The sequence below is a fragment of the Mandrillus leucophaeus genome, unplaced genomic scaffold (genome assembly GCF_000951045.1).
Source record: "Mandrillus leucophaeus isolate KB7577 unplaced genomic scaffold, Mleu.le_1.0 Scaffold1335, whole genome shotgun sequence".
Lineage (NCBI taxonomy): Eukaryota > Metazoa > Chordata > Mammalia > Primates > Cercopithecidae > Mandrillus > Mandrillus leucophaeus.
This window is the reverse complement of record NW_012101294.1, coordinates 359,799-431,887: the sequence shown is the minus strand read 5'-3', so window position 1 is coordinate 431,887 and position 72,089 is coordinate 359,799. Positions and strand designations below refer to the sequence as shown.

The 72,089-nt window shown below is 37.3% G+C and overlaps 1 protein-coding gene across 3 annotated transcripts; it reads right to left on the bottom strand.

The window, feature by feature from the left end:
- Positions 1-31,746: 31,746 nt before the first annotated feature.
- Positions 31,747-70,119, bottom strand: SLC25A36 (solute carrier family 25 (pyrimidine nucleotide carrier), member 36). 3 transcript variants are annotated; one of them, XM_011973041.1, is made up of 7 exons: positions 69,843-70,119; positions 55,043-55,207; positions 52,177-52,254; positions 48,483-48,583; positions 40,398-40,464; positions 37,692-37,981; positions 31,747-35,408 (listed from the first exon to the last, which is right to left on the bottom strand). In XM_011973041.1, the coding sequence occupies exons 1-7, from the start codon at positions 69,881-69,883 to the stop codon at positions 35,215-35,217; spliced, it is 936 nt and encodes a 311-aa protein (XP_011828431.1). In that variant the 5' UTR covers positions 69,884-70,119; the 3' UTR covers positions 31,747-35,214. The 3 variants fall into 3 exon arrangements, with proteins under 3 accessions (XP_011828431.1, XP_011828432.1, XP_011828433.1); XM_011973042.1 differs by having other exon boundaries at positions 31,747-35,405; XM_011973043.1 differs by lacking the exon at positions 52,177-52,254 and having other exon boundaries at positions 69,843-70,096.
- Between the last annotated feature and the right edge of the window lie 1,970 nt (positions 70,120-72,089).

Sequence of the window (72,089 nt, the reverse complement as noted above, 5' to 3'; positions counted from 1 at the left end):
TGTTACAGCTCTTAAAGATGGTGTGTCCACAGTTTGTCCTTCAGCTATTCAGATGTGTCTGGAGTTTCTTCCTTCCGGTGGGTTCGTGGTCTCGCTGACTTCAAGCCACAGACCCTCGTGATGAGTGTTATAGCTCATAAAGGTAGTGTGGATCCAAAGAGTGAGCAGCAGCAAGATTTATCGTGAAGAGCCAAAGAACAAAGCTTGCATGGCAAAGAAGGGAACTAGAGAGGGTTGCTGCTGCTGGCTCAGATGGCCAGCTTTTACTCCCTTATTTGGCCCTGCCCACATCCTGCTGATTGGTCCATTTTACAGAGTGGTGATTCTTCCATTTTACAGAGTGGTGCGATTTGTCCATTTTACAGAGTGCTAATTGGTGCATTTACAATCCTTCAGCTACATACAGAGTGCTGATTGGTGCGTTTTTACAGAGTGCTGATTGGTGCATTTACAAACTGATTGGTGCATTTTTACAGAGTGCTGATTGGTGCATTTACAAACCTTTAGCTAGACACAGAGTGCTGATTGGTCCGTTTTTACAGAGTGCTGATTGGTGCATTTACAAACCTTTAGCTAGACACAGAGTGCTGATTGGTGTGTTTACAATCCTTTAGCTGGACAGAAACGTTCTCCAAGTCCCCACCTGACCCAGAAGCCCAGCTGGCTTCACCTCTCAGGACCACAGGTGCAAGCCACCACACCCAGCTAATTTTTAGTATTTTTGGTAGAAATAGGGTTTCACCATGTTGCCCAGGCTGGTCTTGAACTCCAGAGCTCAAGCGATCCACTGGCCTTGGCCTCCCAAAGTGCTGGGATTACAGGCGTGAGCCACTGCCCCGGTCCAGTTTGGTTCTTTTTGCTTAGGATTGCCTTAAAGCCTATGTTTTTGATCTACTTCACCAGATTCTTTTTACAGGGTGCATGCTGAGCTCTTGGCCTCTGCACATGACTTCTATTCAAGGTTAGAAAGACAAAACACTAAGAATTCCTCAACTTGTGTTATCACAAGCCAGCATGTTCAATAGAGACAAGTGAATCAAGCTGCCAAATTGCTTGACTACAGATATTCATAATAAGATGATAAGATGTGTGTTTTTAAATGTTTATTTATTTATTTTAGAGACTGGGTCTTGCCCTGTCAACCAGGTTGGGGTGCCATGGCACAATCATAGCTCACTGCAGCCTCGACTTCCTGGGCTCAAGTGATCCTCTTGCTTCAGCCTCCTTAGAAGCTGGGACTACAAGCATGTACCACCACACTTGGCTAATTTTTGTATTTTTATTTCGTAGAGATGGGGTTATGCTGGTTATGTTGCTCAGGCTGGTCTCAAACTGGCTTCAAGCCGCCCTTCCTCCTCTGCCTCCCAAAGTGTTGGGGTCATGGTCATGAGCCGCCACGCTTGACCTAAGATAATTGTTTTTGGAAAAGAGAGATTTTTGACCACACATCTTTGTGCTGCAGCACAACGGATCTGGACAACTAAATGCATTTTGTAAACATAAAGAGGTGGCCTACCCAATTTCTGTGTAGCAACCCCCACTTCACCAGGTATTTCGCCAATTCTAGGGCTCTCTGATCTCCCTGAGGAAGAGGGTGGTGACATGAGGTGGCTGTCATAAGGTACACACGTACCAACTCAAAGGGAACCTGTAGCACAAGCTCTGTCTCCACGTAAAGTAATAGCAGTAGAACCAACAGTGAGGGTGAGAGCATTATGCTGATCACATTACTGAGTGCTAGGAATTTTATAGATCCCACTGATTCCTCAGGTAGACAGCACTTTCCATTTTACAGATGAAGAAATGGAGGATGGAGATGGTGAAGTGATAGAGGGACATCTTTTTGTCTTCTTTGCCAAGGCTCCTCATCATATTCTATTTCTGGGACACAGGAATGAGCTCCGGTTTGTGCAGGTGACCCAAGTCCACCAGGGAGACCCCATCCTGGGACTTCTACTGTCTTCTTAGAAAAGAGGAACCCTCTCTCCACTAGAATGGCAGAAACAATAAGTGGGTGATTGGCCTTGAGGGATCAGAGCATCCTGCGAAGTAAGCCTTCCCAAGGCTGAATTATATAGAAAAAGGGACCAGGAGGTGAGGGAGGAACAGTCCTGGGGGCCTGAGTCCTGCATTGCTTGAAGCTTTCAAGTATGTGAGCAAAGCAATACCCAATTTTGATTAAGCCCGTTCATTTTCTTTTTCCACTGATTTCACCTAACTTCTCCAGCTCCCTTTCTCTTCTTTTTAACCTCAAGTGCAGGAATCATATTCCCCAGTCATGATACACAGTCACGAATCATTGGGAGGCCCTAGCAGGCAGAGGATGGGTGCCCAGAAAGACTGGCAGTCTCCTGTCAATCAGTAGCATGTGGCCGAGTTTTTTCATCTAGTCCACTTATTCTCTCCTCACCTCTATTTTTTTTTTTTCTGGAGCGTTCTCAAGTAAATCTTAGATATCGTATTATTTTACCCTTAGATATAGATACAGACTTTTAAAAAACATTAGCACAATACCATTATGACGATGTCTTAAAATCATCTAATACCCAGTCCATGTTCATGTTCCTCCAATTGTCTCAAGATGTCTTTTTGTATTTGGTTGTCTAAATCAGAATCAAATTATGCTCCTTACATTGCATATGGCTTCTGTGTCTTAATATCTTTTACACTTATTTTAACCTGTAACAATATCCTCTTTGACTTTTTAATCTTGTATTACTTATTGATTGAAGAAAGAGTCATTTATCCTGTGGAATTTCCGACATTCTGGACATGACAGACTGTATCCTCACAGCGTTTCTTAACACATTCTTTCATCCCTCGTATTTCCTGTAAAGTGATAGGACCGTCCATAAGCTTGGTTTGGTTCAATATTTTTTTTGACAAGAATACTTCATGGTGGTGCTATGTATTTTCTATGGCATAATGCCTGGAGGAACCTTACATCTAGATGCTATGCTTTTGGCCATGTTAAAATTGACCAGCGGGTTCAGCTGGTGTCATCCTGATTTATCCATCATAAAACACCCTCACCCTTTACCTGATGATTTTAGCAGCATTAACGATTGTGGCTTAGATTTCAATAAGAGTTGCAAAATGCCGGTTTTCTAATTTAATCATGTTTGATCATGTTTCTTACTTTTATAAGCTGTGATTTTTCTATAAAGATAGGCTGGGCCCGGAAACTCATGCCTGTAATCCCAGCACTTTGGGAGGCTGAGGCAGGCGGATCACTTGAGGTCAGGAGTTTGAGACACCAGCCTGGCCAACATGGTGAAACCCTGTCTCTACTAAAAATGCAAAAATTAGTTGGGCGTGGTGGTGCACACCTGTAATCCCAGCTGCTCGGCAGGCTGAGGCAGGAGAATCACTTGAACTTGGGAGGCGGAGGTTGCAGTGAGCCGCACCACTGCACCACTGCACCACTGCACTGCAGCCTGGGTGACAAGAGTGAAACTCTGTCTCAGAAAAAAAAAGATAAAGTTTTGCCCATCAACCATTTGACTCTTCTGAAACATAGACCATCCAGTAAAGGCAGGGTTAATGCTTGATTCTTTTATTTACCTTTTTTTCAGAATAATGACTTATTCCCTGTCAATTAAAAAAAAATGAGAAACTCACAATATATATATCTGTATATACATATTATATATATACCTGATCACTATATATTTTATAGATCAAAACATCACTATGTACCCCATAATATGTTCAGTTATGTCAGTTTTTAAAAATAAAAATAAATAAAAAAATTATTGGCCAAAAAATAAGTTTTTGAGTATCATTTAAAGAGGATTTCTAGTATGTATGATATTTCAGTACACTGTAATCATTATTCTTTTTGATGCTCAAATTGTCTCATCTTTGGCCACTGAAAGTTCCTTCAAGTTGGACTCTACATCCTTCTGGCATGGCGTGGTAGTCCTGAGAGCTTCCCTGCTCGCTGGTACAGGATGCCTTAGGCGTATCTTGTATGTATCCTGCCCCAGCCCTGGAATCAATCATTTCTCCAAGGAGCCCTGGTTCCTTTTGGTGGTAAATGGTGCTTACACGAACGAAATCATTTCAAAAGCACTTCCTCTCTGGAAATGAAGCAGACGAGCAGTTCATACAATCACCGGTCAGATCTTTCCTGGTGCAGCCAGGGGAGGCAGATGCTGCAAAGCGACTTGACTATGTTCAATATTTTGGCCTCTGGCTGGCCCTGCCGGAAAGGACTATGGAGAAAAGCCCAGAAAAACTAAGGCCAGCTGTCTTCGCATCCTTCCCGGAGAGCAACTGGCCAAGAGCTGACAGGTGTGAGGCTGGTGTTTTCCTGCAGACCTGCTTTCTCTGCTCATCCAGCTGATATCTGCAACAAAGTGTGCTGGGCTTCCTCACAGAGCACCGGACAGTGCTATTGTGAAGTGTGTAATGAAAGGGGGAGTGAGGTGGGAGGAGTGGAGGGGGAGAGAGGCGAATGGTTACTAAGGGCTTTTACAATTTCTTATTTAAACCTCACAATGACCCTAGAGGGTAGGTACTACCTGTATCTCCATTGTACAGCTGAGGAAAATAGGCTCAAACAGACTCAGTCACTTGGCTAAGGTCACCAAATATTAATAAAAAGTAAATGGAAGGGTTATAATGTGACCCAGGTCTCTTGGACTTCGTAGCCTTTGTTCTTTTCATGACAATGGGCTCCCTAAACCTGGGGAGGGAGGTACTTGAATATCAACAACACTAGCAGCAGCCCCAACTGAAACTGGTAAATGCCACCCTAATATCCTTTCTCCCTTTCTTTCTTATTGTAGAATTCTGATTTTATAATGGAGAACAATGTGCTCAGCTTGAAAACTACATTTCCTGGGTTATCTTGCAGTTAGGGGTGGCAAATGTGACGTGAGTACAAGTTGTGGCATGGGACTTCTGAGTAAGCTCCTTATAAGGGGACAGATAGAGGTGAGGCACCCTATTGCCTTCCTCCCATTCCTAGCTTCCTGCTTTAACTGTGGCCATGATGACTGGAGCTCCAGTATCATCTTGGATCATGCAACAGCCTTGAAAATGGAAGCCTGGCATTAAGGATAAGGGTCTAGGAACAGAGAAGGAGGCTGGGTCCCTGATGGATGACCATTAGAATTGACATGCTGGCCCCAACTGCCTATCTTTGTACTTCATTTCTGGGAAAGAGAAACACTTCTGTCATGTTTAAACCACTTACTTGGCTGTTTTGTTCCAGGCAGATGAGCTAATTTAAATCGATATAAACCACAGCATCCAAATCAGACATGACGCAGAATGCTGGAACTTCAGTGATCTCCTAGTTCAGAAGGTTTCAGGCTTCCTGATCAAACTTCCCTTTGTATAACAAATATTTTGCAAGGCCTCCTTTATCATCTTGAAAAAAAATTTACATGTAATATATCCCAGTCAATATAATGTCCTAATTCTAATACAAAGGAGAAATAAAAGGAAAGTAATTTGTAATAATACGTAGTTTAATTTATAGGTGCTCAGGCACATTCATCGTAATGCAGCAGATACGATGAAGCAGTCGGATGCCAATACTTACAGGTAAACTCACTGTGAGCAAGGCAGCTTCAAATGCAAGCTGATAACCGAGGGGGTTATTTGTGACTCAGATACAGGAGTGGTAGTGTCATTGGTGGTGTGATTCTCTGAAATGGCAAACAACTCTGGGTAAAGTTTCAGTCAAACGAATTTTGCCTTGATTTACACAGTAGATGCATTTCTAGAAAACACTGTATATTGAAACCACCCAAAAATACCAAAAATACTTCTGTTTATAAAACAGAGTTCAAGGATCAGTTAGTTATGTACAGGTGGTTCACCTACGTCAATTTCTGGTAGAATACTAAGAATTCATGTGAGGTGCATGACGGCTGTGTTGTATGGGACTGTCCCATACTTTGCAGGGCTGCCAGCAACACCCACCCACACCTACCAAGCGTCCTCCTCTTCTCTATCAGCCTGAAGGCGAAAAGCACCCCTCAAGCCTCCCGAGCGCCCCCTCCTGTTCTTGCTGAGAATCTCTGGCACAGCGCATCTCTGTGAAATGCAGACGTTTCCTCTGCAGCTTCCAATATGAGAGCAAACTCATCACAACGAGAGTGCCTTCTCTTTCATGCTTCTTTTGGATCTCAGGGGCAACTCTAGGGAGTGGGTATTATTATCCCCATTTGCCAGATGAAGAAGCAGAAGACACCGGAATTTACTGATGCTGAAACTGTTGTACCCTGAGCAACTCAACAATTGAATTCTCAATCTCTAAGAGAAGTGACAAAGAATAGGGACATCTAACCATCTACACAACTGTCTCTGTTTTATATAGAAACACTTAGCTAACGCTGCAGATTTTTCTCATAAGACACTTGCCATGCCAATTAACTTGGGCTGGGGTAACGAATCCCTGGATAATATGAAATTATAATCTAACAATGCTTTGCTAGTGTCATAAGAGTAAAGATGAAATGCCTCTGTGTCACTCTTCTGCTAACAACTACTCAGCCCGAAATGCAAGCTGGATAAGCAGGGACTCCCTTTAGGCACATGGTTCCACAGACCACCCTGGGCTGATACTCAGCTGCAAGAAGGAATTTATTATGGGAGTTCCTAAGAGCAACGGCATGAGAGGAACAATATGAAAAATCCATATTTCTTCCACCAAAAATTGACCAATTTATTCTTACCTTCCAAATTATGGTTTGACTTTGGCTTTGCAGAACTTGAGGCAAGGTGAATTTATACTGTGATTTCTTTCCTTCATACAGATGAACACTTCAGTTACTGACAAAGTTTTCCTTATACATATATATATACACACGCACACACACACACATGTAATAGAGAATACATATATTTCTCTCATATGTATAAAAAATAAAGAAAAATGTGTTCTTTACCCAATTTATCTCCTTTCAATGCTCTTTTTTTTTTTTTTCTTTTTCTTGGAAGAGGAAAAGACTAAGGCTGGCAAAATTTTCTCTAAGCATACGTCAGGCAGCTAAAGGGTTTAAATGGAAGTGCAATTGATTGCTTTCCTCCAGCTGGGGAGGGGGCTGGGGTGAGGTGGCATGAAAGACCCTGTACTTACCAGCCTCCTACTGTGTACCAAACCTTCTCACAGGCGCTCATCAAATTTAATGACCAAAGCAAACGTGTTGGTCATTACAATTGTCATCTTATAGATGGGGAAAATAAGAGAAGTTGACTTACTCAAGTGCCCAAGCAAGTGCTAGACTCAGGATTTGAATCTAGATCTGTCTGAACTAGGAAACCATAGTGATTTTATGATACCCTTTGGTAACCACTTGTTTGTATAACCTTGCCTTCCTCCACTGTCTCACACAGGGCATAGTGTTCACTGCCCCATTGGGCATTTTTTTTTTTTGAGACAGGGTCTCACTCTGTCTCTCAGGCTGGAGTGCAGGAGTGTAATCATAGCTCACTATAGTCCAAACTCCTGAGCTCAAGGGTTCTTCCCATCCCAGCCTCCTGAGTAGGTGGGACTACAGACACACACCACCATGCCCAATTAATTTTTTAAATTTTTTGTAGAGACGAGGTCTCACTATGTTGCCCAGGCTGGTCTGGAACTCCTGGTGTCAAGCGACCCTCCCGCCTCACCCTCCAAAGTATTGGGACTATAGGCATAAGCCACCACACCCAGCCTTAGCATAAATCTTTGCGTGGCACAAAGAGCTGGACTTTCTGCCCTTAGAATTTGTCTCAGTTCTGAAATCTGAAACCCCAGGGGCGCAATTGTAAATGGAAACTCTACTTTCAGGGGCCTTTAGAGAGGAGCTCTTTCTCCTCTCAGCTCTGTCTCTCCGGCAGATATAACTGTGAGCACAGTTTCAATGGTCTTTCACTATACACAATGAAGAACTGTTGAAGGAAGTTCTAAATTCCATCAAGCTCTGCCATGATTTCACTATAATTCAGTAAACATATGCTGAATATGAATAAACGAATAAACAAGAAAACTGATGACTGTATTCTGTGCTTCCGCAGCCTGAGAATACTTTCTCAATGAGTGAGGACTAAGGGAAGTGCTGGAACAGGCCTACTGCAGGCCTGGGCTCTTCCCCTCTTCCCACCTGCTTTAAAGTAAAGCCCTGCAGGAACAGAGAGGAAATTGCACCAATAAACACAATATTACTTTAAATCCTCGATTTCCTGCATGACATAGCAAAGCATTTGCTCTCATGCCCACTCAAGTCAGCATGAAATCCCATCCCAAAAAAGTGGAGAGGGGCTAGAGGGAGATTAAAAAGAGAGCATTTATCACAACTGCAATTAGAATCAGAATCAAATTGTTTTAAAGAAACAATGTCAACATTTTACAGACTATTCTTCTATGAGGTAGGGAGCCTGGGAGCACCCAGCTGCTGTTTTCAACTTCGTAATCGCATTCTAGCTAAATTATACCATTCAATCACAAAGGTATTAATATGCAGCACAAACTTGGATATATACAACAGTACTAAATAATATGTTAAAGGGCAAGTACCTAATGGCAAATGAGTTTATTCAAACCATATTTAATTTGCCCTTTATCATCACAGAAGACTATGAAACCACTCTTTATTTCTCTCTGTGTTTTAATGGTTGTCATCTATCAGGCTGTTGGGCATCTTGTGTATTTTGATAAAATGTTAATCTAACAGATGTTCAGGGGCACTCCTCTGTGGGTGGATGCTGTCTCCAGGTTCTGAAGGTTCTCAGTGCCTGCTCCTCAGCTCAGAGGGGAAGAACCACTGTGGACATCCAGACAGTGGCTCCAAGCCCCACAGCAGCCGCTGGACACCCCCTAGGCTTCTAAAGGGGCACGACACCTTAATTCTATTTAAGTCTCAAGCCAACTCTGTTTCTAAAACCTTTTCGACTAGAACTAGGTTTCGATTGGGAAAAATGTCAGGGTGGATTTTTTCTAAATTATTTCTCACCTAAGTTGAAAATTGGGTTGCATTTGTAATTATTTTCTAATTGTTTCAGAAATAGAATTAACCTTGCAGTCACACAATATCCTTTCTGTGGTATTCCTTCCCAAAGGTGCATAACCTCAATCTCATCATAAAGATAAAATAAGACAGACCCAAATTACAGGTCATTCTACAAAATAATTGATCTGTGCTTTCAAAAGGATTAGTGTCTTCAAAGTGAAACTGAGAATAGCTCTGGACTGAAGGAGACTAAAGAGACATGATAACTAAATGCAGCCTGTGATTCTGAACTGAATCTTTTTGGGACAATCGCTTGAATATGCATTGTACATTAGACAGTAGCATTGCATAAATGTTAATTTCCCCAGATTTGGTCATTGGACTGTAGTTATATAAGAGAATGTTCTTAATCTCTGCAATTTTCTTTTAACTGAAAAAGAAACTAAAACAAAAAATCGAATGAGGATATGTAAATAATATACACACTATATTAGCTTCCGTTTGTTGCTTTAACAAGTTACCAGAAACTTAGGGCTTTAGGTAGTACAAATTAATTATTTAACAGTTACGGAAGTCAGAAATCTGAAATGGGTCTTACTGGGCTAAAATCAAGGTTTCAGCAGGGCTGCATTGCTTTCTGGAGGCTCTAGGAGATAATCTGTTTTCTTGCCATTTCCAGCTTCTAGAAGTTGCCTGCATTTCCTGGCTCTTGGCCCCTTTTCATCTTTAAAACAAGTAATGACTGATTTAGTCTTTCTCACGAAGCTATCTCCCTGGTTCTGACTCTCCTGCCTCCCTTTTCCTTGTTTATAAGGCAGTTGTGATTGCATTGGATCAACCTGAATAATCCAGTATAATGTCATTATCTTAAAGTCAGCTGATTAGAAGCCTTAATTTCATCTGTAATCTTAATTCTTTCTTGCCACGTAACAAAATATACTCATAGGCTCCAGAGATAAAGATGTAGACATCTTTGGGGAGTCATTAGTCTGTATAACACACACACACACACACACACACACACACACACACGAGAAAGCAAACATTCCAAGATGTTAACAAGTTAACAATAAATAAAGCGTATATGCACCATGAAAATTCTCGTCCAAGTAGGATTTATCCCAAGGATGCAAGAATGGTTTAACATACACAAATCACTAAATGTGATACATCACATTAACAGAATGAAGGACAAAAACCACATAATCATCTCAATAGGCACGGAAAAAGCATTTAATGAAATCCAACATCCCTTTATGATAAAAAACTTTCAACAAATCAGGTATAGAAGGAACATACCTCAACAGAAGAAAGGCCAGGTGTGACAAACGCACAGCTAACATCTTACTGAATACAGAAAATTTGAAAGCTTTTTTTGGATAACTGGTACAGGATAAGAATGCCTACTTATTATTCTTATTCAACATAGTATTGAAAGTCCTAGTCAGAGCAACTTAGGTAAGAGAGAGAAATAAAGAGCAACCGAATTGGAAAAGAGGAAGTCGAATTTTTTTGTGTGCAGACAACATGATCTTATATACAGAAAAACCTAAAGACACCACTAAGAAACTCTTGGAACTGATAAACAAATACAGTAAAGTTGTAGGATACAAATCAGCATACAAAAATCAGTAGCATTTCTACACACCAATAATGAATTAGCTGAGGAGAAAATCAAGAAAGCAATCTCATTTATAATAGCCACAAAAATAAAATACCTAGGAATACATTTTACCAAGGAAGTGAAAGAACACTACCATAAAAACTATAAAACACTGATGAAAAAAATTGAAGAAGTCACACAAAAAAGAAACTATATCCCATATTCATGAATTGGAAGAATTAATAATGTTAAAAAGACTGTGCTACCCAAAGCATTCTACAGATTCAATGTAATCCCTATCAAAATACCAATGGCATTTGTCAAAGAAATAGAAAAAAATAATTCTAAAATTTGTACGGAACCACAAAAGACCTTGACTAGTCAAAGAAATCCTGAGCAAAAAGACAAAGCTGGAGGCCCACACTACCTGACATCAAAAAATACTATAAAACTATAGTAACTAAAATGGGATGGTACTAGAAATAAAACCAGACACGCAAAATGATGAAACAGAATAGACAACCCAGAAATACATTCATGTATTTACAGCCAACTGCTTTTCAACAAAGGAATTGAGAAAATACAGTGGGAAAATGACACACTCTTCAATGAATAGTGCTGGACTGGATACCCACATGCGGAAGAATAAAACTGGACTCTTATCTCTAACTATATACAAACATCCACTCATTAGGATTGAAGACAAATGTAAGACCTGAAGCTATAAATCTACTAGAAGAAAACACAGGGGAAATGCTTCAGGATTTTATGATCTAAGGATTTTATGGATAACACTTCAGAAGCACAGGCAACAAAAACAAACACAGACAAATGAGATTATGGTAAATTTTATTAAAGTTTCTGACCGGGCACAGTGACTCAAGCTTGCAATCCCAGCACTTTGGGAGGCTGAGGCAGGTGGATCACCTGAGGTCAGGAGTTCAAGACAAGCCTGACCAACATGGTGAAACCTCATCTCTACTAAAAAAAAAAAAAAAAAAAATACCCTCTACGCCTATAATCCCAGCTACTCGGGAGGCTGAGGCAGGAGAATTGCTTGAACCTGGGAGGTGGAGGTTGCAGTGAGCCGAGATCATGGTAATGCACTCCAGCCTGGGTGACAGAGCAAGACTCCATCTCCAAAAAAAAAAAAAAAAAAAGTTTCTGCGCTGCAAAGGAAACAATCAACAGAGTAAAGAGACAATCTGCAGAATGGGGGAAAATATTTACAAACTATTCATTGAACAAAGGATTGATATTCAGGATATACAGAGAACTCAACTCAATAGCAAAAAACAAATAATCTCATTTAAAAATGGCAAATGATCTGGATAGACATCAGATTATTTCTCAAAAGAAGACATACAAATGGCCAAAATGTATATGAAAAAATGGTCGACATCACTAATCATCACGGAAACACACATAAAACCCACAATGAGATATCATCTTACCCCTGTTAGAATGGCTATTATCAAAAAGACAAAAAATAACAAATGCTGGTGAGGGTGTGGAGAAAAGGGAACTATCCACTACAGGTTGAAATATAAATTGTTACAGCCATTGTGAAAAACAGTATGGAGGTTCCTCACAAAACTAAAAATAGAGCTACTATATGATCCCACAATCCTGCTACTGGGTATTTAACCAAAGGAAAGGAAATCAGCATATCAAAGAGATATCTGTAACCCCATGGTTATTGCAGCACTATTCACAATAGTTACAATATGGAATCAACCTAGGTGTCCAGTAACAAATGAACAGAAAAAGAAAACGTGGTATATATATACAATGGAATACTATTCACCCATAAAAAAGAATGAAATCCTGTAATGCATGGCAAACATGGATGAGCCTGGAAAACATGTTAAGTGAAATAAGTCAGGCACAGAAAGGCAGAGATCTCATGTTCTCACTCATATGTGGGAACTAAAACAGTTATACTCATAGAAGTAACGTGTAGAATACTGGTTACTAGAGGCTGGGAAGGGTAGCAGGGTGGGTGGATAGGAAGAGGTTGCCTAATGGATCAAAAGTACAGTTACATAGGAGGAATACGTTATAGTGTTCTACAGTGCTGTAGGGGATTACAGTGAACAATAATTTATTGCATATTTTTGAACAGCTTGAAGAGAGGATTTTTAGTGTTCCTAACACAATGATAAATGCTTGAGGTGCTGGATATGCTAATTACCCTGAATCGTTCATTACATATTGCATACATGTACCAAAATATTACTCTGTACTCCATAAACACGTACAATTATTATGTGTCAAATAATAAATAAATAAAAATGGAAGAAATAAAGGATGTATGGAAATTAAGTGCAATACACTAGAAGCTTTTTGTGGGTTTGAATGTTTTTCACAAAATAAAAAGTCTAACTTAAAAAAACCTTACAATAATGCTGGATATTTCAAGCAACCACAATCCCTTATCTAAAATTCTGAAGGTCAAAAGCTCTGAAAACTGAGTTTTTAAAATAACTTATTTGGCAACAAAGCCCCACCTGAACTGCCATAAGGCTGTTTATGGCCTCAATTTACCCCCTTGCTATGACTACGCATTGCTGCAGAAGTATCAATATCCCATCATTCAGTCGATGTAGTTTCACTGACAGTGGTTCATGTGTCCGGCTCTGGGCCTGGTACCAGGGAGGCAAAACAGGGAGGCAGGGCCCTACTCTTCAAGAGCCCAGAGTGGAAGGGAGCGAATGCCCAAGCTATCATGAGATCAGCAGAACCCAGCACAGGCCTGAGGGTGGGGGAAGATGAGGAACAGGGGCAGAGAAGGCTTTCTGGGAGATGGGATGCTCGTTCATCAGATGAGTGGAGAAGGTAAGTGAGGACACTTTAGGTGGAGTGTAGCATGGGAAAATGCTTGCAGGCTTAACAGCCTTGCCTATTTGGGAAACTTAAGTCAATTGTCTGATGGGAACGACAGGGGAGGAAGGAAGAGAAAACACGGCCACGTCATGAAACTGAGTCTCTTAGCATGGGGCTACCTGCTTTTTTGATCCTGAAGTTCCTGGAGAGCTACTGGGGAGGTTTTGTTATTACACAATATTTAATACAGAAAACACACACGCACACACACACACACACACACACACAGAGAGAGATATGAGGTAGGCAGCTTCTAAAAGAGCTCTCAGTAATTTCTGCCTCCTGGAATACACTTGGGTAATTCCGCCCCCTTGAGTGTGGGCTGGACCTAGTAACTTGCTTGTAATGAATAGAATATGGCAAAAGCAATAGGTTTTCATCCTGAGATGAGGTTATAAAAGACTCTGGCTTCTTTCTGGCCTGCCTCTTGCCCCATCGCTCACCCACTCTAATAAAGCCAGTGCCATGGCACGAAACTGAGGGTGGGCTTTGGCCAAAAGCTATCAAGGATCTGAGAGCCTCAGTCCAACAGCTCACGAGGAACAATCACGTGAGTGAGCCTGGAAGTGGTTTCTTTCCGGTAGAGTCTTTCTTGAGTTGCCTGCAGCCCCAGGTGACACCTTGCAACCTATAAGAGTCCCTTTCGGAGGTGGAAAACCCAGATTTGTAATTCATAGAAACTATGAGATGATAAATACCTGTTACTTTAAGTTATTGAGTATCAGGGTAATTTGTTATGCAGTGATAGATAAGAAAAATATTTTCTTCTGACAAAGGTAACCATCATGTAGAATTTTGTGTTTATCATTCCCTTGGTTTTATCATTTTGACATGGATGTATGTTTGCCTAAACAAATTTTGTTGAGTTTTGCCAGATTTTGTACTTTACATCAACAGAATCATGTCATTGGTATGCTTCTGTGACTTGTTTTTCTTATTCAAAATTAAGTTCCTGAGATTGAGCCACATTGATGATGTAGTTCATTTTCACTTATGTGATGTATTTCCTCATACTCCTGTGCATGGACTCTCAGAACGCTTTCAGGGTTTTTCTGTTTCAGCCAGGCTGCCATGAACATGCTGTGTGACTCCTAGAACACGGGAGTCAGGATTTATCTGGACAATTATAGGCCTGGGGTGAAACTGCCAGTTTATACCTTATAAATACTTTCAACTTTATAATATAGTGAAGATTTTTTCCCAAAACGCTGATACCACTTAACACTCCCAACTAGAGTACATAAACATTTCTTTGTTCCATATCCATTTGATATTGTCTGAATTATTACCTTTTGCCTCTTTAATAGTTGCAACATGACATTTCATTACGATTTTAATTTGCATTTTCCTAACTATCATACTATTAACATGACCATTTTTTAACATGTTTATTGCGTATCAGGTTTTATTCTCCTGTGAAATACTTATGACTTTTGGCCAGGTTTTTACTGGATTGTCTTTCACTTATTGATTCATAGATATTCTTTATATATTCTATTTCTATCTCTCATCAGTCATTCGTGTAGAAAATATATTTTTCTGTTTTTTGAATTATCTTTTCATTCTTTTTGGAGTACTTTGAGAAAAAAAGTTTTGAAGTTTAATGTAGGCTCATTTATCAATCATTTTTAATATCTTTTTAAAGCACTTTTAATATTTTGCTTAAGAAAGCCCTTTCTCTCACTCCTTTACAGACTTTCTCCTATATTTTCTTCTTCCAGTTGTAAAAGTTTAGCCTCTCACATTTAAGGTTAATCCATCTGAAATCGCTTCTTTTAGTATAGTATGAGGTATCCACCAATTGGATATGAATATTTAATTATATATTTTTTCATATGGATAACTTTGAAACAGCACTATTTTGTTGGATGGTCAAGCCATCTCTCACTGATTTGCAATGTTGTCTCTGACACAGTCACGTTTCTTCATAGGTGTGTCTCCGTTTCTGGGCTCTGTCTTCTGTTGCATTATTCTAGTTGTATATCCCTGTACCAAAACCATACTGTCTTAATTACTCTAACCTTATAATAATAATGTTACTATATCCTATTCTTCTTCTTTGGAAGCATCTAGGCTATGCTAGTCCTTTGTTCTACCATGTACATTTTGGAATTATTTTAACAAATTCTAAGAAAAAGTTATTGAGCTTCAATTTTGTAGAACTAATAGGTCTATTAGACACAATTGGCATCATTCTAATGCCAAGTTTTTCTAACCATAACAATTCCTATCCAATTATTTGGGACTTCTTCAAAAGTTTTCCAAAAGAGTTATTTTTTTTCACATTTTCTTCCTATATTTTCTGAGCTTTATGTTCAGCTATAAGATTTTTCGTGGTTGCATAAAAAAGGCATTATTTAAAATTTGTATTTTGTTTCTTGCCTACTATAAAATACAGTGTTTTCTATATATCCAGCAACATTGTTAAACATATATTAATTCTAATAATTTACCTATGGATTCTTTTCAGTTTTCCATACTGATGATCATAATAGCTTCATTTCTTCCTTTTTAATTGTTTCTGGCTAGGACCCTAATTATGATATTGAATAAAAGTGATAAAAGCAGGCATTTTTGATTTGTTCTTGATTTTGAAGAAACTACTGTAACACATCACTTTAAGTATGATGTTTACTATAGGTTTATTGAAGATATTTTCTATCAGGTTAAATAATTCTCCTTCTATTTCTAGTTTGCAAAGAGTTTTATCTCAAGTGAATATAACATTTCACTAAATGCTTTTTCCACACCTGTGAGGATCATGTGGTTTTTCTTCACTAATCTGCTGATGTGAAAAATTTACACTGATAATTTTTAAAATGTTAACTAACCTTGTATTGCTGGGATTAACCCAATTTCATTATAAATTTATTATATTTTTTAAAAGGCCATCAATAAATTCCATTTGTTTTGAGCCTGTCAAGTTCATGAATGAGATTGGTCTGCAATTTTTCATACTACCCTCTTGTTGCCTGCTTTTGCAATCAAGATATAATAATCAAAAAAATGAATTAGAGAGTGTACTATTATTTTCTGTTTTCTGGAAAAATATATGTACATTTGCAATGATCTGTTCCATAAGTGGTTGATGAGACTTGATGGTTAAAATCTAGGATTTCTGGGTGTACTATGAGAAAATTTTAAACCACAGATTAAATTTCTCTTCACAAGACAGTGTTAATTAATTTGGTAAGTGATTCTCATGAACTTGTTAATTTCATCTAAATTTTTAAAATGCTTAGTATAATATTTTGATAATCAACACAGTTAAGATGAGTTGCATATTTTTGAAACAGAAATAAAAATTCTAGTGGCTTAAGCTGGTTTCATTTTTGTTGTATAATGGTAAGATCAAAGGTTGGTTGCCTAGAGTGGTATGGTTGCTTCACCTTGCTATCTGGGATGATTTCTTTGTCTTGCTGCTTAGTCACGTCCTGTGTGCTTGTGATTACCTTGTCACAAGTTGCTTGGCCTCAAGCATGATGACAGCATTCCAGGCAAGAGGGAGTAAAAAGGTAAAGGGAGTGAGATATGGTCCAAGTAGAGATAGACAACTGGTGCAAGGTTTCTATTCCATAGCTGAAACTGCAAAGGCAAATGCACTAAGTGGTAAAACATATCAAGCATTTGAAAAACCAGGGGAAACTAGTATCTAGAGGTATTGGCATTGGGTGGCTATTGTTAAGCTCTATCACAGCTCCAGAAAGAATTAACAAATGGCTGAGTGATTAGCAGGTCATTAAAAGCCGAGTGTGAAAGCCAGGGGGGCTTCCTTAGCAGCACACAAAGAAGGGCTCATCTCTGCAGTAGGAGGGCAAGGAGACTAAGGACCAGGCCTAGGATCTAATCATCAGAGCAGTCCAGCTCCAAAGATTGAATTCCCAACCAACATAGGTCTGCTATGCCCAGGACAGAGCTGTGATTGGGAAATAATGAGGCACATGTGACAGAGTCATCTGGGTTGATGCTTCTGAAAATCTTAAATGCCTACTCTAATGCTGGCAAGTGGCACAATAACAAAGTCACCACAGTGGCAGAGATAAAGGCCCTGCCTGGGCCCAGCAGAAAGAGATGAAGGCTCTGCCTGGGCCCAGCAGAATGGGCTTCCACCCGTAGAAGCTGATCAAGCTATTGCTGCCACCAAGTGGCCAGCCTTCCGGCGACAGAGACCAATGCTAAACCCCAGACATGACACCATTCCTTGAGGGGTCCCGGCAGCTAGGAAGTGGGAAGTTGACTCTATCTGGCCTTTTGCACTAGGGAAGGGCCAGATATTTGTCTCGACAGAACTGGACATATATTTTACATATGGGTTCACCTTTCCTGACAGCACCTTCATCTGAGAACTTACAGAAAATATGACCCACTGGCACATCACATCAGACCAGGGGGCCCACTTTCCAGAGAAGGTGGTGTAGGAGCAGGCCTGTGATCACAAGATCTACTGGTTATATCATACTTACCACCCAAAAGCTTCGGACCTCATAACCTTGCAATGGCCTGTTGAAGGCACAGCTGAAGTTCCAGTTCACAGGTGACACTGAATAAAAAAGATGGGACACTATCCTCCAGGATGTTGTATACAAACCAAAAACTATTAGGTGGATCTGCATTCCCAAAAGGAGGAATGCATGGGTCCAAAGGGGTGATTCCCACTTATCACCTCTAGCTGGTGAGTTTCATCTTCTTGCCACTCCGGGCTCTGCAAACTTAGAAGTCTGGGTCCCCAAAGAGAGGAACACTTATGCCAAGAGCCCACTTGAATCATAAGCTGCATCTGCCACCTAGACATGTCAAGTTCTTCATGGCCAGCAGGCAAAAATAGGGGTCTTCATTTTATCAAAAAGAATTGACCCGCATCATTAGGAGAAACTTAGGGTTTTCTGCTGCACAATGAGGGGAGGGAGGAATAAAGGTGAACCAGAAGATCCACTTGGATCCCTCCTGGTATTCACTTTCTCAATTTTGATGGTAGCTAGGCAAGTGCAGCAGACTTGCCCTGAGAAGCGTATGGTGACCAGACATTGAGACACTGCAGAGATAAGCGTCTGCATCACGTCATCATATGAACCACTAAGACCAGCATAAGCACGACCTGAGAGTGGGGGAAATCTAAAATAACCTGGGGAAGAGGGAAGCAATGAGTATAGTTGTAGCTTTAAGATCAGCTGCAGTTTTCCTCTTAAGTTTCCTTCAGGAAGAGCTTTCCACTGGAATACCAGTTGATAGTGTTGTTCAGATCTTCCAAAATACACTGGAGAGGTGGATCTGGACTACAGTGGACAGGGAAAGGCATCAGATAGATCACCGTTTCAAGAAATCTGTTTTTTTCCTCTAAGTTGTTGCATGTATTGGCATAAAGATCTTCATGTTTGCTTATTATCTTATTATTTCAGTATTTGTAGCATTGGTAGTATTTGTCTCTATTTTATTTTTGATATTGTTAACTTGTGTCTTAGTGTTTTTTTTTTTTTTTTTTAGACAGGGTCTCAGTCTGTCTGAAATGCAGTGGTACAATGTCAGCTCACTGCAGCCTCAACTTTCTTGGACTCAAGTGACCCCTCTACCCCAGCTTCCCAAGTAGCTGGGACTACAGGCACATGCCACCATGCCCAGCTAGCTTTTAAATTTTTTGTAGAAATGGGGTTTCACTATATGCTTAGGATGGTCTCAAACTCCTGGGCTCAAGTGATCCTCCCGCCTTGGCCCCCAAAGTGTTGGCATTACAGTTGTGAGCCGCCATGCCCAGCCTGTCTTACTCTTTTTATCAGTCTAGCTAGGGTTGTATCAACTTTATTAATCTTTCAAAAAATCAGCTTTTAGTGTCATGAATGTTTTATACTTTTCATTTTATTGATTTCTTTATTATTACCTTTATTATTTCCTTTTTTGTACTTAGGGATAAATTAGCTCTTCTTTTTCTAGTGTTTTAAGGTGGGAGCTTAGATCTTTGATTTTATACTTTTCTATTTTAACCATTAAAATCATTTATTTCCCTTTAAGCACAACATTAAATACATCCCACAAATTTTGATATGATGTTTTCGTGATCATTCAGTTCAAAGTATTTTCTAAATAATCTTGTAATTTCTTCTTTGACCCATGGATTATTTAGAAGTATGCTGTTTAACTTCAGAATATTAGGAAGGATATTTCAGGTATTTTTCTGCTATTAATTTCTGATTTAATTCTACTTTAAATAATAGTCTGTATTATTTAAATCTTTTTACATTTACTGAGACTTCTTTTATGACCCAGTATATAGTCTATGTTGGTGAACGTACCATATGCATTGAAAAGAAAGCTTTTTGCTTTATTAGATGGAGTATTCTATAAATGCCAATTAGATCAAGTTGGTTGATACTATTGTTCAAATCTTCTATATCTTTACTGACTTTTTGTCTATTTGTTCTACCACTTATTAAGACAGGAGTGTTGATATTTCCAACAATAGTTACAGATTTGTCTATTTTTACTTTCAGATGTAAGCTTTTGCTAGGAGTATGTCTGTTTTATGTGATATTAATATAGCCACTTAGCTTCTTATGCTTAGTGTTTACATGGTATATCTCTTTTCATCCTTTTATTTAATTCTAATCTCTCTGTGTATCTGTATTTAAAATGGGTGCTTCTGCATGTTCTCACTTATAAGTGGGAGCTGAATGATGAGAACACATGGACACATGGCGGGGAACAACACACACTGGGGCTGGTCGGGGGGCAGGGAGACAGAGCATCAGGAAGAATAGCTAATGAATGCTGGGCTTAATAGCTTAATACTTAGGGGATGGGTTGATCTGTGCAGCAAACCACCATGGCACATATTTACCTATGTAACAAACCTGCATACCCTGCTCATGTATCGCTGAACTTAAAACAAAAGCTAGGCTGGGCGCCGTGGCTCACGCCTGTAATCCCAGCACTTTGGGAGGCCAAGGAGGGCAGATCACAAGGTCAGGAGATCGAGACCATCACAGTTCACACAGTGAAACCTGTCTCTACTAAAATTACAAAAAAATTAGCCAGGCATGGTGGCGGGTGCCTGTAGTCCCAGCTACTTGGAAGGCTGAGGCAGGAGAATGGTGTGAACCTGGGAGGCAGAGCTTGCAGTGAGCAGAGATTGTGCCACTGCACTCCAACCTGGGTGACAGAGTGAGATTCTGTCTCCATAAATAAATAAATAAATAAATGTTGAAGAAAATAAATAAATAAAATGGGTGCTCAATGTCACCAAACTGAAGAGGGCAGAGAAGAAAGAACAATTCTAAGTAACTTTGGAAAACAGTGTTTTGACTATAAAGTGTACAATATTGTACTCTACTTCGTAAATTTGTTTTTCAGAGGAGTGAAATTTACAATTTTTAAATGGCTTTCTGTGTGTTCTAGGACTCACCAAGAACAATGAGAACCAGGTTTCTCACTGTCAGAGAAAGAAGTTACAAATAAAGGAAAGGAGACTGTTAGAGTGAACACTGTGGTGCTGGTTTAGAATAGAATGTATTAGTATGAATTCATGGTACTAGATATACAGCTATATACATATAGATATATGGCTATAGATATAGATATATACATGTATGTGTATATATTGGTTCTGTTGCTGAGACGGCCTAGAAGTCATGATACCCCATGAACAATGATTACACCTGGTGCCTAGATATTGTTTCTAAACAGCATCCTCCAACGAAAGGAACTAGTGATGCTTGGAGAAATGTCTGATTCCATGGCTGGAATAGGCAAGTACAAGATGAATGTGAAACATCTTGTGGTGCCAGAAAGAAAGAAAACGCACAAAAATAGTGAAGGTATGTTAAAATGAGACAGAAGAAAACTTGAAGTAGATTCCAGTGGCTAACTCTGGAACAATTTGAACAAAAGAACAAGTAATAATCAGTAGATTATTACACATAGAATAAATCGAATAACCACCATAGTGGTATAAATAAATAATTGGGCTGGGTGTGGTGGTACACGTCTGTAATCCCAGCAATTTGGGAGCCCGAGGTGAGATGGGCTCAAGCGTCACTTGAGGCCAAGACTAACCTGGGCAATATAGTGAGACTACATCTCTATAAAGAAAGTAATAAATAATTGCATAAATAAATAAATTGGGTGAAGACACCATTCTTCCGTATAATAGAATTCCAAAGAATAAACGTAGAAGGAATGTGGAAATAGAAAGTCACCATTTGGAAGACACAGCAGTAATAATTGTTTCCTTTTCTTCATGAGCCAACAGCTACTGGGTATTTGCCAGCCTTCCTTGCCAGTAGGTGTGGCCATCTGACTGGTTTCTAGCCAGTAAAATGTGAGCAGAAGTTATATGCTCCCCTACGATCATTCTCTTTTCAGCTGACTTAGAGATAGATAATCTAAAGTGTGGTCCTTAAACCAATAGCAGCAGCAGCACCCATGAACCTATTAGAAATGCAAATTCATGGGCCATACCCTTGGACCTCCTAAATCAAACTCTGGGGGTAACACCCAGCAATCAGTGTTTAAACGTCCCTCCAGGTGTTTTGGATACATGCTAAAGTTTGAGAACCACAGCCCCAGTGCAACCTTAGAAGGCACATGTGGAGAACAGCAGAGCCTCAGGCAGCCGAGTCCCTGAAAGGCTGCTGGAGAAGAACACTTGTTCCTCTGTCCAAGACTACTAAATGAGGAAGAAATAAATGTCTACCATGTTGAACCACTACGCATTTATGTCTCTAAACTACTGTACTCTAACTAGCCCTAACTAAATAATACTCAACTCATTAATTTTCAGCCTTTTTCCTTTTCTAATATGCAGACTTAAATTTTAAATTGTTTTTCTGAAGACTACTTAAGCTGCCTCATGGTTAACCTTGACTGGGCCACAGGGTGTGCCCAGATATTTGGCCAAAAATTATTCTGGGTGTGTTTGTGAGGGTGTTTTGGATGAGATTCACATTTATGTATTTTTCAGATGGAGTCTCACTTTGTCACCCAGGCTGGAGTGCAGTGGTACAATATCGGCTCACTGCAACCTCCACCTTCTGGGTTCAAGCAATTCTCCAGCCTCAGCCTCCTGAGTAGTGAGACTACAAGTGTACACCACCACGTCCAGCTAACTTTTTTATATTTTTAGTAGAAATGGGGTTTCACCGTGTTGGCCAGACTGGTCTCAAACTCCTCCTCAAGTGATCTGCCCACCTTGGCCTCCCAAAGTGCTGGGATTACAGACATAAGCCACCACGCCTGGCTGAGATTAACATTTAGATCCGTAGACTGAGTAAAGCAAACTGGCCTTCCTAATGTGGGTGGGCCTCGTCCAATCAGTTGAAGGCCTGAATAAAAGGCAAAGTAAGAACACTCTACCTGCCTGACTGCCATCAAATTGGAATGTTGGTTTTTCCCTGCCTTCAGACTCAGGCGGAAACATGAGTTCTTGCTGGGCCTCATGCATGCCAGCCTTTGAACTGGAACTCCAGCACTGCCTCTCCTGGGTCTCCATAATCATGTGAATCAGTCAGTCTCCATAATCATGTGAACCACTTTCCTAATATATACCATTGGTCCTGTTTCTCTGGAGAACCCTAATACAAGCTGCATCTCACCAGTTTTGACATTTAGAATTTTTACTATCATTCAGTTCCAAGTCTTTGTTTCACTTGAGTTATCTGACCTATGGATCATCTAGAAGAATGTCTTAATTTCCAAACATATGTGGTTCTTCAATTTCCAAACATGTGGTTCTTCAATTATCTCCTTGTTGATTTCCAGCTTAGTTGTATTGTGGTCAGAGAACAAACCTCTGTATGATTATAATAGTTTGGAATTTGTTGAGGTTCTTTCAATTCTTGTGGTTGAGGTTCTTCTTGTGGTTCTTTCAATTATTATGGTTCTTTTCTATCTCACTTTTGACTCTATATACTGTGGAAATTTTTTAAATATATGAAAATTTTTAATAATTATATCTTTAGTGACATAAATCTTTTATGTATCATGAGGTAACCTTCTTGAATTTTAGTAATGCTTTCTTGCCCTAAAGTGAGTTTTATTTGAGAGTAATATGACTGTTTTCCTTTGGGTAATGTTTTCACACCTTATCCTCTTCATTCCTTTATTTTCAACTTTAGCATACCTTTAGGTTTTAGCCATGTCTCTTACAAATGGTTTGTTGGTTGTTGTAGTTTCAAAATCCTGTCTGATAATCTTTAAATCAGAACATTTGGTCCATTCCCACTTAATGTACCTATAGTTTGGCCCTTGAACAATGTTGAGGTTAGGGGCCCCGACCCCCTACACAGTTAAACATCCACGTGTAACTTTTGACTCCCCCAAACTAAAGTACTTATAATCTATTGTTGACTAGAAGACTTACCAATAACATAAACAGTTGATTAACACACATTTCATATGTTAAATATTATATACTGTATTTTTAAAATAAAGTAAGAGAAAAGAAAATCATAAGGAAGAGAAAATAAATTTACAATTAAGTGAAAGCAGATCAGCATAAAGGTCTTTATCCTTGTCATTTTGATGTTGAGTATGAGGAGGAGGAGAAAGAAGAGGGGCTGGTCTTGCCCCTCTTGTCTCAGGTGTCAGAGGCACAAGAAGGGGAATGAAAGGGGAAGCAGGAGAGACTGGCACACTCAGTATAAACTCTATAGAAGTACATCATAATTTCTGTCTGGCATATTTGCTTTTTCACTTCTCTAAAAATGTTTCTGTATGACACTTAGTCCATTTTGTGTTCCTGTAAAGGAATACCTGAGCTGTGTAATCTATAAAAAAAACAAGGTTTATATGTTTATGGTCCTGCAGACTGTACAGGAAGCATGGAACCAGCATCTGCTTCTGGTGAGGGCCTCAGGAAACTTCCAATTGTGGTCGAAGGGAAAGCGGGGACAGTGTGTCACATGGTAAGAGCGAGAGAGAGAGAGAGAGAGAGAGAGAGAGAGAGAGCGCGAGTGCGCAAGAGAAAGCAAAGTGAGGGATGCCATACTCTTTTAAACAACCAGCTCTCATGATGTAATGAAATGAGAACTCAGTCGTTGCTGCGGGGAGGGCACCAAGTCATTCATGAGGGAAGGGCCCCTATTTCCCAAACACCTCTCATTAGGCCTCACCTTCAACACTAGCGATTAAATTGTGATTTGGAGGACACAAATATCCTAACTATATCAGGTACAAATTCTCCTTTCACCTTTTGCTTTGGCTTCATTGCTGATATCATAGAATGTTCCATGTTGTAAAAGAAGTCAAAAGTAGTCTTGAATAATCAGAATCCTTCTGCCAGATTGCTTAATGTCAAGTTGTTTTCTGTCACTGCCTCCTCTACATCTTCATCCTTATCATCTGGCGCTGGTTTGGAAGCACTTATCTCTGTCAAGTCACCTTCTCTTAATTCCTCTGGCATTGTGTCTATTGGCTCTTGAATTTCTCCAAGATCTGTATCTTAAAACTCTTCAGCCCCTATCTGTTTTGCCCACAGCCACAGTGTATTTCATGATATCTGTGACTGGCTCTGTCATGAAGCCTCCGAATTCATGCACAAGATCTGGATACAGTTTTCTCCAGCAGGAATTTCCTGTTTCAAGTAATAAGACAATCTAAATGGATTGTCTTAATTAGATTGTCTTGGAAACTTGATGTCTATAAAAAATATGTCATAGGGCCCAAATACCTGAAACAATCTAAGAATATGGCAACAGCAATGGCATTTTCAATAGTGTAATCCTTCCAGACTTTCATGATGTTCTCTCTCTCAGGGTTCTCTTCCACAGCATTGACAATCCCTTCCACAGAATACTGTGTTTAATTAACCTCAAACCTTATGACCCCCAGATCTCTGATGATCTGGTGGTCAGTGGCTGATTTAGAGACATCGTGTTTGGGGCAAGTAGACCACTTTGATACCCTTGGTATTGAATTCATGGAGTTGAACTCATGGTGCCCAGAGGCATTATCCAATATCATAAGAGCTTTAAAAGGCAGTCCCTGGGGAGTGGGGGGCAAGGGGAGGCAGAACATCAGGACAAATACCTAATGCATGTGGAGCTTAAAACCTAGATGACGGGTTGACAGATGCAGCAAACCACCATGGCACATGTATACCTATGTAATAAACCTGCACGTTCTGCACATGTATCCCAGAACTTAAAATGAAAAATAAATAAATAAATAAATAAATAAATAAATAAATAAATAAAACAAAAAAAGACAGTCCCTTATTGACAAGGTACTTCCTGAATTCAGGGACAGAGCACTGATGGAACCAATTCAGAAAAAGGGTTCTTCTTGTCCAGGCCTTCTTGTTGTACAGCCAAAAGACTGGCAGCTGATTTTTAACTTTTCCCTTTAAGGCTTGGGGGTTAGCAGCTTTTATAGGTAAGGACAGTCCTGATCATAAACCTGACTACATTTGCACACATCAGTAGAGTTAGCCTACCCCTTCCAGCCTTAAATTCTGGTGCTCACTTCCCTTCCTTACTAATTAATGTCTTTTGTGGAATTTCCCCCCCACAGAATAGGGCACTTTGGTCTGCATTAAAAACCTGTTCAAAGCCTGGGTTACACAGCAAGACCCTGTCTCTACAAAAAAACAAAAGAAAAAAACTTAGCCAGGCCTGGTCATGTGTGCCTATGGTCCTAATACTTGAAAGGCTGAGGTGAGAGAATTGCTGGAGCCCAGAAGTTCAAAGTTACAGTGAGCCATGATGGCACCATCGCACTCCAGCCTAAGTGACAAAGCAAGACCCACTCTCTAAAAAACAAAAATGAAAACAATACGAAACAAAAACCTGTGTAGGCAGCTATCCTTTCTCCTCAATGATTTTCCTAATGGTTTCTGGGAATGTGTGTGCTGTCTCTCGGTTGGCAGAAGCTGCTTCTTCTGTTATCTTGACAGTTTTAAAGCCAAATATCTTCCAAAATTATCAAACCATCCTTTGCTGGCATTACATTCTCCAGCTTTAGACCCCTCTCTTTTCTTTTAAGTTGCCATATAATGACTTCACCTTTTCTCAAATCATATTAGTCTATAGGTAATGCCTTTTTAATAGCCATCCTGCCTCACATAAAAGCTGCATTTGCAATGAGACAAAAAAGTAGTTCAGAAAAAAGTGCCAGGTTTTCACACCTGCTGGTGTAGCCTCAGCCATGGCTTCACAAATTTTTCTTTTTGTATAATGGTCCTTAGCTAGATTAATTTATCTTGAATGGCAGGCCAATGCAGCTGCGGACCTCAATCTATAGCACACATCAAGCAATTAAACTTTTTCTTGTAATGTCATGCGTTTCTTTGCTTCTTGGGAGCACTTCCAACACTTATAGTTGTATTTTGCATGAGTCTAATGGTGTTACTCAAGGTTTATGGTATTGCACTAAACACTACAAAAAATACCTGAGAAGCAAGAGACACCACTTTTTACTGCAATGAACAATTTACTGGAGACAGGAACTGCTCATCTGAGATGATTAGCATCATGTCACATGGCATTTTCAATGGATACTTGCAATACTTGGGCTTACCACAATAGCAACAAGAGGTGGCTATAAAATTATTACAGTAGTAAAGTATGTACTAGTTAATTTTGTATGGTTATAATACTGCCTGTTTACATTTGCTTACATTGCTCTGGACTGCAAATGGCACCATGTATGGTTTGTTTGTGAGCATACATTTTGATAAATTTTGACTTTTCAAAATAGATTTGTATATATTCCATGGAAGTAAATGATAAAGTAGTATCTACAATTATTTTATGCATTCATCACATACTGTGGAGACAAAAGTGACACCATCTTGGATGGTAATCCATCGTGTTGACTTATGATTGACCCCAGTCTCATGAATCCCTCCTGATTTCTACTTTATTTACTATCCTTAAAGTAAGAGCATGTACTCACTAAATCTTGCCTTTAGATCAAAGCAACCTTAATGTTATTGCACAAATTATAGGCTATGATGCACACAGGATTCTTACCTCTTCTGGAGGGTGGCCTCTAACTGTTTTGCACAGATCATGTACTCCCTTTTTCGATGGTATAAAGCCCTGGGGCTGAGGGTAACAGCAAAGCTCTACCTGTCTTGCAGCGGCCCAAGACCATGCTTCTGTTGGTAAGTTCTCTAAACCAATTGCCCTATACTGACAAACTGGACTTGTTTGCCTCATTCTTTGATTTCTAGGCTCCTTCTGTGTCTGCATATATGGCTCTGTCATGGAACACACATGAAACTTTTTCTTAATTTTTTTGTTACCTCTAGGCTACATAGTTTGTGAGGGTTTTTTTTTTCCCCAAATTGTTACAAATCTCCAAAAAATGTCTCAATATACTTATTGAAAACAGTCTGTGTATTAGCAAACCCTTGCAGTTCAAACCTGTGTTGTTCAAGAGTCAATGGTACTGATAGATTTGGATTTAAAACTGTGTAATTTCATGGTTTCTCCTTTCTGGCCTTCCTTTGAACTGATTTTTAAAAAAGAATTCTTTCATGTTTTCTCCTTCTACAAGTATACTAGTTACACTATTTATGTTCTTTTATGGTTACCCTACTTATTACAATATGTATACTTAACAAAAATTAAAATTAGTCTTCATCTTCTTCCTGGATAACACAATGCTTTGTAGAACACTTTAACTCCATTTCTCTCCCTCCTTACTTTCATAAAATTGTCATAGACTATATTGTGTGTATACATATATATGTGTGTGTATGTGTATATATATATATGTGTGTGTGTGTGTGTGTATCTTTTTTTTTCCCGAGACAGAGTCTTGCTCTGTGGTCCAGGCTGGAGTGCAGTGGTGTGATCTTGGCTCAATGCAACCTCCATCTCCTGGGTTCAAGCAATTCTCCTGCTTCAGCCTCCTAAGTAGCTGGGATTACAGGCATGTGCCACCATGCCTGGCTAATTTTTGTATTTTTAGAAGAGACAACGTTTCACCATGTTGGCGAGGCTGATCTCGAACTCCTGACCTCAGGTGATCCTCTCGCCTCAGCCTCCCAAAGTGCTAGGATTACAGGCGTGAGCCACCGCACTCAGCCTATTGTGTATATTTTACTTATTACTTTTTATATGGTAAATCACCTTTTGCACTTGCCCACCTGTTTTGTTTGCCTTTTTTTCTGCCATCTTAGTTCTTCTGATATCACATTCCTTCTGCCTAAAGTACATCCTTTCTGGTTTTCTGACATCTTTAAAAATTTAATTTTAAAAAATATTCAAGGGCTACATAGTGATGTTTTGTTACATGCAATGTATAGTAATCAGATGAGGGTAATTAGCATATCCATAATCTCAAACACTTATCGTTTGTTTTGGAAACATTTAATATTCCTCCTTCTAGCTATTTGAAACTATCTATTATTGCTAACTACAGTCATCCTACAGTGGTATAGAACAGGATTTCCTTTGGTGAGCTTGAGCTGCTGCTAGTGGCAAACTGTTTTAATTTTTCTGAAATTTATTTCACCGTCATTCCTAACCCATCATCCAGGTAGCAGAAATCAGTATCTTCACTTTGTTTTCATATTCTTCCATTTCACCACAATGTTTATAGGCATGTTTTAATCTTATTTAGAATGCATTGTGATTCATGGAGCTATGGATTCATGTTTATCATCAAATGCTGGAAGTTTTCCAATTCCTTTTTTTTTTTTGAGACGGAGTCTCCCTTTGCTGCCTAGGCTGGAGTGCAGTGGTGCAATCTTGGCTCACTGCAACCTCCGCCTCACGAGGTCAAGCGATCCTCCTGCCTCAGCCTCCTGAGTAGCTGGGATTACAGGGGCCTGCCACCACACCTGGCTAGTTTTTGTATTTTTAGTAGAGACCGGGTTTCACCATGTTGGCCAGGCTAGTCTCGAACTCCTGACCACAAGTGATCCGCCTGCCTCAGCCTCCCAAAGTGCTAGGATTACAGGCGCGAGTCACTGTGCCTGGCCTCCAATTACCTTTTAAAATATTGTCTCTTCTCCATCCTCTCCGTTTACTCTAGAACTCCGAGCAGAAGTACATTAGACATGCTCATCCCATTCTCCATGATACCTAACTTTTCTTCCATATAGTTCTCTTATCTCTTTGCTGTCTTCTGGGTGAAGCACTTTAAAGAGATAAGTACCTAGTTTATGCTTTTATTTTGCATTATTGTTAAAAATGCTTAACACGAACACATCTTAAATGTACAGTGATAGTTTGGATGTGTCGCTGCCCAAATCTCATATTGAAATGTAATATCCAGTGTCGTAAGTGGGGGTTCTGGTGGGAGGGGATTGGATCAAGGGGGTGAAATAATGCTTCATTTTAATTCATATTGATGTCCAATTGCTCCAGTACAATTTTTGCAAGTTAGGAAAACAAAAAAAAACACACCCTAAGAATCAGTATCTAATTTAGGAAGGTATAGATCAAATAGTCTGGGCCTCTAAAACACCTCAGTTAAGTTCATACTAAGGAGACTGATCATATTAGAGAACCTTAAAAGTTAAGATTCAGAAGTAATGGCTGAAGAATGTTAGGGCTGTTTATCCCTGACAATGAAAGACTCAAGGAAGAATTCTGTAGTGCATTGGAAGAGCAGGCAGGGGACCTGGAAACAGAGAATCAGGGGTCTAGTAGTAAATTGTTTGGTTGCATTTGATAAGCTCCTGAGTTAGATTAGGTTTGGAATCGTGGTCTACCCCTGGTTTTAAAATCTCAAGAAATTTACACCTTTTGAGTCAATTCCTAGGAAGTAAGAACAAAAGAAAATGGGTTATTTTTCCCTACTTGGGCTGAAACACTTTGACCTTTAACAAAGAATGCCCCTCCCCATATCAGCCTGTAAAATTTGTATCCGTTTCAAAGTTTAAAAATGCCATTTTCTCCATGCAACCAGATTTTGCTAAAAGAATTAATAGTTTCAGAGAACACAGATCATGCTGACACTCCTGAAGCTCATAGACAGTATGATTAAGAGCAACTTACATAAGACAAACTAGTATCTGTTAAATCTGATTTTCTAGGATGTTGCCAATCATTCTTTGGGAGAAAAAAACTTCGAGAGGTTCCCCAATGGCCTCAGGATATCATCTAAGGTCTATATACATTAGCTTCTAAGACAGTTCATACCGTTCTTATGTATTCAACTCTGTTTCTGATTACTTCCTAATGTTTCATTCAGAGCCAACTTCTATCCATCTTTCCTTTCAAATGAAGTTTCTAAAACATCATCCTAGCGTCAAGTGCTGAAGAATAACCTAGCGTAGTAAATAAAAAAAACACAGGACTAAGATTCAGAGCACTCAAGTTAAAAGAGTCCAGTTGTGACTAATATTCCTCTGTAATTGGATCTACGGGCTATTAAGAAATCACATGAAACCACTGTATAAACAACACTCTATATACATAAATCTTGAATTGATTCAATACATATTAAGGCAGTCAGCTGGTCTATACAGTGTGAAAATAAACAAAAGGGAAGTCAGGCTGAAGCAGGAGAATCGCTTGAACCTGGGAGGCAGAGGTTGCAGTGACCCGAGATCACGTCATTGCACTCCAGCATAGGCAATAAGAGTGAAACTCCCTACCAAAAAAAAGGGGGGGGGGGACATTTAATTACATTTTGCTTGCCTGAGTTTTATCAGTTGTATAGATGTTACACTAGAACCTTAAGAAATCATGAACTCACAAATTACTTCCTCTATCACGGCTCCCAATGTTCAGTAATAAACACACACACACACAACTTGCAACGCTTGTGCTCAATCTTAACCATTATTTTGCCAGTGCCTTCAGTGCAGAGTACTATTAAAGCCAACAATTTCAGATTTATGTTAATGTTGAAATACAAAAGATATTTTGTCCTGGTTTCTTCACCTACAAGACTGGACAATGTTTGATGTTAACTACAATTCAGGAAAACCTAACAGACAAAATGTAAAGCAAGTGGGCACTACATAGCATTTTATCTGTGTCATCTGTATTTCGATCTAATATATGTGGATTCATTTGGTTATTCTAACAAGTTCTCAGCTCTGTATTTTTCATATCAACTTTCACAAAGGCTGAAATGAAAACATGAAAAGCTTTGGATAAAAGTCAATAAACCTGTGGAAGATATGGAAGATTTCTTTCTATACTACGAGGGAGTTGGATTACTTGACCTTTTGGTTCCTTTAGACATCACTAGTCTAACAGATACAAAGTGCTCAAGATAAGGTTTGCTGACTGAATCAAACGAGCCTAATACTTAACCTGAAAATGGCAATAGATTTTTGTTCCACACATAGGATAATCCAAAAAAGTGTGACTATATTCTCAATAAAATGTTGATGTATTATAGAAAAAGTCACCATATTTTCATAAGCGTATTTTAATTTTTAAAATTTGAACAATTCAAGTAAAAGTCAGCTAGGTAACATAAATACAGAGTAAATGCACATAATTTACAGCCATGTACATAAATGCAAGATACCAAACCTCACATGAATAGTCCAAAGTTAACACTTTTGAGGTTCACTATTTAGCTATGACTGATAGGTCCTAATTGTTCACATACACGGGGGTATACATTCCAAAAGTTTATAAACACAAAAACTGAGTCAAACTAGAATTTTGTTTCTACAAGGAGTAGCATAAAAATCAGTGTGTAGGTTAATGGGAAATGTAAGCACATGATGGAGAAGAGATCTGAGTGGGCAGAAAGTTTGTACACTGTATTTTATGTATTAAAATCCCTCAAATTTAAATCATTCAGAAAAACCTATATTCTTAGGAATGTTAAAGTCATTAGATATTTGAGAAGAAAAGGTTGTACTGTATTCATCAGTTCCAAAGGGGGTCCCTAGATTACTAACAGTCTGGGCAGAAGAGCATGTAAACAACAAAAGGCAGGCATGGACAATTCTTGAAGAGCAAGAAATGGATTGATTTTTAGCACTTAAATCCTTCAAATCTGAATAAATATTTTTAGTGACTTAAAACCAATCTTAAAATGCTGAAATGTTTGTAATCCAGTAACAAACATTATTTTTACCAACCCAAATTCTGCTGGTCCTAATATAGTAATGCTATTCCACAGATAATCTAATGATATTCTATCCTGACTTCAAAGTTACAAATCCACTGTGGGGCACCAATCTAGAAAGGATGGTTCTACAAAGTTACATAATGAGAATCAAGCCAACTTTCGGTGATAGATTTTTTTCTTGGGATTAAAAGCACTGCATGGTATCCCGAAATCACAACTGCTAATTCTTCAGATTTGAATTTTGAAATTTAAAAGTACATACAATCTAAACAATGTGGACTACCTCTACACCAGAAATAAAAAAGTCATGATAAACAGATGAAAAAAAAGTCCAATGCTTTGAATGTTTTTGTTTTTAAACATGAGTCAATTTTTTAAAAACTTCAAAGAAATATTTCAGAGACAAACTTTATATACAACTTTTATATATAGTTTTCTTTTCTGAATTATCTCTGTCATACATAAACTATGGCAGATTGTGCTTAGGGAAAAATACAACTGAAATAAACCTCATTGCTCCTTTCTAGTTGTTGCACAAATAAACAATGTCCAAGACTCTAAGATTTCTTTTCTTTCCAGTACATACATAATACTTTCAAAAGCTGAATATAATGCACTAAAGGTCAACACAAGTTTTACTTGATAAATACAAATAGAATGAGAATATATGTTCATCCTTGAAGGACACTTGTTATGAATATGCTACAACTAAATAATAAGATGTTCCTTAGCTGCTGGTTTTCATATCATTCTTAATCATTTGTGGGGTACTGAGATCAGTAAGACTAGGGAGAGTCTCTACCTTACATTCAACACAATGAATGTTTATGGGTCTTCACAAGGCAAATGGCACTGTATTAGGCAGTAGAAATGGCACCTGAAAAGGCAAACACGATAGATTCAGACCTCTACAGATTTATTACGAACCCGTTTTTGGTATGTTCCTCATAATATGTGTCAAAGCTGAAATTTACCATGAAAGGTACGAATAATTCCAAAGGTAAGAAAGCTGATTTTGCCTTTGGTCTCCAAATAGATTGGAATATTTTTATTCCAATTGAGCACCTCAAAAACATCCAGTTACTGTTGACCACAAGGAAGTTAAAATGGGGGAATTTAACAGGGCACTATGTTTCATTGGTGACAGCAGAGAAAGCTTGCGAGGACACGCTGCAGTATCTATAACGTTGGGGGCACAACAGGGTACACAGAATACCTAAAACATTTATATTAAGGATCTCCAAAACAACATACTTAAAACCCAGAAAAATGTTATGAACACTGTTTCTGCCTAATACATGATCAATTTTTTTTTTTAAATCTTAACATGGTATTCTCTCCTACTTTCTCACCACCCCCGCCCCCAAAAGGCCACAAAGTGCTTTCACAAAGAGTCATTCTTTTAGATAAAGCCATTGCACAAAATGTACAGTTCAGGTACTGAAATGAGTACCACACATTGGCGTCCAATCGTGGCAGTTTTTATACATCAGAATAGCATAGGCGAAGTCTTTTAAAAGAATTACAGCAAACATCTTTATAAGGGCCATACATGTAACACACTTAAAGTATTAAAAGGTACAGCTGACTCAATAGCAAAATTTAAAAGCTACATCCTGTTAGCACATTTAACCCAAATGAACTTGAATCTTTCTATGATTTACCACTCAGGAAACTAGGACAGAATAAATTTCTTGTCAAAAGCAGTTTGTTTATTTACACAAAACTAGAAGTTAATTAATGTCACTACCTGCTAAAGCAGATAGCAACGAGGCCCTTGTCTGTAATATTTATACTGTCCCAAATATTAACGTCACCTTAAAATGGCAAAACTTTAAATTACTATTTTCTCTACAAAATAAATGTAATCTATCATATATAGACCTGGAAAAAACTCAAAAGTTCAAATTCTTAATGTGAAAGTAGGGAAAGATTCAAAAGTGAAAAATGTTTTATACTTTATGTAAATGATACTTAAGTATGACAAACAGGTGATAATTCAAGTTCATAACTAGTAAGTCACTGAAAGATAAATGCATTCATTCATGTACCACAAAATTAAAGAAGACATGAGGACATGCCGCAGTCAGCGAAATAGCCAAGAATCAACAATTTACTAGTTATTTTGTCCCAAACTATTACCATGTGTGTTTGGTATGTTAACAATTTAAATATCCACATTAGGCTAAACATCAAGCACCTGTTAGCAGTGGAAACTGAAACATTTTGATGCTAAAAAATATACAAGATATTTAGACGCTATTTCATTGGTTGTCAAAAACAGTGACTACTGCAAATAATTAAATATAAAATATTGTGCCAGGTCCTCTCAGGGAAATGTGAAAATAATACTGACGATCTCATTGTCATTGTTGTGATTTTACTGGAATTAAACAAAAGCCGGAAGTTATAGATTTATGACTGCCAATACTATCTTTGGATAGTTACAATACAGTATGTAAAATTAAAGATGGCTTTGTTTAAAAGACTGCCATAAATCAACAAAACCCAACTGTGTCTGGTGGACATGGTAGAGAGAATGGCAATTTTGAGAGAGGAGTGCTTCTAAAGGCATTTCCTTGGAGGTTCTGAGGTTTTTTTTTTTTTCTCCACATTACTGAAAGGCCAAGAAATGTGGTGTGATTACTATAATTCCTACGACAAAACTTCCACTTATAATAGTTACATGTTCCCAAACTATTTTTCTTCTGTCTGCCATGCTGGCTTCCATATTCCATGGTCCACTGTCATCTTTTGGTCTTCTTTTTTTGTAGTACAGCAGCCCTCATGCTGCTATCCATTGAGTAGGTAAACCACCAATTCATAGGTGGCCATCATAATGGCTGTGTTTGGAATCTGTCTCACTAGATGAGTTGTCAGACCACGGTAAAGAGACCCATAACCTTCTTCTTGAACGAGCAAAGCTAGTGTCTGAAAAAAAGATCTGTATTTTGTTCCCTCTTCACGTAGTCTTGTTCTTACAACTTCTGTTTAGGAAAGAAATAAAATCATTTTACTTAAACATTACTGATATCTTTACACTCTTCTAATTATAACTGAGCACATCCCATTTATCAGTCTATAAGTGTAAGCTCAGGATAAAAAAGGAGTAGCTTCTAATGTGTAGCTTATTGAAACCAGTCTCATTATAGTAACATCAAACTTCTAATATGGCCCAAATCATGCACGTTAATTATAAGACTTTACAGTCTTTGAATGTAAAAAGGCACAATATAACAAAAGAGAAGTATCAGTTGTATGCTAAACAGATAAAAGGAAGGATAGATATAAGAAGGAGGAAAAGGTGAAGAAGCAGTAAAGAGGTGGCATCCAGGATGAATATAAAAAGGATACAGTGAGAAACAAGCAAAAAAGATTTAACATGAATACTACAAAGAAACAATAGCATTATTAATCTATTCAAAACAGTCCATACATATGAGTGTGAAACATCATGTGGACAAAGAAGCTGACAATGTTCCAAACATTAGCTGCCAGCTATAAATCCCAGCCTGGGAATCAAGTAAGCAAAAATCATAAATTTTTAAGAGCTGAATGAACCTTAAAGATTAGTCAGTCCAATTTTTCCTCATTTTAAAAGATGAGAAACCAGAGCTACTGAGAGATTCTGGCCAGCTGCGCGTAGAAGCTGGGACAAGAATTCAGAGCTTCCTATGTAACTACTTTTTTCACCTCCACTATTTCTCAAATTTTTTCAACAAAGTATTCCAGAAGGGCATGGGGAAATAGTCTAAAGCAACCCACAGCAATTGTTACTATTTACTTGAAATCTGTTCTGTCTTAAAGATTCGTGCCATTTATATATTTAACTCGAAAATGTCCTATTTGACCAGGTGTGGTGGCTCACGCCTGTAATCCTATAGCATTCTGGGAGGCCAAGGTGGGAGAATCGCTTGAGCCCAGGAGTTTGAGACCAGCCTGGGGAACCAGAGACTACGTCTCTACTAAAAATTAAAAAATTAGCTGGGCATAGTGGCCTGAGCCCATAGTCCCAGCTACTTAGGAGGCTGGGGCAGGAGGATTAATTGAGCCTTGGAGTTCAAGGTTGCAGTGAGCTATGATCATGTGGCTGCACTCAAACCTGGGTGACACAGTGACACTTTGTCTACCAAAAAAAAAAAGAATAACGTATCTTGTTTATCAACTGTACCTCTTCCTGTAATGACATCATCTCACTTCAAGGGAAAAGTCTGCTTAAACCCCAAAACCCTATTCCTTACACCTTAGCAGGCCACCATCCTAACCCATCCCATAGGTCAGTATCTAAACAATATTGCTGATACTGTTGTATTTTGACTTCTTTTAGAAAAGTCAGGAAATTCCTTCAGATAAACTGAGATAAGTTCATAGTCCAACCTGGTTAAAGAGTTGGTTTCATAAATTACTATTAGAGCAAATGTGCATTTTCTAGGCCTGTCTCATTTTTCCTGATATGATATACAATGGACACGGTAAATATTAATCAGTGTAAGTGAACAAAAACGAAGTGCTTACACTAAAAAAACAAATCTTAAACATGCAAAAATCAAAAGCTACACTTAAAATAAAACAACCAAAAAAGCTACCAAAAAACCTCAGCATGTAGCAAACAAATTCTTAAGTGATTTATCTAGCTATCAATGAAAAAGGTTATTATAAAATTTAAATACAGAAATATTAATATACTTATTTGCCAACATGAAATAATGTAAAATAGCTTGGTCTTTGGGATTACAGACTTTAATTCAAATTTGGGCTTCAGCATTAAGTAGGTATGTGACCTTGGGCAAGTTATTTCATGCTTACATTTCTTTTCAGTATTCCATTTGAAAAGGAGAACAATTCTGGTTATGTTCTAGCAAAACAGGGAAAATAAGTACTTTAGATAATTTTTACGTAGATTAGTAATGTACGTAAACTATCTACTATAGCGCCTACCTCTATGCTCTTTTCAAAAATCAGAAACTTGCCCAAACATCTATGCTCTTTTCAAAAATCAGAAACTTGCCCAAAAGTCACCAAGCGGAAGTGAGTAAGGCTGGAATTTGATTGACTTCAGAGTTCATGCTCAATCACCACCATGCTATTTGATAGCATAATACTGACCTATTAATAGAGCCTACGTTACTTAACCAGATTTAATCTCATTATGAACTCTCAAGAATTGTATTTTGTTATACCAGAACGCAGTAAAATTATAAATGCTTTAATAAGTGAGCTGTTGGCTGGGGTGGGAAAATATTTCTGATTTAATAGATATCTCTTCTTACCATGTGGATATGCTATAGTTGTGGCACAAGTTTTTGAGGTGGCAGCAGCTAGCATCATTCCCACAAAATCTGATGCTTCTTTCACAGACTCTTCATCATTTTCCACTGTAGAAGCAGTCTTACATTCCAGTAGTTTTTGTTTTATACTTTCATAAATAACAAAATGGATAACAGTCTCTGATATACCAGCATATGAAGCAGACATGCCCCTATAAAATCCTTTTAGTCCATCTGTCTGATACACTTTACGAACACATTCAAAAGCACCCATTCGCCTTTCCCCACGATTCCTGAAAAGCAAAAAGAAACATCTTACTGATAGGTTTTTTAAATAAAGTAAGTAAAATATAATAAAATATGTCACTCTAATAATAAAGAATGGCCTTCTTTAACTCATGAAGAATTAGAATTTAAAAAAAAATTCATATTTTAGATTTCCTATTCTTTTGTCTCAAATTTGTCGTATGAAATGAGTGATAAGTAAATAGTTTATTTTACTGAATGCAAAATGCACTACATTGAATCTTCAGTCTCGTGTCCTCATTGGGGTTCATGTGGCAGTGATAAGCAATAAAATCCTTTAGGAACTGTACACCCTGACTGCAGCTCAAGACAAAAACAAAACAAAGTAAACAAAAATCCTCACATTGTATTAATTCCAGTTCTAAGTAAACTGAATTTCCTTTGCATTTAGTAACACAAATAGAATGACTGAGACACTAATGATGATAGAATATCATAAAGCAAGCAGTATGATTAACTAAAATTCTGTGCACCTGAGGGATTCTCTTTCAACCCCACTCATATTCTACCTAAGAGGCGATGGGGTGAATGTAAGTCAAATTCCCTATGATCATTTAAAGGCAATGGCCATATCAGTCTCCCTGGTGACTAGTAAATGAGAACATGTAGTGTCATAAAGTATTTATTCAGTACTCTGCCTAAGACAATGTCCTTAGTTCTACCTAAGGGGGCAGCACCTACTCTTACAGAATACAACATCTCCTCCTACACATGCATGTAATTTTGAGTTTTAACAATATTTGTTACCTTATACTGATTCCCCCAACAGGACCTTATCTATAAAGAGATAGGTTTATATGCTACCTATAAAAAAAGGGAAAATTTACCTATTTATAAATTATACCTAACTTGTTTCTGACATAAAATAAAACCACCACCACAACACCCACTTAATTACCTACAGATTCCACCAGTTTTATGAATGGATTGTCTTTAGATATTGAATACCTATTAGATAAATGATCCACAAACCAACTGTAACTAGTTTCTGCCATTAAAGATCCTTCCTCACAAGTTAAAAGAGATACAAATCCTGAAAGGTGACATATCAGCCCTATTTTTATTTTTTTTAATTGATTTTTCTTTTTTTTCTTTTTTAACAAATGGAGTCTCCATAGTGCAATCATGGTTCACTGCAGTCTCAAACTCCTGGGCTCAAGCAACCCTCCCATCTCAGCCTCCCATGTAGCTAGGACTACAGGCATGCATTTTTTTTTGGTAGAGATTAAGTCTTGCAGTGTTGCCCAGACTGTTCTTAAACTCCTGGCCTCAAGCAATCCTCCTGCCTTGGCCTCCCAAAGTGCTGAGATTACCAGTATGAGCCACTGCACCCAGCCCTCAGCCTTATAAACTAGAATCCTAGAATTCCTAACCTTTGGAATAAGTCTTAGCTACCATTACTTTTCAGATATGTGGCTTTAAGAAATAAACTTGGAGTTTTACTACAACACTTAAGATTTTATTAAAAGATCTATTTCAGATCAAACAGTTAGATATTTCTTTTCAAGTTTCCAAATAGTATATAGTTCAACATGACAGAAGATGGAAAACAGATATTTAAGCAGGCATAATTGTTAATGATGTGTTAGATCAGTTTGACTTAAAGCCTATAGGACATAACACTATTTCCCAAACACCAAAATATAAAACAGTAAAAACATGTTATACACAGAACCTACTCCAGACTGAAAGTCTAAAATAGTTTAAAATCATTAATATTATTATTGTAACATAAAAGATAGGACCATCTTGCTACTTGAGTCTATTCTAAAGCCAATAGGAGAGCTGAGATGGCAAGACCCTATGCAGCACTGCTTTTGGCCTACTCTCAGTTCCCGGAACACCAAAGGCCCTACACTTTAGAACCTCTGAGGTTTGCACAGATTGGTTCCTCTGCTTTAAATGGGTTCAAAAAACCTTTCCTTGATTATTCCATTTAAAATTAGTCCCCACTGTTTCCTGGTGCATCTCTAAGACATAGCAGTATCTGCTAATATAGGTTTGTTGAATGAATGAATCTTACTATTATAAAGTGGTCAGTGGTAACAGATGATATATGAGAACTATTTTGTCAGCCTAGGGTTCTAGCCTAGGCCAATTGTAAGTACCCATGTAGCGAAAGTACTACCTTTTGGGTTAGGTTAATCTATCTCTTTCTTTCCTTTCTGTTTCTCTACGGAATCTTTCTAGCCACTCTTTTTAAAACAAAACAAAACAACACATATTAATAATACACTTTTTTCACCTGGAAAAGCTCATATTGTCAACTCTTACATTATCTTTTTTCTGATGGCAGACCCAAGTTTCAAAACTACCACAACAAATTCAGCAGCAAAATAAAGAAAAAAGAAAAAAAGTGGTTAAATCCACTTTAACCAATTTTATTTTAAGGAATTAACATACCTTGCATCAAGCTGTAACCGAGTCTTTATAAGCCAAATGGGGTTGGTTGCTGTGATTGCAGTAAAACCTAAACAAACATGTTTAAAATGAACTCTGGTAAAAATGAAGAATACACTATTAATTTTAAGGTTTTAAAAATTAGATAAATCTATATTAAAGAAAATGTATATAAACTACTAATTTATGTATATGTTACACTTTTCATTTTACAAATCCATACAACGACAAACATTTGTCTTCACTTCCAATCTATATGAATTCTCAAATTCTGTCCTAAACTAACAGATTCTTTTAAAAGCAAAATGAATATAAATTGCTTTCCCAACCTACTTAGAATATCCTTTAGGGTGCTTTCTACTATCTAAGCTGAATTCAGAAATCCATCTCTACAAACACGTAGACATTTTGTGTATTCTATGGCTAAAAAGCATGCACCTGGGATCCTAAAAACCAGCTAAAAAAACAGTTACTTGGGGTTTGATTAGCATTCCAAATCACTATATTCAAAATGAATTCTACATAAATGTCAAATTTCACCAATATTTTTATCTTCAATTGATTATATAGTGGGAAAGACTGTTGTTTGGCCCCATGAATACTTTCTACATACATACTTACTAATACTGTTAAAATAACCGTATCACAGTAAAGTTTTTGTTAGGGTTACTAGGACAGGCCTATCTTCATCTACTTAAACACATACAAAAACTCAAAAGTTCAAAAAGTTACAAATTGGAAGTTCCTTCTTACTTTTACAGACATGGAAGAAACTCAGGGTAGAAGACAGCTCTAGTTTACTTTAAAACTAAAGTATTATGTACTAAGTATTGGTGCAGAATGGTGGTCACCTAAGGTGGCTCATTCCAGGTAGTAAATTAAGATCTACCTGGAACAGTATGTTTCTAGGATAGTGCATGTTTTACTTGCCACCTTCCTAGCTATGGAAAAATAGCACAAAAAATATAATCTTGATGACAGAAACTTATAAAGATTGCTTCATCTACACAAAACAGGGTTTTAATTTACACAGACTTCATAGACCTACTTACGTTGTTACATTTCTTCAATAAAAACTTATATGCAGAAATGTTTAAGGATCTTAACTGTTTTAATATTTCTATCAAATACTAGCAGGTCAGGCACATTATTTTTATAAAGGTGGCTAATGATCAGTACATTTAAGATGAGTAAAGTACTTACAGGAACAGAAATGCTACAATATACTTAAGAATAATTTGTTTTTAAATTAATATAGTACAGATCCAATCATAAACCTTTCTTGGCTTTCAAAGGTATATCTACATACGCAAAATAATTATACTAAATTGTTTACAAAGCTGAATTTGGTCTCACAGGGTTCTTTTCTATGTCAATAACTGGCTAACTCAAATTTTACTTCCTTAAGCCACTGTTTTAACATTGTAGAAATACCCAGATATTACACAGATGGATGCTCCAATTAAATCTATTTAGCAAGCAAGATAAATGGAATAAATATTCAGTTTAAATAATTCCTTTACCACTTTTGTAAAGATTATATAGTCTACATTTCTCTTAAGTGCTTTTAATACTACATACGTAAGTATAAAACTAGAATGGGACCAGCAATTTTAGACGCATCAGCAGGTACTAAGTTGATAAAATTTAAAATGTTGAGCAGGTTGCCAGGAACATCTTTTTATATAAAAGGTTGTTTTCATGCATATATTCTTGGTAAAATAAAAGAAAAACATGAAACTATCAGACCAGTTTAAATATTTTTCTTGCATGGTTCTAGCTTAACTGAGAATAAAGTTATAGAGTATTATTTTTCTCTTCTTTTGAACCTCATTTTTCTACATGAAAAGGCTAGGATATTCAAATTATATTTTAAAGCAATCGGACATCAATATTCTGGTCAAACTCCAATTTAATGATTCTTGTTTTGTAAACTTAAATATCTGTATTAGCTAAATGTCTGCACAGCAAAATTAAGAGTTTGTAAGTAAAAAGCTGCCAGCCAGCATAAACCAACAAAATATTCTGCATTACTCACAATGATTTTTATTAATCATTTTATAGAAATCTTAAGAAAAACTATTTGCTTTTTATTGAATTTTAAAAGCTTAAAACTGGGAATCTTTACATCAAACTTTTTAAAAACAGCCGATCTAGGTAAAAATTCTCATTCATCTTATTATACTTATTTGAAAAGAAGATGAGCACCTAAGTTTTTTTTTTTTTTTTAATAAAAGTTCTATTTCTAAAAACAAACTTTAAATACCCAAGCTTCTGTCCATAATACTCCTCCAAGTCACAAAAGAATTTGAGGCTGGAAAAAAACCCATATATAAAAAACTTTACAATAGTACAACCAATTTTTATAAATGTTGTTAGGAACAAAACTTTTTAAAGACCCATAAATTATAATTTTAAATTATTCTCTGTACATATTACTATAATGTCACAAAGCAAACAACAGGTATTTCTCACTTAACTAAAATTCATTTCCAAGCACAAATTAACCTATGTAACAGGCCACATTAAAATTTAGGTAAGTGAGAGAATGTTATCTTATCCCTATGTAATTGCTATTATCAGTACGCTACGTTTACTATGGTTGCTCTGGCTCAACTCTCCCAGTGAGAGCTAGCTCTTAATAAAGACACTAACCTAAATGCCAGCAAACCATTGGGTTAGATAAAGAATCTAGGCACAATCCACAGAGTTTCAGCTATTAGCCTTTTACCGCTTAAAACTCAGGTCCTTGAGTTTTATGCTATTACTTTCTCCTAACCAAAGACACTTTAACAAACTAAATAGACATTACTAGGATAATTACATCTAATAAATATAATCTAATAATCTAAGAAATGAAGCCAATGGAAAAAAACAAAAATTTATCGTAACTTAGCATTAAATATGGTAAGGCAATTTGAGGTTAGCCCAAGCTAAACATATTTTCCCATTACTTATAAGACAAACACACACAAAGATACTGGGAATAGTGCCCCTGAAATTTAGAAATTGCCTATTACTTTTTATTTTGCATTTTAATTTTGTGACATTTTGATAATATGCTAATTTATATTAAGACTCTGAGCACCTAGTGAAACATGAAAATGAACTTAAGATGACATGAGGGATCCATTTGTAAGGTAAGAAGAACTAATATTGCTCCACAGTCAGTAAAAGCAAAGTGCCAACATATTGGCCATACTGTTAGTAGGGTGGTTAGCATGTTAGAAAGCTTAAAAAAATTTTTTAAATGCTACTTTAAAAGTTTTGCTTTATCTAAGTAAGATTCCATTTGACAGTGTCGACCAATTAAAAACCAGATTAACAGAAAAATTCTGCTTAAACTTGCTGAAAATGTTGATTTCATTAAGTGAGTGATACCTGTAGTGTTGCGTTTTCGGTACTTTTTATTTCAACTAACTTCTGTAAGAACAAAGCCCACCTAACCTCCTAAATGTATTAACACCACTTTTAAAAGTAATTAAAACTAAAACAGCTAAGATCCCATATATTCTTATCCTGCATTTATTTGCAAAGTAATATTAATTTTTTTTTTTTTTTTTGCAAAAGAGTTCTAAGAAAGCCAAGTATCAACAGACAAAAAAGAATGGAAAGCATTGTATCAGGCTTTTAAATATGTTATACTAAGCAAAGAGAACTGTGATTTTATCTAAAACTTTTAAGACAGTATAATACCATTTACAGCTATATATTGTTATCACATTCTTTGGAGGTCAAGGCTGTTACTGCCAAGCTGAAGACCCCAGGCTTTTATTACATGACGACTGAAAAATACCTCATTCTTCCTTCTAGAAGGAATATTATAAAGGAATCAGACTTAGCCTTTATAAAATACGCAATGCACACACAAATTCAGGAAATAAAAGTTAATTTCCCGCCTCCTAATTCCACAGCTATTATAAAATCCCAGGGTGCGTTTCTTATACTACAGGCTGCAAGAGATGCTCAGATCAGTACTCACGAGGTTTAAGTTAGTCCATATTTCTACAGGAAGTGACCTGCGGATGGGGAGCATGAGATGACACGATCTCACTCTTTTCTCGGGAGAAATGTACAGTAAATGCCTAAAATAGACACAGGCTTTTCTGTATCATAACAACAAGCAGTGACCTCATCAGAAACATGTGTACAAATTGAATCCCATTGGAAGGATTTGAGAAATATTTACTGTGAGATCTAACTTTTTTGAAAATTTTAAGTTAAAAAAAAGAAAGGAATATCAAAATGGGCCATTTAAAAAAATGTACCGAGTACTGAAAATCCTGCCATCTGCAGCAGTTTCAGAATCTAAATACTTACCTAAAAGAAGATCAATTCTGCCTTAAAGAAAAAATGCTAACCTTGTCAAAAGGGAATATTTAGAGGGGATCATCTCCCATTTTCCTACCACTATTATCTATTATGATTAAGGAGGTGAAAACACAATTTCTATTCTTTAACAATCAGCCTACTTAGTAAATCTTTTAAAAAAAAAAAAACCAACAGAATATTCAAGTAACTTCATTTTGGAGCTATTTATATAAATTTTTAATAAAATAAAGTATACATTGCTACAATAGTACCTTTCACCTTTTGCACTATGGCCAGTAATATTGCACATCCATACTTATGAAATATTTTGCATTATTTTGTATTTAATTTCTTGTGTTCTACAAAACAAAAAACAGGAAGAATGTTTACACACAAACACACAAAACATCTGTCCAACCATCCATCTGGCTGAATTAACTGCCATGGACAAATAAAATATTGTTCAAAAATATTTCATAAATGCAAGACAATACCTGTATTTAATGAGTAAAAGCCTTTATTATAATGAAGTTTAAGTCTAATAGAAAAACATAAATTGAAAAATAAGTGTATGCTGTAAGCAAATAAAACCCACTACGTATGTAGGAAACTTTCAATGATTACATTACTAGTATTTTAAAAATTGAGAACTGTATGAATATATAATCCAATCAAAATCAGAATTCATTTCCTTTACATTTATAATGTTCTATATAAAAGTATATACATGCCAGATAAAATCTTTTAAAAATTGGGAATTACTATAAAGAAAGAAGTAATTTAATAAATTTTTTTTGCATACATCTGTGCCTAGGTGTATACAGAGGAATATACAAGTTAATTTAAACAAAATATACAGGCAACAAAACAGATACCCTCAATAGCTGAGATATACTGAGTCTGTCAAAGGTCATGTGTAAGAGAAAAAAAAGGCAGGCAAAATACTAAGAGTCAACATTATTTAATTTGATTAAATATCCTCACAACTGAAAAAAATTTTTAATGCATGAAAATGTACAGCTCAATTTTAGAGGCTTACACATTCTTACAGTATGCACTACAACAAAAAGACCCACTTTAAACTGTCCTTTTAATAAAATAAATTTTTAGTATCTAAACATGAGTTCATATGGATAAAATGCAAAATGAAAATGAATTGAGAGGTCACTTGGAATAAAAATAATGTACAGTGCCTTATAAATCCTTAATGTGTGTGCTATCTGGTGTGTTAAAATCTTGCAGGCAGTATCATTAATGGTCCATTTTAGTGTGTTTTTGTGTACTAAAGTGACAAGGTTAGCATTTTTTCCCTTGAATAGACAGCTGAAAATGATTTTTCACAGAACTAGCTTTAGTTCATACCCCCAAATCATTCATGTTTAGACCTATAAAAATAATCCTAAAAAAAACCCCAGAGTAATCTGGTCTAGGTTATTTCAAGAACAAAGGGGGCAAAAGGCTACTTCAATGAGTCTGCACTGGACCATTCAGTTTTACCAACCATATAGTTATGAATAAAACTGCAAAGCTAGATGTTAATGCTCATTAATAGTGCACAGAAGCTCTGAAAGCACAGTTCTCAGAACAATGTAACTGCAAACAAATTCAAGCAGTATTTTCTACACAATAAGTGTACAGTGCAATAACCTCTGAACAAGTATGAGACCATAAGTTTACCAAAACTCGAGGAATTCAAGTTGGGAAATGGTATCAATGTATAGATAAAAACGAACTACATGTTAACATTTGTAAACATTTGAGAAAAAAGTGCAAAGTGACAATTCTACTGAAATTCTTTGCAATGTGATACAAATACAGTAATAAATTCTGATGAGATAATCTAATGAAATAAGATGTTCCAGTGGAAATATATTCTGAACCTCTACATTTGCTATATTGATATAACAAATACCAACTTAAGGCCGGGAGCGGTGGCTCAGGCCTGTAATCCCAGCACTTTGGGAGTCCGAGACGGGCGGATCATGAGGTCAGGAGATCGAGATCATCCTGGCTAACACAGTGAAACTCCGTCTCTACTAAAAAAAATGCAAAAAATTAGCCGGGCGCGGTGGCGAGTGCCTGTAGTCCCAGCTCCTCGGGAGGCTGAGGCAGGATAATGGCGGGAATCCGGAAGGCGGAGCTTGCACTGAGCAGAGATCACGCCACTGCACTCCAGCCTGGGAGAGAGCGAGACTCCGTTTCAAAAAAAAAAGGAAAAAAAAAAATATCAACTTAAAATGACCGCTCATCTAACTTTCTAGATTCCAATTCTTTCAAATAAGATTAATGTTTCTTTATAATTATCTGAGGTTATAAGCCAAAATCATAATCACTGGTAATTCAGAAATGTATTTTTAAAGAACCTGATAGAGTGGTTATAAGGTTTGTCACTGGCCACCAACCTTTACCTTACATCCAAATTCATAGGGGAAAAATTCTATCTATTAATATTCAACATCTGTAAAAATTACATTAAAAAAATTCTAATTGTAACAAGATAATCTCTATGACACTGATTAGTGTCAGTGAGACACTAATGAAAGAACTGATTCTCAAAATCCAAATCTATGTAGACCACTTGACTCATTCCATGGGTAAGCTAACAGAGGTTCACATAAATTACATAATTTGCCCAAGGTCTCCTTATTGGTAAATGATTGTATTTCACTCTTTTGACCTTTAGATTGTCCCTTCCAGTTTTAAAGCTTCAGTGAGTCAATCGACAATTACTAAATACAAAAAGTCTTAGAAACAATTTGTAATATGATAAGGGCTATTGACCTTTCAGAAATTTGTATTTCAAACTTACTTACTTCATGAAGTATATAGGTCAAATTGATTCAATTTATTTCTAAACCAAAAGTGTTTTAACAGTTTAGGGCACTTATTATTAAGCACATAATTGACACTCAATTTATTGATCAATAGCTGATGAAAGCAGCTACAGTTTATAAAGTTACAGCATAATTTGAAAATCTGAGATATGAGTAAATATGCAATAAATCTCAGATATTAGGGAGAATTTTCTATGGAAAACCGAAGTTCATGGCTTTGTCCAACATGCATAGCAGCAAATGATTCCAGAACCAGATTGGTCAAACCAACTGTTTATCTTTATGGCAGTATAAAGACCTAAAACTTGTTGTTTTAATTCAGAATCATATATACTTATCAGTGATGACAGAAAGAGAGAGTTCCTGGAAACATTTCTATAGTAAGCATGTACACATAGCCAGTGTCTAAATTTCAGGAGCTATCTAGTGTGAATTATGTAGAATAAACAATTTAAAAAAATACACATGGTAACTGAATTATCATCACTCACAAAAATTTCAGCATTTGAGCACAGGACAAAATGAATACTTTACCAAGAATTGCCGACACATTTCAGACAGAAGCCAAAACATGCAGCAAAAAGGGAAAAGACACTAACAGAAATTGAGGAGAGAAGAGTAAATCACAGCTCTGTAACTTATTTACAGTGTAATTATGGTTGGATTCTTAAAACTGTTAACAATGATCACTAAACATTCAGTGGACTACACAAGGCAATATAAATATATTACTTGTACCCTAGCATGGAAACTCCTAACTACAAAAACGTCAACTGATGACAGATTTTACATATACCTAATTTGGTTTATATGGATAAATGTAAAAATCATCTAATCAATGAAAAGCACATAAATCATCAACTTCTCACTACAAACTTATAATTCAATATTAAGTCTCTAGGTTTCAAGAAGTTTTTTGTTTTTTAACATTATACATTCATACCTGCCATTGCCGCTGAAATCATGTGTACTTGGGTAGAATCAGGATCAAATACATCATTCAACTTTTCCTTGCAGTTTGAATAAGCAGCAAAGTATATTGCTCTAAAATAGAGATTTAGATTTATCAAAAAGCATGTTCTTAATGCATAAGACTTACATATAAATTGATCTTCATAATTTTAGAATGCAGAAATTTAAAAACCATAAACAAAGTCCTAGCCACATTCTCATGTAACATTAGATATATACACTTTTCATAAATACTATGAAGTACTTTTTGTATTGACTCATTAAAGTAAGACAGTATCAAATGTAAAGTTCCTACCATTCATCCTCAAACAGACCCCCGTCCAATACTCTGACAGCCACTTAACTCACTAAAACTTGGTATCCAAAAAGATAAAAAGAAAAAATGAAATTTTTAAAAAAGAAAATAAAAACAAAATAACAACTAATTTAAACAAAAAGTATTTAAGATTTTGATGTTTAGAAACTAAATGAATGAATAAGGCTGTAAGGCTGGTGCAGTGCTAAGGCTAAAGTAAATATAGTTATTGGAGATAAGTAGATATGGCATGAGCACTTAACATATAATTTTTTTCATGGGGAGAAGAGGGTGAAGCAGATCCAAATGATTAAAATATATGCTAAACAATTTTAAGATACTGTGGTATATTCTAATTCATAGTACACACACTGTAATTCACATTATCCTTAAACAGACAAAACAATTCCAACAAAAGAAATCAGACCCATCAGGTTAGAATGTTTTCCAATGTTTGTGAACACTGAGTGAAATTTAATTAGTTCCCTCATTGTTAACTTACTGACTATGACTTTATGCATCCCCACTACCTCCTCTATGTTAACTTCCCATGTTTTGAATTATTTGCTTGCTGTATGAAACATCCTGTTATTTCCCCATCTTACTGGATGATTACTCATCCAATAAGAATCAGAGTAGACAAGTACAAATGAGAATTTCACTGTTGTACCTTTATTAATGTGCTTAAGAAAAAAGGAAAATTAATATAACTTAAAATGAAATATCGTACTTTATGAGAAGGAAAAACATAAGATACACTTGATGCCAAGTTGGGAAGAGGAATAAACAATGCATTTCTAGAAATCAGTAAGAAAAAAAGAAATCCTAATGAGAAAATGGCCATGAAATATATATAGGCAATCCACAGGATAGACAAATGACAAATTACAAGAAAGTATGACTATACCAAAAATTAAATAAATATGTATTAAAACAGTGAAAAATTCCTTTCAGTCCATTTGGTAAGTATTAAAAAAAGATGGACAGTAGCCAGCATTGGTAAGGCTATGGATAAGGGATAAAAATCCAGTATGCCTTTTTATACTAAGGTAATTTAGTAATATTCACTAGTCTTAAATATGCATATGCCCTTCTATTCAGAAATTCTAATTTTAGGTAACCATCCTAAAAAAAATACTTCCTAGTGTTCAAAGATAAAGGTTGAGGTATGTTTACTGAACCATTGTTTATACAGTGAAAATCTAAAAATAATCTAAATGTATAATAAGCAAATGTTTATTAAAGATGGAATACTATACAATTAAAAAAAAAACCCCACATACTATCCATGGAAAAACTTCAAGTTAAATTAGGTTAAACATTTAGTATGATTCAGTTTACGTAAAGCATAATAAATATTAAGTATACATGTTTTTATGTATATGATAACCCAGAAAAATTACTAGAAGAATATACAGGAACTGTCTATTAATGGTGGTTATCTACGAGAAGTGTAAGTGAGTGGGAAGGTACACAGGATGAGAGATGATGTGTTTAGGGTAGAAACTTTACGCTATACTTTTGTTGTTGTTTTTGTTTTATGAGATAAGAGTCTTGCTATGTTGCCCAGGCTGGTTTTGAATTCCTGGTCTCACATGATCTTCCCACCTCAGCCTCCCAAGAAGATGGATTATAGGCATGAGCCATTGCATTTGGTGTTTTTTTCTTTTAACTTTTTTTATAATTAGGATGCAATTTTGGATATTTTCTGAAAGAGAAAAGAACCCATAAAAAGTTGAAACCTAATAAATAACAAGACATGGATCTGGTACATGGTTTGGATACAGAAAGCATTTTCACTCTAAATATGAACTTTGTACCGTGTTCTGTTTAACAATCTAAGATGCAATGGTGTCAGAGAAAAATGACAAAGTGATGTTTTCATGTCCTTCTCGCTTCCTTAATAGGTAACAGAACCATTCTATCTGTTTGGTTTGTCCCATAAGCCAAAAAATGACTTAGTTTTAAGAGTTCCAGATCTTCCCCTTTCTTACTGCTAGTTCCTTTGGCTGCTCCTTTAGTTATTAGTTCCTTTGCTTGTTCTCTGTCTTTTGACTTTGCATAAAAACTGCTTCACAATGATCTTACTATGCGGTCCTTTGCACCTACACATGGTGCCATGCCCATCCTTCTGGATGGTTACTGATACCAGTTACACCATAGTTCTTTATACACATGGTGCCATGCCCATCCTTTTGGATGGTTACTGATACCAGTTACACCATAGTTCTTTATCATTATCACCCTGACATCTCTTCAGCATCTTCCTTGAATAGCTTCCTTTTTATTATGGTAAAGGCCATGTACATCACTTACTGCCCTTCAACGATACACAAATTCTCAGGTTTTTAGACTTTTTGTCCCTTTCTTCAACCCTGTGCTAAGCCCTGACATCCTTCCTAGTCCGTTGGTTCTACTTTTCTATCTTGTTTCTTTGAAGTTTGATTTCTATGTGGAAAGGGAGAAAGGAACACTAACTTCTGGTGGAGTGCAGAGCAGGATAGCTATGAAAAGCAGAAAAATTCAAGATACCCCAAATGCCTTTTCGTACAAGGAAAATATTTGTTTAAAAGAATGCTTACCTTTCTTAGAGTCAAAATTTTTCAAGATGCAAGAGCTGGTTTAGTTAAACTCACAAATCTACCAAGCACTTATCTCAAAATATCAGGAGTATTTTACAGCCTTAGCCCTGTGTAGATTTTCAATTCTGCAGCCCCAAATTCTTCTAACTCCTATGGTCAGATGAGAGCATAAGCATCTCCCCAGAAGACTCAATATACTGCCACTAGCTATGAGGGTATTTCCAGATTTATCTTGCAAATATTACTAATTTTATATCTCCTAGTCAATGCAATATAAAGATATATAATATATTCATAATTTTCAACTTTGATTACAACAGCTCCCCCAAAAAATCTCAGGTCCGTTTATAGAACTTTAACATTTAAAACTCTTATCTATAAATACAGTGTTCCTTAAACTTCTAGCTATAATAAGCGATACTTTATTATTTTCCCCAGTATAAGACTATCAATAATTTAATGCAAATACTATACCTTCTCTTATATTATGAAACATAGCCATTGTATTCATATTACTACTGTTAATTTCTAATAGCACTGAAATACTGTTAGTCTTCAAAATATCCAGTACCATTTCCTACCACCAAACATTATTATATAAATTTGTTCTGGCTAGCACCTGAAATTCTTAAAAAGAAAATTAAGTATTTTAACTTCCCATAAACATTGAAAACCACATTTAGAAATTTAACTGTATCTATAAATGACTAAATCCAGGTGTGCTGAAACAAAAGAGATTGCCATAATTTGCTTAACTTTAAACAATTTTTTTTTTTTTTTTTTTTTACCTGGAAGGGGCTACCCCCACTAAATTGGGGCCTAATCCTCTAAACAAGGAACGTGGCCCTTCTTTTTCCAAGATCAACCTGAAAGAGAAAAAACATTCTATTAGAAATATCCTTCAAAGTCTGGTACTTTATTTACCTTGTATAAATAAAGTTAGAGTCTAAATCCAGTCTATTTGTATTATGTTATGCTTGTCTGGTTTTCCTTATTTATTAAAAATTTGTGGCCAGGCACGGTGGCTTATGCCTGTAATTTCAGCACTTTGGACACTGAAGCGGGCAGATTCCTTGAGGCCAGGAGTTCAAGACCAGCCTGGCCAACATAGTGAAATCTCGTTGCTAATAACAAACACAGAAATTAGCTGGGCATGGTGGTGCATGCCTATAATCACAGCTACTCAGGAGGCTGAGGTAGGAGAATCGCTTGAACTTGGAAGGCGGAGGTTGCAGTGAGCCAAGATTGTGCCACTGTCCTCCAGCCTAGAGACAGAGTTAAACTCCGTCTCCAAAAACAACAACAACAACAAAAAAAATTAAAAGAAAAAGAGGAAACACAACAAAACACAAAACATTGTTTTTTTCATGACATAGCATAAATTGTTGAAGACTGATAATAGATTTACTAGTAGTGATTAAAAAATCTGTTCAGATTCTTTCCTGAAAGATTAAGACACAAAGATAAAGAGTTCTACATTATTTTCATATGATCATGCTACTCTTATCTTTGATTTCCTTAACTTTACTATCTTTACCAGCAAATTGAAAGCTTAATAACTACCTGCCAACTAGAAATGTAGTTCCTTCCTAATTTTCAGGTCTTTTACTCAACATTGGACAATACTTCTTAGTATTGCAGTATTATCTCATCCCCATTCCATTGAAATGCTGTAGCAGAACCTATCACCCTAATGTCCTTTAAGGTACCAGAATGGTTGGCCTGTTATTTCTCCTGCCACTCAGTTAACAGTTGCTATACTGAGTATTTAACTGTATAATTAGCTGTTTATAAGTAGAAAAAGTAAGTAGATAGAAAAAAGAAGGCGAGGACCCTGACACTGTGGAATTTGCTGTTCTGTTTTGATAAAAAGAATGACAACAAAACAAATAAATTAACAGACCATATTAACAAGCAAATACTATACAACCTAGATACATACATGCCCAGCAGAGAAAGGAACAGAGCTAGGTGTAAGTCACAGAAGGCTTTTTTGGAGTAAGTTATGAAATGAAGTTTTGGCAGTCAGAAGGAACAGAAACTGAAGAGTAGGTATTTTAATTCAGAGTTAACAGACTAGGCCAAGTAGTTCTCAAGCATCTATCTGCTTAAGAGGGATCTCTTTAAAGGTAGTTGGGTCTAATGGTTAATTAAGGCCTGAATTGAGCGGCCAGACTTCTCAAGATATGAAGCTCACTGTTGGTAATGAATAACTCTAAGACCCTGAAATAACTTTTCTCTCATACGTAGTTTTATCAGCAGTAAAACAAAACAAAACAAAACAAAAACAGTACCCTTCTACTGGTTACTGTGAGGATTAAGTAAATTAATATATGAAGAGCTTAAAAGAGGGCCTGAAAAACTGAGAAACTAAAACACAGCCCAGAAGGATTACTAAAGTTCCTGTGAAGAGAAGGCAAAACCACTGAAAAGAGAATTAAAAAGTATTACCACAGAGGTCAAAAGAAGAATTTTAAGGGGAGGCAATCTGTGGTAGTAAATATCAAAATCATGGTATTAAAATACCTTTCCTATTATAAATCAGATAGAAATATTTATCTGTAACTATAGCATTTTTTTTTTTCTTTTTTGAGACACAGTCTCACTGTATCACCCAGGCTGGCATACAGTGGCACGATCTTGGCTCACTGCAACCCTGCCTCCCAGGTTCAAGTGATTCTTCTGCCTCAGCCTCCTGAGTAGCTGGGATTACAGGTGCACACCACCACACCTGGCTAATTTTGTATTTTTAGTACAGACAGGGTTTCACCACGTTGGCCAGGTTGGTCTCGAACTCCTGACCTCAGATAATCCACCCACCTTGGCCTCCCAAAGTGCTGGGATTATGGGCGAGAGCCACCACGCCCAGCCCAATTACGGCATTTTAATCCAAAACTGTTATCAATTTTATTCTACCTATTCATGTACTTATGTAAACAAGTTTGAAAAAAGAAAAGGCTGATGAAACCTTTTAGTAACAAAGGTAAATACACAGAATGAGTTTATTTGCTATTACAAAATAAACACTACTGAACTAAGTTCAAACAGTGAGCTGATAAGGCAGACACAAAGGCATTCAGTTATTTACGAGTATAAACACGCAAAACCTGATCTTAATAGTTTTGAAATTTCAAATCCAATGGCAACATAATGAAGTATGGCAAAATATAAAAACAAATCTTTTCCAAACCATCAGGAAATGTTAAACAAATCCTGAATAGCATTAGAACTCTGCTGTCTCAGTTGTACTTAGGTTACATAAAAATCACAGATTGTCGTTAATTGGATGTACTTACTTGTGAGAGTACTTGGAACATTAAAAACATACACGAAAGGAGTTAGCATTAAACATTACCACATTTCAAAAGTAAATGAATAATCCAAAATAAAATTCTTACAATAGCTTTAGAAAAAAATCCACTGGATAAATGTAGAAATATTCTAAATACACATGATTTGGAAATAAAATTACACTTTATTTTATCTAACTATTCTTCTCCATTAGGGATTATCATTCCTTATGAGTACAATTCAGAGTAACTTCTGTAAATAGGTTTATAAAGAATCATTTTAAATGTCACAGAATATAAGTAAACAAACATCTGGAAATCACTAACGCAAACTAAAAAAGACTGCTGAATACTATGCTCTCACTTTAGGCAATGAAGAGGTCCAGGAGACACTATTCGGTTGACACTGGCTCCAGCCATGGTGTTCAGGTGAACTTCAGAAATATAAAGTGTCACAGAAGATGACTGCAGTCGTGTTTTTACAACTTCCAGTGGACATGTCAGAATAGCTCCCACTGTACCACCACATCTAAAAAAAAAAAAAAAAAAGAACAAAGCTCATCTACTTGATTCATAAGTTAGTACATATGCCCAGAGCTGTAATCCTCATGGGTACCTGGAGCTTTGCCAACATACTAAAATTTATAATTTTTTATGTTAGATGACTAAACAAATTTTTAAGAGATTCCATTATTTGATTACATACAAACATCTTCAGTAACTAAAATGAACACAGTTTAATAACTATCTGGCAAGAATAATTGCTGATGACTTCAACTGATAGGTGCTGTTACTAAAATTGTACTGGTAAGTCACATCATGGCTTTAAATACCGTCCTAAGGTTTGCTTTAGTACTCATGTATATATAACTTGTGGCTCCGTTAAAATCTAGGCCATTCTTTGAGGTATATCCTGTCTTTCAAACTTCTGTCCTTTCAAACTGAAGAAATGGTCTTCTGAGCATTAAGAAAGAACTCATTGATAGTTAAACATATATAGTTCTCTTATGTTAGATACCCAAATATTCAAAAGTATTTCATCTACAAAAAAATACAGCATTTGAGGGCATGGCTCACACATGTAATCCCAGAGCTTTGGGAGGAGGCAGGAGGATGGTTTGAGGACAGTTTGACATCAGCCTGGGCAACACAGCCAGACCCCACCTTACAAAAAATTTGTTTAAAAAATTAGCCAGGTGTGGTGGGGTATGCATGTAGTCCTAGTTACTCGGGAGGCTGAGGTGGGAAAAGTGCTTGAGCATAGGAGTTCAGGACTACAGTGAATATGATCACGCCACTGCACTCTAGCCTGGGCAACAGAGTGAGACCCTGTCTCAAAAAAGAAAAAAATTGGCATTTGAGTCTCACAATTAATGTCTGTCAGGCCTACACATGGAAATCTGTGCAATGTAGGTAGGGTTGTTAGAATAATCCAACATAAATAAAAGGACGGATCACCAGAACCATAAGAACAAAAGCTCTTAATGACATTAAACTGTTTAAAAGGTATGTAAGATATAGGCTGAGTAATTATTAGTTTCTTATTTTAAAATACAAGAGTAGAAAGTAATTTCCTCTTAAAATATTAATAGCTACCAAGTGAAGCCTTTAGAACTGCTTTCTAACCAAAAGGGAAAATCGCTCAGAAAAGCTCTTAGTGCGGTCAAAGAGAAAAGCTAGTTGAGTCAGGTTAACATGGACCTTCAAAATGGGCATTAAAAGAAAAAGAAAAGCAACCCATTCAATAAAACACTAAACAATTCTACCTCCACAATTAAAAAAAAACCACACACACATATACATAAAAAGGAAAGCAGGCATGGCAATGTTAGTATCACTCCAAATAGAATTTAAAAGAAATTTTAAAAGATAAAAATATGTCATATTGATTTATTAGTATATGCCACCAAGAAAATAAGATAAAACCAAACTGTATGCAACTAATGAGTGAAAAACTTATGCAACAAAACTATTAAAAGATAAAGAACATTCATACGTAAAATAAAAAACGTAACCCTTACCTCACACTACATTTTAAAATTAACTCAAAATGGATCATAGACCTAAGTTTAAAATGATGAAACTATAAAACATCTAGGAAAAAAAATCTGGAAAAAAATCTTTTAACTTTGTGTTAGGCACAGACTTCTTACATGGAGATCAACAGAAGCACAAATTAAAGGAAAAAAACTGAAAACCTGGACCTTATCAAAACTAAAAACTGATACTCTGAAAGAAACTAAAACTGCTAAGATAATGAAAGAAACTGAGAAGAAAATGAAAGCCACAGACTGAGAACAAATATTTGCAAATCATTACCTGCAAAAGTGCTTATAATCAGGAACAAAACCACGTAATTCAGTAAGAGATTTAACAGATAGTGATATATAGATGCAAATAAATACACAGAATTCTCAAAATCCTTTGTCATCAGGGAAAAGCAAAGTAGATCCATTATAAGATACCACTGCCCATCTATTAATGGCTAGAATTAAAAAGACTGATCAACAGCCAACTGCTGAACAACTGGAAATCTCTTACACTACTGGTGGGAATTAAAAATGGTACAGACATTTTAGAAAGCAGTTTGTCAGTTTCTTACAGAGATAAACATAAAATTGCCACACAACCCTATCTCACTTGTGGGTACTGACCCAAGAGAAATGAACAGGTATGTCCACAAAAAGACTTGTTCATGAATGTTTATAATAGCTATACTTATTAATAGCTAAAAACCAGGAACAACCCAAATGTCTATCAACTAGTGGAAGCAAACTGTGATACACCTATATCATGGAATACTATTCTGCAGTAAAAAGCCACCACCTGGATAAATCTCAAAAGCATTATGCTAACTGAAAAAGCTAGGCACAAAAGGCTTTTATTTTTGACATTAAAAAATTATCCCTACTTAAGCAAACATTTTTATGATATTCTAGAAAAGGCAAAATGAGACAAACAGAAATGAGATCAGTGGTTTCCCAGGGGTAGAGGAGAGGGAAGAAAGTGACTGCAAGGGGTATGGGGGAATTCTTGGAATAACAAAAAATGGTCAATATCCTTTTTTTTTTTTTTTTTTTTTTTTTTGAGATAGGGTCTTGCTCTGTTACCAAGGCTGGAGTGCAGTGGCATGATCATAGCTCACTGTAGCCTTGAACTCCTGGGTCCAAGCAATCCTCTTGCTTCAGCCTCCCTAGCAGCTGGGACTACAGGCACATGCCACCATGCCCAGCTAAGTTTTTTAATTGTTTGTTGAGACAGGGTCTTGCTGTGTTGCACAAGCTGGTCTTGAACTCCTAGCCTCAAGCAATCCTCCCACTTCAGGCTTCCAAAGTATTGAGATTATAAGCATGAACCACTGGGCCCAGTCAATATCCTGACTATAGTAGTGCTTAAAGGACTTTATAAATCTGCCAAAAGTCAAGAAACTGTATACATTTAACAAAGCGTAGATTTTACTGTACGTAAACGATACATTGACAAATCTGATTTGAAAAATATGTGAAAACTAGTAGGAATTCTTAATACATGAACTATCTGGGGCTGAATATATTTATATTATGTGAAACATTCAATCATAAATAAGCTTAATATTTCAAAAAAAATTCCACTCATAGCTTTAAACAGGCAGTTAAAAAAATTTAACCTCCCCCCAAAAAATGTCGAAACCACAATTATATGGTCAGACTTCAACAAAATTAGACAAAAAGTAGTAGGATTATAGCAAATCTGAAACAAAATTAAGTAGAACTTAGAAACCTCAATACTCAATAAACAAGGAAAAGATATTTTCAAACAGCCATGAAATAGTCTTAAAACCTCATTATATGTAAGGCCACAAGGAGAATCTTAAATAGAAGCCATTAATTTACTTACGATAAGAGTTGAGAGTTAAGTGGTAAAAGACATGAGTCATCATCACACAGTATACTTTGAGTATATGCAGTGCAGAACTCAGAAGAACCTGTGGGTTGGTCCATACCATATTCAAACTACAACAGTGATCTATTATGGCAAACCATAATAACTTCAATTTGTCTTTGCCTGATTTCTTTTTAGCAGTTTAGTTTATTTACTTTGTAAATTTGTTGAGCATAAAACCCACAAACAGGCCCAAAATCTATAATAAATATGTACATGTTTTGATTTTATATTCTGTAAAACCTAAGAAAGAGTATTGTTGAATATGAATAACTTCTAAAAAATGTCTCCAATGAACATGAATTACTTCTATAATTAAAACGAAAACAAACAAAAAGCAACATAAGCACATAAAGCCATGATTCCTACCCAGTCATTCCTGATTCCAAGAAAATAAATATTAAACAGCGAAAACAAAACAACAATGGTAAAAACAACACCTATGCCTCACACGCTTGTTGTAAAGATGATATAATATAATCCATATAAAGCATTTTGTAAAGTGGCACATAAAAAGTACTCAATAAATAGTAGCTATATAGTTATGTATTTCTATTACTGATAATAGTAACTATGAAATTTTGTAATAGAAGTATTATGAATATTTTGTGGCCAGACCAACAGACAAGGTAAATACTATGATATTTAAAAAACACTTCAGAAGTAAAACACATGAGAATCTGAACTGGCCAGGCATGGTGGCTGATGCCTGTTAATTCCAGCCCCTTTCAGAGGCTGAGGTGGTAGGATCACTTGAGTCCAGGAGTTTGAAACCAGCCTAAGCAACACAGTGAGACTCTGTCTCTTAAAAAAAGAAAGAAAGAGACTGGGGGTGGTGGCTCATGCCTGTAATCCTAGCACTGTGGGAGGCCGAGAAAGGTGGATCACCTGAGGTCAGGAGTTCGAGACCAGCCTGGCCAACATGGTAAAACCCTGTCTCTACCAGTAATACAAAAAATTAGCTGGGTGTGGTGGTGCACACCTGTAATCCCAGCTACTCCGGGGGCTGAGGCAGTAGAATCGCTTGAACCCGGGAGGTGGAGGTTGCAGTCAGCCGAGATTGTACCATTGCACTCCAGTCTGGGCAACAAGAGTGAAACTCTATCTCAAAAAAAAAAAAAAAAAAAAGAGAAAGAGAAAGAAAAAAACAGCCAGGTGCAGTGGCATATGCCTGTAATCCCAGCTACTTGGGAGGCCAAGGTGAGAGGATCGTTAAACATGGGAGCTCAAGACTTTAGTGAGCTGTGATTGCACTACTGCACGCCAGCCTAGGCAACAGAGTGAGACCCTGTCTCAAAATGATGACGACAACAACAACAACAAAAAACAAAATTAAAAAACAACAAAAAAATAAGGCCAGGCATGGTGGCTCACACCTGTAATCCTAGCACTTCGGGAGGCCGAGGAAGCCGGATCACTTGAGGTCAGGAGTTCAAGACCAGCCTGTCAAACATGGTGAAACACCACCTCTACTGAAAATACACACACACACAAAATTACTCGGGCATGGTGGTGCACACCTGTAATCCTAGTTACTTGGGAGTCTGAGGTGGGAGGATTGTTTGAACCTGGGAGGTGGAAGTTGCAGTGAGCTGAGATTGCACCACGGCACACTCCAGCCTGGGTGACAGAGCGAGACTCCACCTCAAAAAAATAAGTAAGTAAATTGTAGAGAGGTGGGGGTGGCATAAGTGGGTAGATGCACAAGCACTAGGTTGTCCTGAAGCAGTTTTACATTATAGAATGCAATAGATGTGTAGTGTAGGGGTGACACTCTGGTATTTCTCTTGCTGCAAAAAAAAAAAATAATTATTATGCACACTGAAATCAGAATTGATGTAGAGAACAAAACCATTGCTTCAATAAAGTTGGGATGAACTACATTAGATTTATCTTTTCTCCATGTCAAAAATATCACTGTCTAAAGAAATATGCCAGAAGAACAGAAAGCCCCAGAGAAATCTGCAGCTGCAAGTTTTCAACCAATGAGGCAAATGGGAAAGACAACTTAGTAAAGAGGAAGAAAGGCTTGCAGAGGGAAATACCAAAAAGCAGCAGGGTTTTGCCCTGCAGAATCCCTGAGAGGCCTAATGATTACGGGCACCAAGTATTCAAGAGGGAATTAAGGCAAAGAACTGAAAACAGAAGGACTGGCTGCTGCCACACAGGCTGTATGACAAAGGTAGGATGCCCAGTGTCTCCCTATGCCTTACACACACACACACACACACACACACACACGCGCGCGCGCGCTATATTCCTAGGCAGAAGGCTAATTCTCTGAAGAACACAAACTCAACATTTCTGAGGTTAGGTTTAGCAGGAACAAAGGATGCAAAAACAATCCACACCAAGATGCACTACTGCAATCTTTCAAGGACTTCAACTCCAGAAAAAAAAAAAGGTCACATAATAGAGGAAAAGTGACCAGATTAGCATCACGCTTCTCGACAACTGCAGATTACTTATCCTAAAATTCTATACCAAACCAAACTATACATCTGGGACAAAGAAGTATTCAAGAAATTGTCTACTGTATACCCTTTTCTTACACAGCTAACTAAAAAATGTATTCCACAAATTAAGAGAGTAAACTAAAAGAAGATGGCGGTGGGGAAGGAATCAAATGCAGGAACAGAATAACCCAAGACAGAGAAAGAAGTCCCAAGATGATAGTGAAACGGCAGACCTGGAAAAAAAAACCAAGCAAGATAGGATTAGTATGACAGAATTCAGTGGGACAGAAGTCTCCAGGAAAAAAAAGACTCACAGATGAACACAGCTGACCATATGAAAAAAAAATGTTCAAGTATGAGTACTCACACAACTAAGCAAAAGTTTTTTAATGGAGGCAATTATTAACTTCAGGGGTAGTCAGGGACAGTGGCATCGGGGTGGGGACGAATGAAGTTATTCATAAGAAAGGAAAGGTCACCATAATAGACAACTCAAACTTAGCTCAGCAGTGAACAAACAATATTTGTATCGTCATAATAAGGTAAGCACTGACTATTGATTTAACAAAAACTGTATCAAATTTTATATTGAGAGGATGTAAAGAAAGGGGAAACAGAGAGTGGTAAAATATAACTAACTCCTTATCTACCACAACAGAAAGATGATGTATAATATATTAATTTGAAAACTAAGAAAAAGCAACAGAGGAAAAATGGTGGAGTAGAAGCAGGCACTCATTACTGGTCTTGTTTCCCTCTGATCCAGTGATGTGGATGACATCAGTTGCAAGGTGTGGCCAATGTAATTTGCTATTAATAACACAGTTCAAGGCTGGATGCTTTACTATTTTAAAAAAGTTACAATTCAAAGTTATTTCTATAAAGCAGTCACTGGTTTGTTCTGTGTGCTTTCTTGACTGGCAAAGAATTCCAAAGACAGAATAGCCAAGTCTGTAGCAGAAGAGCTAAGTTCATTAATCTGTAACATCAAAAATTCATAAAGGAGAGTTTCTTTCAATGTCACTATACCCCTGGTCACTATACCCTTGGTATACCCAGATTAGAAGTAACTACATGTTCTTTATATTCGGAGCAAAATGACCTGGATCGACACTCATTTAAAGTTTTATAGGCAAATGTCTTATATCTTAAAGATATGAGAAGGCCAAGATCACTTGGTGAGTCAAATAATCACATAGCTATGTATTGATCTTATAGAATATTTAAAATTGTTTAATATGGTTATCACTGAAGAATTTTATAAGACACTTTAAACTATTTCATTTTCATGATGTTTGCCAAATTGTACAGTAAGTTTATCAAGTCATCTCAGTAATTTACTGGAATGTAGACATATCTCTAGCCTATTAGGTAATACTGCAGATGCTAGTAAAGCCAAACTTTTTAGAGTTTAACTGTCTAAGAACTTTCAAATGTTGTTTCTATTTAGTGCATATACTGAAGATAAAAATTCTAGCATGCCAGGGCATCTAGCTACCTTAAGGGCCTTTATGGACCTCTTGAGTAAAGGAGTGGCAAAAAGATACTTAGAGTGTTTTTTTTGTTTGTTTTTGAAGCTAGGCACAGTGTAACCAAAACTGCTTTAAAAAACAAAACAAAACAACCCTGTGCAAACAGGTCTTGTAAGAAAGAGCAAGGCCTCTGTTAGGGGCCTCAAAGTGCTCTCCCACACTAGTTATTGAAGCACAGGAATTAAAAGTTGAGGGTGGGGAGACAGGAGAGAAAGGAGAAAGAAATTGTTCACTAAGTGAATATGAATAGCAAGCAGATGAATTTCAGTCATCATACCCAGTCATGAATTCCTAAGACAGTACACAGACATAAAACTCCATCGACTGGATAGTCCCAAGCTGCTGAACCACTAGATCTGGCTCCCCTAGCTTTAAAAGGACTTTTACTAGCCATACTTGGAAAAAATCCGAGGCACTGTTAGATATATGTCCTCAATATTAACCTCTTGAGCATGTATGGATCAGGAAACTTGTTTTTAACAGGAAAGGTAACAGATGAACAAAATATTTTCTGATGAGGTCCACAATATTTGTATGTGTACACTATTTAAAAAGGTACTTCAGAATTCATTTTGTTAACTGTACACAGTGTTTAGCTTTATAAGGCAAGATGAATAGGATAAAATATTTTATTTTTCTGCCTGCAGTGATATTCTATTTAGGGTATTAGTTACATTAAGAAATATCACTCACTAAACATGAAGTTTCTTTAAAATGCTAGCCGAACTTAAGGAATTTTTCAATCTTAAAACATGTAGACTGCACTGGGCATGGTAGCTCAGGCCTGTAATCCCAGCACTTTAGGAGGCCAAGGTGGGTGGATCGCCTGAGGTCAGGAGTTCAAGACCAGCCTGGCCAACATGGTGAAACCCTGTATCTACTAAAAATACAAAAAATTACCTGGGCGTGGTGGCAGGCACCTGTAATCCCAGCTACTTGGGAGGCTGAGGCAAGAGAATTGCTTGAACCTGGGAGGTGGAGGTTGCAGTGAGACAAGATGGTGCCATTGCGCTCTACCATGTGCAACAGCAGCAAAACTCCATCTCAAAATAATAATAATAATAAAAAAATGTAGATTGTCCCTGAAATTCTATGCAAATCATTAAGGAAGTCTTACCAAAAATTGTTTCTCTGGTAGTACATTTGTGTAACTATTTTCTCTGAAGCTTTAATGTTCAGACAAGAAACAATACAAGTTTTTGAAATGGCGATGGTCATCTATATACCTGACAAACTAACTTATGAAAAGTCAGCAATGCGTGGTTCAGAATAAAACAGCATTTTTTAAAGTATAAGAAGTGTTTCTGATGCAGAAAAAAATTCACAGGTTATTCTTATTTTGGATGATAAAGCAAAATCAAGACTAGCAATACAGAAAATTTTAGCCAACTGAGATAAACATGGAAGCAAGCCGTATCATGCAGCCCAAGATGCAATTGTACAGTCTTTACCACTATTTAGAGTGTTTTTTGGTTTTCGTAAAGGTAGGCACAGTGTAACCAAGACTGGTTTAAAAAAACAAAAACGAAAATCTCTGTGCAAATAGGTCTTTTAAGAAACAGCAATGCCTTTGTTGGGGGCCTCAAAGTGCTTACTATTTTAAGGAAAAATAGTAGGATACGAGACTGAGAAATAAAAAAAAAAAAAAATCCATTATAGGAACAAAACAGGCTGAGAGAATGTGGTAGGTTTAGTAAAAGTAAATTTCCCCCTTTCTTTGCTACCCTTTACAGCAAACCTTAAAATTGTCTATTTGTTGTCTCTAATTTCTCTCCTACTCCAACCAGACTTTTACTTCCCTGCCCTGGAAATTACTGAAAAAGTCACCAAAGGTCCTCAATTAAATTCAGTGGTTAACAGCTTTCAGACATCTTAAATGACACCAACATTTGATAGTTGATCATTTATTCCTTTCTAGATCTTGTATATTTGCTTCATTTGGATTTCAGAATACCCTATTTTTTTGGTCACTATGAAGTCTATTTGGCTGGTTCCTCCTCTTCTCCTCATTCCTCTTCTCCTGCTCTCTTTTATTGAAGTTCCCAGAGGGTAGTTCTTGGTCCCTTCTTCTCTATATTCACTCCCTTAGTGATGTCAACTAGGCTTATGGCACCACTTATGCTCCAATGACCACTAAATGTATATCCCTAGTCCAATCCTCTTTCCTGGACTCCAGGCTAGTACATCCAATCACTTAAACAACCAGCTTCTTGACCTCTCTACTTCTCAAACTTACCATGTCTAAAATGGAACTTCTGATCTCCCCTTACGCCAACTCTGTTCCATCTGCAACCTTGCCCATCTCAGTTGACAGCAATTCCACCCTTCCAGGTGCCCAAACTAAAAACCCTGGAGTTATTCTTTGCTCTTCTTCTACACTCTGCATTCAATAGGTCTAAAATCTTATTACCTTTACCTTCCAAGTCTAGCTAGAATTCAACCACTTCTCACAAGGTCCGTTGCTTCCAACCTAGTCTGAATCACCATTATCACTCAAGTGGATTACTGAAATAGCCAAATCAACTCCCTACTTTTGCCTCTGACCCATGCATAGTCTAACAGAGACCAGTTAGCCTTTAAAAATTCTATGATGACTCCTCCCATTTCAATAGAAAAGGTCACAATCCTTTAAAGGCCTAAGAAGGCGCTATCATTCTGGCCATACCTGCCTCATTATCTCACTCTTACTGGGGCTAGGGTCTTACTGGGACTAGGGTCTTACTGGGGCTAGTTCCTTTTGTATAGCTAATTCTCTCCCTTCCAAGTCTTTACTCAAATGTCATCTTCTTAGTAAGACTCATCATCATTCGATTTAGTACTAGAGTGCACTCCCACCACAGCCCTTAAAGGTGCACCACTTTTTTCCCATAACACTTAACGCCTTCTAGTTAATGAAAACAACTACTAAACAAGACAGTCCCTTTTTAGATAATTGTCAATATTCTTCAATACTATATTAAAACCGGACAAGTGGTAGGTTCTTAAAGGTTAGTTGCAATGTAGAATCTGAATCATACCAGTAAACTTTTCGTACTGTTGTATTAAAATCCACTGGTCTTTTTTAAAATCTGAATGACTCTTTTACCCATGCCTGACTCTATGACATCATATATATATCGGTCATTTGAAAAATACTGGTTCACTGGCTTTGCAGGTCTTTCAAAACATTCTAAAAGTATTAAAAAAATGTACACTTACTATCACCATCTCATCAGAAACATCCTTAGGTACTGGAAGGCTGGGGGAGAGGGGTCAATTCAAAAATTCAAATTTGTTTGAAAACTAGAATTTTGTCATTGGTAACAAATGCTATCAGTGGTTTTCCTTAAAAAGGCTTCCTTCAGTTTTTGGTAAAATGTCTGGTCTGAGTAGTCAGTCTATTAATCATTAAGTGAGACTGGGTCTCCATGAAAAAAAGAAGCTAGTGTAGCCTACAATTGAAACAATGCATAACCACACTTCCGCATGCAGTTACTTTATGCCTATTTCCCATTTTGTCACACAAAATATTAAATATAGAGGTATTCAAAGGTTGCGATTTAATAAAATTATTATTTTTACTCCCTCAAGAGCATTCTTAAGTTAAACTGGCTTTTTTTTTTTTAATTGCAAGTACCTGGAGGTGAATATGATTACCATAGTCTGGTGCCACTGCCTTGATGCATGCTAAGGCATCAACAGTTTTACCCATCATTGCTTTTGTGCTATCAGGACAAATGTCAACACATTTGTGCCAATAATGTCTTAGTTTTTTATGAAAATAGTTTTAAACTCTCAGACCACAAGTAGGGTCTCAAGAAGGAGAATCCCTGACCCACAATGCTGTCCTACACTAATCCATTTGCAGAAAAATGGTAGCTGCTTTGCTACAGTAATCCATTTACGGAAAAGTGGTTTCTTTGAGAATATTATCCAGCAGGATAAGAAACTTCCCTTAGTTTTGCAATCTATTAGTAAGAAGAACAGAATGCATTTTTAGAAGGAAAAAAAGGGTAGGAGGATGTCTGAATGTTTGTCTCCTCCAATGTTAATAAGATGAAATCCTACTCACATCCCAAGGTGATAGTATTAAGCGGTAGACACTTTCAAGGTGATTAGGTCATGAGATTGTAGCCCTGACATTTGGGATTACTACCTTTATAAGACACCAGAGATCCTGGCTAGCTTCTCCTACTACATGAGGATACAGCAAGAGAGTGTCTTCTATAAGGAAGTAGACCACCATCAGACAACGAACCTGTTATTGCTTTAATTTTGAACTTTCCAGCCTTCAGGACTGATAGGAATATTTGTTATTTATAAGCCACCAGTTTTTGGTATTTTGTAATAGCAGCTTAAACAGAGCAAGACAGAGGAAAAGGAGAGGTAGTAAAAATTAAGGAAATGAGACTAATAAAAATATGGTCAGAGTGAAGGGGAAATAAATCACATTAATTATACTTTTAAGTATTCTACTTCTGCCCTGATCTTCAAGAAAACCGGTGAAATAATTTAACAAATATCATTCATTATACCAAAATGGGAGTTTCAATAAATAATAATGATTGAGCAAATAAATGAGCTCCAGGATATAAAAACAGACAGTTCTTAGATCATCTTTGATTTTACTCACTACATATATTAAATTCTCTGTCATAGAAGCTACAAAGAAAAAACTTCATCTACTTAAAGTCTGAAGGTATATAGCTCCTATATGAGACAGTATCTCCCTCAAATACAAAAAAATGAGCTGCCTCTGTAGATATATGCCGCTGATAAAATAACTGGACAATGTATAATTCCATCAGTCTTTAAAAATACATTTCATATTGCTTTCATCTCTACATACATACAGTATTAGAGGTACAAATAAAATTAAATTATATTTACATCTTTTTTACAGGCTGCCATGATATGGTTCCTTAACTCAATTAACCTAACTACTGACCTTACAAACTCTGAATATTAACTCTGGCAAAAGCATAATGGGATCAAAGGGTGTCTTAAAGAAAGCACGAGTTATGCATGTCAGTATTTCACCCAGAACCAAGGTCCAGTGATGGTGTTTAACAATACAGTTACTAGGCTATTAGAAATCTGGGATTCTGATAAACATATCTGAATATTACAATTTTACTTATCAGAAAAACAACTCAAAGGCTCCATATTCTGAAAACCCTTGCCTAAGATTAAATACACTGTGACAGGTTACTGATGGTTCTTTTAAAATATACTGGGCTTTCTTTAAATAGATAAGGTGTGTTTTACTTAACTCACTTATGTAACCACATATAAAAATAAAATCAAGATGAAATGCAAAGGAAGATAAATTATATGACTGAGCACCTACCTTGTATCAGATTCTACATACCAATATCTCATTTAATAGTCTAAATAAACTACATACGCTAGACTGGCGGGGACGGGATGGAGCTCCTAATCTATGTGTTTAGATGCTACAAAAACCTCCCATTCCTGTTCTTAAACCAGAAAACCTACATTTACATGTTTTTGTAATAACAAAATGATGATCCTAATCCAAAGTGGGAAATTAGTGCAATCAAGCTAACATTTATTTCAAATATAAGTATGCCCCATTTTTAACAAAACTTGATATATGAATCCTGAACGCGGAGTAATAGAAATGTTAGGAGCTAGAGAAGGGCTTTCGAGATCATATAATACAATCTCCTAATTTTATATATGAAGCAATTGAAATAAAAGTGTCAATTTTTCAGCCAAATTAAAACAGTGCTAGACTACATCGGTGGTCTCCTCACTTCAGGTGTTATAGATCTAATTACACGAGGAAATTCAATTATTTGCATGAGATCTTTTCAAGAGCATCTACACAGCGACTGCATTTAAAAAAAAAGATTTAATTTGCCTGATTATTGGCAGCAAACATTTCAGAAATATGGAAAGCCAATTGCCTAAACCGGGTCTCACAGATTAATAGAAAAATAGTTTTTATGCCAGAACAGTGGCTCGCCCATAATTGGTGTACAATAAATGTTTGTTGAATGAAAGTGTGCCAACCTAAATAAAGTATTGCCATCATTGGCTCAATAGAGTCCATATGTCCAATTCAAAGTAAGACATCGTGAACAGAACTGCATGTATATTTCTTTCATAATCTTAAAAGTGGTGGATCTAAAAACTGTAGTATTTAAGAAGATGCCGGTAAGAGTCTCAGCATAATTCACCGAAGCCATTTTTGATAAGAAAACTCTTTATAGTCCTCCAAATAAGTAACGCTTAAAATTGCTGATTCTCCAAATGATATAAAGGAATAAATCTAAACAGGAGGCTAAATTGGCAGCTCTAATACTCATGTTGGCAATCAGGGAACTAAGACTTTGGGCTTAGTCCTAATCTTGCACACACATAGTAACTATTAACACTATCTTCAAAAAATCTGACCTCTCTCCACTCCTACTTTCTCCTAAGCAGCAGAAAAGCAAACAGTGTACAAGAGGGGTGGTTTTCTCGAAAGGAGTCTGACCCCAAAAGTACTGCAAAGCTTTGCACCCCATTCACCACCTGGAAAAGCTCGGGCAAGAAATTTTCCAAGGCCTAGAAACACCCTACAGCAACCACGGGAGAATACCAACGCCTTCCCCGCTGGATCCCATAGCTCCCTTACCACCCACCCTGTAAAGCCAAGCCCGGAAATGAGCTGCCCGAGGTCCGAGGTGGGGCGTGAGTGACGTGCGGAGGCCCAAGCGAGCGGCAAGGAGCGAAGGCTGAAGGAGGCTCCGGCGCCCATTTTGTCCTCAGCCTCCGCACTTTCCGCCCCGTCCCCTTGGGCCATGCAACCTACGCGAAATCCGGAGCCAGGCTACTCAAAGCGGCCCTGCATCCCCGACACCCGCTAGACTGCGGCGTGCAGCCGGGTCCAGAGGCGGTCGGGTAATCAAGCGCCGACCCCAGTTCTCGCCGGCGTCTCCTAAGACGCTTGAACTCGGCCTCCGCCTCACTCCAGGCCCAGCGGGCCCAAACCTCACTCCCGGCCCGGGTTATGAAACCCTCAACCTTGTCTGCCTGGGCCTCTCTCGCTCCCGGGCCCGGGCCTCACCCCCTCGCTTCCCCGAACCGGAGCCCCCTACGCCATCCACGGGCTGGGTCTCTCCCCTCACCCGCGGGCCCGTGGCTGCTCCCCGCCCAGGCCTCACCGCTGCCCCCCCTTCTCCCTTCACCCCCCTTCGCCCCTCTCGCCTGCGTCTTCGGCCCCAGCACCCTCAGCCCCAGTGCGCACGCCCCGCCAGGACCGTACCCCCCGGCAAACAGATGCACTAGCGTGTCCCTCTGGCTCATTCTCTCTCCCGCATGTCCTCCGGGCGCTGAGGCGGGACGCGGATCTGGCCGCCCGCTACGGCAGGCGGCTTCGGTCCCGGACTGGAGACGCACAGCGCCCCGGGGACGGCGAGGAGAGCTGGCCGAGACGCGGCTGCAGAAAGCAACCCGGCACAGCCCTCCCCGCGGCACTCTAGCCGCCCCGCCGCCTGCCTAAGCGCGCCGCCCTCCACCGAAGGCTGAGAGAGACCCGGCGCAGCGCGACAGAGGGTGGGCGGGGGATGGTAGGGGAAAGATGACTATTTGATGGCCCCCGACATAAACAGAGGCTCCCATTGGTCTGAGCGTCGTGACGTCACGCACTCTGCAGGGCTCTTTCACGTGATCCCTGTGGGCTCTTTCAATGAAAGGGGCCACGAGGCGTGGCCAGAGCGCGTGCCCGCGGGGTGGTAGGTCACCGCGCCTCTCGCACCTGAGGCCTGGGGCGAGAGACCTGGAATGAACGCGACAATCACGGCTGCGCTCTCCTGAACAGGGAACTGGCGGGGCGGGAAAAATCGCCTTGGTTCCGGGTTCACAAGAGGATTACTTTGAAAAAATTGGATTTATGACCCAGCAATTCCCTTGGTGTCTCAGAGTAACATTTCGCACAATGCATAAAAAGGTTTGTGCATGGATACTCCTGTACAGGCTCACAAACAGTACAGAATTATGAACAATGCTTGTAGTAGCAGAAAATTGAAATCAGTGGGGGAATGAAGAAATAAATCACGAAACATTCCTACTGTGGAATATTATGCAATCGTGACAGGGGATGAGGTGACTCCATATGGCAAAAAATCTCCCGAGGTGTGCAATAAGTAAAAAAGGCAAGTAGAATTTAAACACTCTGGTTTATTTTTTAAATAATAAAGTAAAAGTTCATGGAAAATGGAATTAAAAGATACAATTTAAAAATACAAACTTTGTTTTTCAACGTAAGCTTCATCAAGTTAAAAACACTTTGGTAAGTGATGATACCAGCTGTTTAGTCCATCTGTAAAGAATTGAGGGTTATGGGAATTTAATCATGAAAATGCAGGCTTTTTTACATTATTAACTGAAGAAAAATGGGTGCCATTTACAGATTTTTCACGATTAGAAAACAAAAATATGTCAGAAGGAGCCAGGTCAGGAATGTAAGATGGATACCTAATAGTTTCCCATCGAAAATCCTGGAAAAATGCCCTTATTTAAAGAGGAATGAGCAGGGACATTGTCCTGGTGGAGAAGGACTCTCGGCTGAAGATTTCGTAAGTGTTTTTCTGCTAAAGCTTTGCTTCACTTTCTCCTGTAATAAGCAGATGTTATTGTTCTTCGGCCCTCCAGAAAGTCAACAGGCAAAATACCTTGAGCCTCCCAAAAAGCTGCTGCTCTGACTTCGGCTCTTGACCAGTACACTTTTGATTTGACTGGACCACTTGCACCTCTTGGTAACTATTGCTTTGATTGTGCTTTGGCTTCAGGATCATACTGGGAAAGCTATGTTTGATCTCCTATTACAATTCTTCAAAGAAATGTTTCAATACATTGATTCCACTTGTTTACAATTTCCATTGAAAGCTCTGCTCTTGTCTGCAGCTGATTTGGGTGCAACATTCTTGCACTCATCACGTGAAAATTTGCTCAACTTCAGTTTTTCAGTGAGAAATGTATAAGTAGAACCAGTTGAGATGTCTATCGTGTTGTCTATTATTTGTGCTGTTAATTGCGGGTCCTTTTCAATTATGGCACACCGAAGAATAATCTTTTCCTCAAAAATCGATGTGGATTGTTTGCCACCACAGGCTTCCTCTTCAACATTATCTCATCCCTTCTGCAAACAAGTTACCCATTTGTAAACTTCAGATTTCTTTGGGGGAATTTTCCCCATCAAACTTTTGTAAAGCATCCTTGATTTCCCCATCCTTCCACCCAATCTTGACCATAAATTTGACGTTTGTTCTTGCTTCAATTCATGCTGCTCTGATAGGGACTGCTTTCAAGCTGATGTCTTATCCTTTTTAGTGCCTCAAACTAGATCTTGTTCACATGCATTATAACAAGTGAGTATGAATTTTTGGTGCAAAAAAGTTTGAAATTCATACATAGTTTTTTTTTTTTTTAGGGAAAATGTTTATATAAATTTAAATTTACGCATATTCCATCCTTCTCTTAACTGAAAAGAGTAAAAAACTTTCTGAGATTT

What these genes read in the sequence shown, in the direction of transcription:
- SLC25A36 (XM_011973041.1), bottom strand. Translation starts at nt 69,883, where the DNA reads ATGAGCCAGAGGGACACGCTAGTGCATCTGTTTGCCGGGGG. An exon ending in GTGCATCTGTTTGCCGGGGG is followed by an intron (nt 55,208 to 69,842) that starts GTACGGTCCTGG and finishes TTTTTTTTTTAG; the next exon opens with ATGTGGTGGTACAGTGGGAG. An exon ending in AACTATAGCATATCCACATG is followed by an intron (nt 35,409 to 37,691) that starts GTAAGAAGAGAT and finishes TTTCCTAAACAG; the next exon opens with AAGTTGTAAGAACAAGACTA.